Below are 67463 nucleotides of genomic sequence, written 5' to 3'. Positions count from 1 at the left end.
ATCTGATGGAAGAGACGAGACCACTGTCCTCTGGGAGCTGCCAGTCTGACAGAGGAGTCTGATGGTACTAAGGAAAAGTCAGCAATTTCCCTGAACCCCGATGACCCCATCCTGGGGAGCACCCATCAGAGACCTCCACAACCACATCCGTGTCCTACGTAGGAGGCTAGCTCCTGCTGATCCTGTCCTGGGAAGAAACGGGGATGGGATTCCTCTTCCCTAAGTTGCTGTGGCAAAGGACAAGAGAACACCCCTTTCTGGGCACCTGGGTGGCTCAGTTGGTTGGGCGACTGCCTCCGGCTCAGGTCATGATCCTGGAGTCCCGGGATCGAGTCCCGCATCAGGCTCCCTGTTGAGCAGGGAGCCTGCTTCTCCCTTTGACCCTCCTCCCTCTCATGCTCTCTCTCTCTCTCTCTCTCAAATAAATAAATGTATAAAATCTTTAAAAAAAAAAAAAGAACACCCCTTTCTGAGGCTGAAGGACTCTTGTTGGACACAGAGGCCTGCTGACTTCCAGGGCTGAGGGCCTCACTTGGAGGGAAATTCTCCTGATGGCATGGTGGGGCCCCCCTCACCTAGAAGCAAGGGGATGGTTGGCGTGAACTCTGAAGGCATCTTGGAGTTCCCTGCCATCGCATTTCCTCTTCATCCCAGCCAAGCTCGGAGGATTATGACAGTGTGGGCAATAAAAAGTGCCTAATTGGTTGTTGTCCAGCCGAGGCTGCTCCCCGTTTCCCTCCGCGGGGGCGGGAAACCCGCCGAGTCAGTTTCACTTTTGCCGGTGCCCAGTTTCCTGATGGTGGCTGGCGCTAGCGGAAGTGGTGGCCAGTCGCTAGTCCCTGGTGCTGCTTCCAAGCTGGGAGTGCCCCAGGAGGCAGAGGCTCCCCCGAGAGGACCAGAACTGCTCTTTCCCTGAGCAAAGAGGACAACACGCCTGCTGGGCTCTGCGGGAGTTGGGAGGCGGTGCAGAGGATACCCTCTGCCCTGGGTGACAGTGCCCTCCGTCTACTTCTGCATTACGGGGCAGAAATGGAGCGTGCTGGCTCTGGAGCCAGACTGCCTAGGCTGGAATCCTGACTGTGCCATCATCCAGCCGGGTGATCCTGGGCACATTCCTTATACTTGCTATGCCTCCGCTTTCTCATCTGTAAAGTCGGGCTACGGGTGCATGAAGTGCTTAGAGGAGGGCAGCTCTTCCCTGCCCAGCTCTTCCCTGCCCAGCCCTGATTCCAGGAAGGGCAGAGCCAGGCACGGGCTCCTCACCTTCCCGGCAACCCTGCTCTCTCCCCAGCATCGTTGTCCGCCCTTCCCCACCCTCCGCCAGGGAACTTTCTAACAGACTGTTCCCTCCGCTGGAACCAGCCACCCTGCTTCCCCTGCAGCTCTCCCTTTGTCCTCTTTCTCCAGCCACCAATTCCCAGGCCCAAACCCATCCCTCCCTTGCCGGCCCCAGCCCTGAGACATCCCCAGGCCCTGCCACCTGAGGCCCTCCTCTCTGTCCTGTCCAGCCGTGTCCAGTGTCCCCCGTCGGACTGGGAAGTTAAGAACTATGTTTTACTACTGAATCTACTGGACCGTGCTAGTCATGTGTGGCCTTCCATGTTGCAGGCACCATTACCGCCTTGCCCATTCCTCAAGCTTCCCGTTTTGACCCGGGAAAGTGGCACAGTCCCTGGGCTGCCTGCCACCTCCAACTGCACCCGGGGGCTTGGCAGACTCACAGCCGCCTGTCTGAGGAGGCTCAGGTGGATGCCGGCAGGCAGCGGAGGCCAACAGGCCTCCCCACCAGAGCCCCGCAGAAGCCCCTCCAGCGCTGGATGCTGTCACAACAGGCCATTCAGTTACAAGGTCCAAAGGTCCAAACCCGGCCAGGCAGGGGCTAATGCTGCAGAGCCAAGTGGGACTCTCCAGAAACCCCCTCACCCAACTGCTGCCCTCAGAAGTCCTTTAGCTTCTTTTTCCTGCCCTCGTTATGCCGTCTGCCATCTCTTGGGGGGGGGGGGGGTGGGGGGGAGATGCTTATGGGTGGGGGGTGGAGTGGGAGGAAGGCAGCTTGGCCCCTAGGGGGGCAGCTGAGATTTATGGGACTGGATTTTTACAGGCTGGGGAGAGGCCCCAGGCAGGAGCTGTGGAGTCCACAGAGGAGCAAAAGCATAAAAACCTCCGGACTTGAAAGCTGAGCAACAGGCACCCCCAGGCCTGTGGGTGGTGAGAGATTTACGGCTCTTGCACAAGGCCTGGAGGGGGCCTGGGGAGCTGCAAGGACACTTCAGAGCCAGAATAACTCCCCACCAAGGCCTTCACCTTTCTCCTCTAGGAAAAAAAAAAAAAATTACTCACCAATAGAACAGGTTGGAGCTGCCAGAAAGATGGTTATCGCTGTGGGGACCCCGCCCCACCTGGAGACTAGGTGACTCCCAACTTCCTCCCCCACCCCGGACTCTCCTTTCTGCCCCCAGGTCAGGGAGAGGTGCCTGGGGCCAGGTGGAGGGAAGGGGGTGACTTCCAGAAGGGGTCTCCTTCTGGAGTTAGGGACTGACTCTTGGATGCTTGTGTTCCCATGGCCCCTTTTCCCAGGAAGTGGGGGCAGGAGGGGAGGGTGGGTTCTGGCCAATTCTGGAAAAGTCCCAAGATTTAGGGAACACTTTCAGAGTATGTTTGTGGGGTAGGAAGGAGTCTTCCTTGCAGGGAGACAGGAACGGCACAATAAGGACACAACGCCCAGAGAGCTCAGTGACCCTGTGCTTGGTGACCAGCTTTCATTTAAGCCAATGAACCAGAGGCTGAGCTGGGAATCTCATGAGCAGGAGGTGCCCAGCCCAGCCCCTACCTTCAGCTCTTGCCCACCAAACTCAGCTGCCAAGTTTCCCTCAGGCTTGACCCCAGGCTCCTCTCCCCGTCCAGGAAAGAATTACTTAGTAGTCATCCGAGCTGTGCCTAGGGCTTGACATCACTGGGGGCAGCTCAACTGGTTTAAGGGTGTGTTTCTGCTTCCTCCCAGACTCTGGACTCTGCACCCCATCACCCTAAGTCCCCCCACGTCTCCTGCACCTTCATGGATCAGCCCTGAACCTCAGCTGGGTGGAGGAGGGGTGCACTGTTAACCACTTAAAAGGGCCCCGGGGAAGCATCCCGGGACAGATGAGGAGCTAGAGCCTTTGAACTTGGCCAGAGGGTGGGGGTTGCCAGAAGATGGAAATCCTGGGCCAGCCTTGCAGTACTATAGGCAGAGGGATAGTGAGGAACTCCATAAAAGGCTGACCCACCCTCTCTCCAGTCTGGCCTTCCCCTCCCCACTCCTTAGTCCGGCCTCCCAAGACCGGAGCTGGCGCTGAGACGGCCAACTGAGTCATGTCTCAGGTGCCCAGCCGGGTGGGCACAGACTTGCCCATGGCCAGGCCCCACCCTGAGTGGTCGGTCAGCACTCCCCGGGAACAGGCCAGGGGCCCAAGTGGGGAGAGGACAGAGGCACTGTCCTTCCAAGCAGGGCACTGCTCTAATCCAGCCCAGCAGGGAAGACGTTGGGGTGGGGAGCCCAGTGCTGGGTAGAAGGTGGGTAGGGAGAGCCAGCTATATTCTCCTTTCGTCCTTTTTTCTGCTGACTGGCAAGCAGGGAAGGGAAGGAAGACTCACTTGAGGTCAGGGTTCTAGCAGGGAGGGAAAGGAAGTCAGAGAGGAAAATGGCTTTGCTCCCCTGGTCCCCAACCGCCCCCCCCCCCCACCCCGGCCCCAGTTTCAGACTACAGGCTCAAGGAGTGGGCCGGGCTGGTCAGGACCTGCCTCCAGCCCGCCTTCCTCCCCAGCAGGTCGGGGGAAAATTACTCTCCTCGTACTGCTTTTTATTTTTTGAAGCCAGATCAAAGGTGGGACCCAGCTGGGAGCCCTAGTAAACTCCCAGCAATGTGGAGCCTTGGAGTTTCAGCCGGGGAACCAGGAGCTGTGGGAGGGACGGGCCCAGGCCCTGGCGGCCCCGGGGTCAGGGGCAAGACAGGAGTCGGGAGTGGAGCTGGGAGGTGGGGCCAGTCAAGGATCAGGGAGTTGAAGAATCCGGGCAAGGCCGTGGCTGTGGTCAGCTTGGTTTCCACGGCTGCTCTCCCCGAGCAGGGACCCACCCACGGAGGTATGACTCCCCATCCCAGCGCCCAAGCCAACTGGAACGGTGTTGAGATTAGCCAAACGTCATCCCACTTTTACTTCACTGCCCTCCTCCACCACCTGCTCCGGGGCACTATTTTGTGTAGCCAGGAAGCTTTTAGATTAGATAGCCGTGTGCCCTCCTCCTGCCACTGCAAGGAAAAAAAAAAAAAAAAAAAAAAAGCACATTCCCCCTTTCCATGCCGGAGTTCAGACTAGAAAGGAAGCATCTCCTTCTTTCTTTCTTTTCTTTTTTTTAAAAAAAGATTTTATTTATTTATTTCACAGAGAGAGAGAGAAAGCGCACAAAGCAGGGGGAGCAGCAGAGGAAGAGAGAGAAGCAGACTCCCCACTGAACAGGGAGCCCGACATGGGACTCGATCCCAGGACCCTGGGATCATGACCTGAGCTGAAGGCAGAAGTGAGCCACCCAGGTGCCCCTCCTTATTTCTTTTGTACTTTCTCGGTGAGAACTTGAAGCTGAGAGTCAGTCCTGTGCCCGGCACCGTCTCTCCCCGCCTCCCCTTGTTCCCCGTCTGCAGCAGAGTGTTCTTGTGTAGGCCAAATAAGGGTCATTCCGGTTTGGGGGGGGTCTCCCTCCTCTCTAGGGTGGCCACGTCTCTTCTTTCTGGAATCACACTGCCGTCCCCAATACCGCAGCTGGAAGGGGTGAGTGGGGTTCCCCGGGTGAATGCGTGTCTGGCACTATCCTGGGGACGTGTTGTGCAGGCACCCAGACACCCCCCATTTCTTCCCTCATGCGTCCTGAAGTCTGGAGAGCCTGGATCCTGACTGGCACCCTGGCGACCCGAGAGATTTCCCCGGAGCCTCGGCTGGCCCCGAGAAGCCCTCCTCCATGGTTACCCGGATTCCCTCCTTGTCACCCCGGGCAGCGATCCTTTGCCCCTGTTCCAGCTTCTTCCAAGACGGAGGGATGGACAATGAATGGGTGCACGTGCATGCGTGCTTGTGAGTGTGTACTCGGGCACACACACCTAGGTGGGTCTGGATCTGGAGGGAAGCAAGGACAGAGTGCCACTCTACCAACTCGGCTCCCGCTGATGCACTGTGTGACCTCAGCCAACTCCACCACCTTCTTAGAGCCTCGGTTTCCCCTGGCCATAAAATATGGGGTTAATTGTCCCTCCCAGGGAAGCTAGGAGGCTTAATTGGGCAATGGCTCTGAAGTGTCTCGGAAGGGAAGGAGATCTATAAATACAAGTGATCATTAGAGGGTATTTTGCAGCCATTTTGTGGGCCCCAGTGTATTATTACTATTATCATTGTTACTGTCATTGCCACCACCGTCACCCACTTCCTGAGTCTCTGCTGGCTGGGTCGGCGCTTCCAGGTGAAGAGGTGATGCTCCTGAGCCCAGCATCCCAGCCGGTGGCCTCACTGAATCCTCCACACTCACGGTGTCTGGGGAAGCCTCAGGAGGCCAGTCGCCATTTGGCCACCAAAATGGGGCTTTGACAGGAGGGGGTCAGGGACCCAGAAGAGAGAGGGAGACAGGGCCCACCTGGGGAGCTTCACTTTGTCCCTAGCAATGTGTCCCGTCTGCCATGGGAAGCCTGGACTCAGAGAAGCAGACATGGAGCTGTGGTCGTTGGATCAGGAGGGGTGGAGAGGGGCCAAGCGCAGGCGGCGAGAGGCTGGGGCAGATATAGGAGAATGTTACCAGACATGGGAAGATGAGCTGGTTGGTAGGAACGGATTCCTTGAAGAGGCAAATGGCTCTGCAAGGAGTCTTTGCAGCGACTAGAACATACCCTCTTTCCAGAGGAAGCAGGGCATGGGCCTGGCAAACAGTAGGCACTCAATGCATGCTTGCTAAACTCAATTTCTATGCTCGCCTTTCCTTTCCAGTAAGGTTAAAAAAAACCCAGCATCTGCTTTTAGAAGTGCCTTGGACGCCCCCTGGTGGCGACAAGCGAAGGCTGCGCGGGCACAGGTACTTTCGACCCTAAAGGGGCGCTCCCTGGGAAGGGAGGAGGGAGGAGGGGGGAAGGAGGGGCCTGCCCTTTCTTCCTGAGGCTCCACGACCTCATCCCAAGGGGACTAGGGGGTAGAAAGAACCAGGTAAGAAGGAAGAACTCTGTGGGGAAGGATGGGTGGAATGCTCGTGCTGGAAGATTCCATGGCAGTTGGTGGCCAGCCATTGGGTCTGGCAGGGGAACCAGGGACAGAGGGAGCTGACAAGCCAGGGCATGGGTCAGGAGATGCATCCCTGGACAGTGGAGAAAGGGGTGGCTGTGTGCGCGCCCCTGGGGTGCGGGGTGGGGTAGCTGCCAAAGTGTAAGAGGGAGATACACTTTACAGCCTTGGTCAATGTTTCGTGCTCATAGAAGACTAAGGAAACTTAGATCACTGAAATCATAGATGGGCTGGAGAGAAAAAAAGTAATGAGGCTTCACTTAAACTAGTTGTTTGTCCCACATTTCTCTGGGCAAGCAGGAGTGGCAGGGATGGTTCGACAAGTCTGCAACTTTGATTTCTCTGTAGGTGGAAAGCGAAGGAATGAGAATGTGGAAAACCAGGGGAGGGAAGTGGGAGCAGCAGAGGCTACTGGGCAGATTCTTAAGGGAGAATGAGCCAGCTTTCGAAGGCTGAATTGGCTGTAACTCTTCAAAAAATAAACAACAATAAAGCTCGGGTGGTAGTGATGAAGTAAGAACCAACAGATAGTCAAGGGCCAGACAGTCTTCTAGCTTCTGGACATCCAGCACCTGCTGCACCATTCTTTCACAGAAGGCCCCAGAAGGAATCTGGAGCTTCCTAAGGGCAGAAACTGCAGCTCTGTGTCCCGCCCTCCCTCTGGTGCTCTTGCCCATCCTTGGGGATGGATGCACTAATGAACGAGATGGGGGCAACTACATGCAAAAGAGGCCAAGGAGGGTGTCAGGAAGCAGGAAAAGCAGGGGAGAATCGAGAGGGAAGGAGGTGAGGAGGGAGACCGGGAAGGAGAAGTGAAAGGGAGGTGGAGGAAGCTGGGCCTGGCAGCAAAGGGAATCCACGAAAAGTGTTAAAAGGATGCAGTCATTTAGTCAGTCAACAAACATCTACTGAGCACCTACCCTACAGCAAGCAGTGTGCTGTGGGGGGCGGGGGGAAGGGGCAGGGGTGAACAAGACAAACGTGGGGCTTTAAGGGGCGACATAAATGAGAAAGGGAGAGAAATCGACCACTTAGAACAAGAAGAGACTGAGAGTAGTTGGAAACAAGAAGGGAAATATCACCGAGGGAGAGAGAGAGAGAGACAGAGAGAACCTGCCCCCAGGCCCATCGCGGGTGAGACACAGCCGGAACCACCTGTCAGCCCTGGCTCCCTGAAGACCAAGGCAGGTAGGGGGAGCAGGGGTGAAATTCAGGAAGGGGAGGGACAGAAGTGGGGGAGGAAGGAGGGGGAGACTGTTTGTAGTTTTTCACTTGGCTCCCACAGTCGGCAGGTGTCTTTGGGCGACTGAGACATTTGGCTGCCCCAGGAACTAACTACTTAATATGGTCGCCGGGGTCCCACCCCCGGAGATTCTGATTTTCTCCACCTGGGATGGAACCTGGACTTTCAGAATTTGTGACTAGCTCTCCAGCGAGTCTGAAGTGCGGCCAGGGAGAAAATGGGACATGAGAGGCTGCCCGCCTGGCCTCCTTCCCCTCGTGAGGATGGGGGCCGTCTTGAAAGCAGCGCCCTGTGGGAAGAGAAGTTGTATGGTGGTTTTAGGGGGTTGTAAATGAGGCTCAAAGACTCCAACGGTCCTGACAAAAGTATAAGGGGCTTCTGTCCTTAGAAAGTGCCCCCTTCCTCAGCTATGCCTCTGGTAAGAGAGGAGCAAGAGAGCCTAGAAAGAAAGAAAAAAAACAAGGCAGTGGCGGTCTTTAAAAGAGAAGAACAATTCAAGTAACTCACAAGGGCTGCCAAGTTCTCTGTTTTTGCACCCTGTTCCTCCACCCACACACATGCACCCCCCCCCCACTTCGGCTGTCTTCGTGATGGGGCCTCTGGGGTGAGAGAAGCACAGCTGCCCCAGCTTTGGTCCCACAAAAGGTTTGGCAGCGGCCCAGCAGGATCTTCAACCTCACCCCCCCCAAAAAACTCCCTGCACCCTAATACAGCTGAGTCACTGAACCCGGGTGGAGTCCTTGGCCTGACAGTGAAGCAATCTTAACTTGAAAAATGACATGGGAACAGAATGTATGGTCTACATAAACAAGTCCTATGCAGATGTATGCAAATATTCATTCTTTAATTCCGCATTCATTTCCTGCCAGTCCTCTTGTACAGGCCTCAAAGCGTCCACTGCAGCTCACAGTACAGCAGGGGTCAGAAGTGAAAACAAAAGTGCAGTGGTAGCGAGCGAAGCCCTCTGCTATGGCTCAGCAAGAGTTAGGTGTTCAGACTTTGAGCAGGATCTTGAAGGATGTATAGGAGTTTACCAGGAGAAAGGAAGGATAAAGTAGGAAGGGAAATAGAAGAAGTGTTTAAGAAATGTGGAATCTTTCCTTCAGGCAAAAGGGTAGGATCCGTAGAAAGGGAATAGGGCAGAGGAGGAAAGATCCACAAATGAGTGTAAAGGTTACGGTTTGCCTCCTACCTAGAAAGGAGTTTGGGCTTTTTATCCAGAAAGGCATAGATAGGGAGCCAGGGAAGGATCTTAAGTAGAGGAGTGATAGCTTCTAGGACTTTGTTTTTCAAAGGCTAAGGCTGGGAGGGGTAGACTGGAAGAGAATATTAACATTTATTCATCAGTTCCTATGTACTGGGCATTGGCTCTGTGTTTTATCACTCCAACCCTTTATGATAGCGTTTTTCAAACTGCCAGTCATAATCAAGAAAAGGAAGGCAGGCAGAAAGGAAGGGAGGGAGGAAGGAAGGTTAACAGGATAGAAAATATCAGCGTCTCACGGGTAGGAAGGTTTGAGTAGTGTTTGCAGAAACTTTGTTATACACTCTCGCAGGGGTGTAAGTGTACTGTATCAGGATTCAAATGTATTTCTCGCTGTGGCTTATGGTTAAAAAAGAGAGAGAGCAGCCGCTGCTCTCAGGTGTAGGTGTGGTGAGCCTCATCGTACGGACGAGGACGGAAGGCGCGGGGAGTTTCAGTACCCTGCCCCTCTCTAAGTGGGATGTGTAAATTTTTCGAACCCAGGCTGGTCTGAAGCCAGAGAGGATTCCTTCTCGATAATGCCCGGCAGCGCCCTCCAAGCGCTGTGTGTACTCACACGGCACCTCAATCCAGGAGGTAAGTGGGGCAGGACCAATTCTGTCCACTCGAGGCGCTGGTCAGAGCGCATATTCCAGGGGTGCCCCAGACACACAGAATCGGATTATCAGAGGCAGCCCCGGGAATCTCCCTTTAGACAGCTTCAGGAGATTTTGGGGGGGGGCCGCCCGTTAGGGATGGGGGGCGGTCGCTGCAATAACCAGGTGAGGATGAAACAGGGGCTTGAACCGAGACGGCGAAATAATCCCTTTTCTCATAAGTGTCACGTAGCCCCAACTCCCGCTATTGTTGGACTCCGATGCCTGGCAGCACAAAGTCGCCTGGGGGCTCATTTCCCTCCCCCGAGGCGCTGAAAGGCGAGGGACAAAATAGGCTGGTGGCTTTCCACTCACCAGGCACGGGGCTTGGCTGGCCGAAAAGCAGGTGGCCCCTGGCACACCCGGGCGACACTGGACTGAGGTGTAATGTATGTACTATTTATAGGGCATTTCTGGGTCTCACCCTAAGGACTTCTGATTGGCTTTAGGGGAGATCTATCACTCATCTTTTGGGTTCGAGGTGGGTGGAAGGTCAACCACGACCAATACAAAACCACTCCTCGGCTAAACCCCTCCTCATGTAGCTTCCTGTTGCTGTCCATCATCCACCTAGTGGGCGGGACTTTGCCTCCCGCCAATTGGCTGGCGAACATGTCGTTCACTCTTCAGTAGGTTTTCGGTTGGTGCCCTCTACCGTCCATCAGTGACATTTCACAGGTCGATTGGCTAAACCAACGTCGCTCTAGACGCCTCTCTTTGGTTGGTTATTGGTGCTGTCGGTCCCCAATGTGCTGAGCTTTTATTGGTGAACGCTGCCGTCGCTCGGGCGGTGGCGGGCTCCGGGATTGGCGGGTGCTGGGCGGGCGGTGTCAGGCTCTCGGTGGCGGCGGAGGCGGCGGAGGCCAGGGAGGAAGATGTCGTAATGAGCGGTGGGTCCTGGCCGCTGCCGGCGGGGTCTTCCCGGCCCCCAAGGGTCGGGAAGACGGGCAGAGGCCGCAGGGAGGGGGAGCCGGGGCTGGGGGTTCCCCCCTGGGGCCGGGCCTGGCGCCGGGGCCCGGCTTCGGGAGGGGCGGGGGAGGGAGGATTCCCGCCCGGAGGAGGAGCGGGGCTGGCCAGCCGGGCGGAGGCACCCGGAAGGGGGCGTTCGACTCCCCGCCCCCTCGGAGCCCTCTGGGCGGGAGGGTGGCGCTTCCGGGGGCTGGCAAGAGGTGCGGGCACCCGGGCGGGCCTGGCACCCCCCTCCGCCTGATTGCCGACCCGCCTCAGTGCTGCTCGGCCCGTGGACATAGTCTGGGTCCGCCCCGAGGAGGCGGCCGACGCTCCTCGTCCTTGTCCTGTGTTCGGGGGACCCTCCTGCGCTCTGACTCTAGGTGCCCGCCGGCGATTCGGGGCCCTCCCGAGTGCAGAGAGGAGCAAGGGAATGCTTGAAATGCAGACGGCGCCAGCCACATGGGCACTGCTGGGCATAGAACCCAACCTGGTTCCCGATATGTCCCAATGGAGAGATGGTGTCCGAACACGAGGGCACCCCTTGGACAGATGACTTCTCGCCTTAGACTGCGGAGTGGGCAGAAACCTCTGTTTAATGTTTTTACTTGGGTCTTTGAGCACCAGCTAGATACATGCAAGCGCTTAGCAGAATTGTTAGCCGTTTAAGAACTTGTTGGCAAGAGTTCCCAGCCTGTTAGCTGATGCTCCGTCGAGGGGACTGCTGATTCCCAAAAGCCAGGTGCAAACCTAAGGAATGACAAGAGAAACAAAACAAAACCTATACTTTCTTCCTCCACCCCACCTCCATCCCCATTGCTGACTTAAGGTTTTCAGCCTCCTACCCGTGCTTCTTGGCTTATGTTCCCAGTGGCTTTCTAATTTTAGTTGAAAAGGAACTGTGTCTTCTCCTCTGGGCAATTGAGAAACCTGTCTTCACTGCATTCCTTGGTTTTGATTCCAATATACTCTCATGTTTGTTTCTTAATTAACTTGATCCAGAGGGACTCCCTCTGGCTCTTAGTGCACGTTCCCCCAAAGTTTGTTTTTCTTGAAGTTACTTCTTGCTCACTTATTTGTTCATTCCTAGAGAAAGGGAGGGAGGAGCTAGAGATCTGCTTTAAGCAATGAATTGGCTCATGGTCCCCCATTACACTGATTTTAAGGGATGATTTATAGGTGATGACTCAAGGTACACTAGCATGCACTATCTAAAACTTGCATGCTCTAACCCAGAAGGCATTAAGTATCATAATGGAGGGCTAGGTGTTGAGTTGGTGTTTTGGGTAAGATTTTTAGGGCTAGAAAGTTAAGGGTGTTGGCCAGTTCACAGAGAGGCTGTTAAAGGAACAACAGTGCAGGAGTCCACACCATAGAAGTCATTTTGATTAATAACACAAAGAAACGTGTTGTCAGCAATAATGAATGTAACTGCAGTGTCTTGTTTTGTTTTAAATTCTTGTGTGCGATGAAGGGGGCGAATCTGTCAGACAACCTAGCAGTTGGGCTGATGATGTCAGTGTTCCAGTGGCTTCTAACAGGCATTAATACCTGTTGGAAATGGATTCTCATTGGCTGGGGCGATTGGTAAGTTTTCTAATTCTGGTTCTTCCCCTTGGTTGTAGAGAGGCTTACCCCCTTCATTTGAAAGCAGCAGCAAGGAAAAAAAAAAAGCTGGTCTGACATAATTATGAACCCCCTGAGCTAAAGACACAGTGTCTTTGCCAAGGAGACCCAAGTGGAGTTAGTTCATAATCAGATCCTCACCTGACTGCCCCATAGGGAGAACTGGCTCCTGGAGGAAGAGTGGCATCAGTGTTGACAGCACATAGACGGGCCAGTTTTTTGTTTTGTTTTGTTTTGTTTGTTTTTTTCCTCCAATTCTATTAGTTTGGGCCTCTGGAGGCCTGTCAGAGGAGATAAGAAGCTGTAAGGAGATTTTGGCAAATTATCTGGGTGAAGGAACTTCAGGGCGTCACAGCAGATAGGTTAGTTCATTTGGGTATCCTGGCCTTGAACCTCCTCCTGTTGACTAATGGCAGCCCTCTGGAGAAGCTGCAGGGTCTCTGTAACCTGAACCATCCTTTGCCATAGGCATGTGATAATTGGAGTCTGCTTTAAGCAAGTATTGCCCATCCAGGGCCCTTATGAAGACATTCTAAACTTGTTGCTGTCAACCAGTAGACCCTGGTATTGGCTTGAGTTCAGCAATCTTCTAGACTTTGTCACCCCATTTCTATGATGGAAATGTAGCATATTCTTTTATGACTTATCTTCGCCTTCTCCATTCTCTGTTTACACACATATTGGAAGCCTTGCTTCCAAGGATTGAAAAATGTAATTATTTTGGAGGGGTGGGCAATGGCCACAGAAGAAAGATGCAGAGAAACACTGCTTTAAAGTGCGTATAGAGTATTGGAAAGTGTAGAGATGTGCACACTTCTGAGTTTAAATGATTATGTGGTCCAGTTGAAACCTTGTGGCCTGAAGATTTGAAGTAAAATCTATTTGGAGAAACTCCAGTACTTTCTTATGAGTTTATTGGGTGATACATCTGGTTCCTTTGGGTAGCTTAACTGGATTAGGGAACTTCTAGTAAGTTCTAAGCTAGGAAAACTTGGCCTGCGTGCTGGACCAAATCAGTACAAGCTGGACTGAGAAATGGACATCATGATGGAATGCATTTGTTGATGTTTTGCTTATTTGTTTTTTGCTCTGGATTAAGAGGGTAAAAACATGGGACATTACCAATTCAAGGGCATTGTCAGCCTAAGTAGGGAAGGGGTTAGAGATCGCCCTAGAAGAGATGCTCCCAGGTAGTACTGGTAGATTTGTTCTAGTTGACAGGATTCCAGAATGGAAAACTGATTTTTCTGCTGCCTCACGGGATGATGGAAAGAGAACCCAGGAGCAAGCTCAGCCAGCACTCACTGCTTGGGAGAAGCCGTGGCCTCTACCATGTGTCTAGGAAGTGCTCTTTCTGAGTGCTCCGAGGCCGTCACTAACACGGGGGATGACCAGGCTTCTCATCAGGGTGGGCTCTGGGCTGGTGGGCCCTGGGGAGATGAGCTCTGCTCAGGAGCAGTGGAGAGCGAAAGGGCTGAGTGCCCAGTTGAGATGCTGTTTAGTCTGTCCCTGGGAGTGGCTCCGAGCAGTGCTGAGATGTCAGGGCTGTTTGTGTCACAGGAAGAGCACGTGTGCAGGCCCAGCTGTTTGAATGCTTCCTCTGGACACCTCATTCCCTTAGCTACAGTTTGTTTCAGCTGCCGAATCGCACCTGGCCAGAAGCCTCACCATCGCAGTGCCAAGGTTTAGCTTGGGTGACTGTTGTTTTTGATTCTAAGGGCTCTGAGATGCCAGTTTGTCCTTATGCACTGGCCTGCACCCTGCCAAATGTCCTCTTTCTAGAGCTTCCTCTTTGGGGTATTTGTTACCTCTCCTCTGGGGTTCAGTGGAATCACAAAGCGGCTTCTCAGAGAGTGTGACTGGGGAATAAGAGACAGCAGGCAGGGCCATGTGATTGGAAGTGGAACATTTCAGCCCCTGGTCAGTGTCTAACTGAAGTCTCCTCAGATTGGCTTCAGCACGGACCGAAACATTTCCCAGACTTCAGAACAGTAAATGGTATGAAGTCAGCACTCATCTCAGAACTGGTTCGCACCCAGGATGAATGCGGGAGTGACTCAAATAAATGGGCTACAGCAGAGAAAGCGTGTTTGTACAGAATGCTCTTCTAGGGGGAAAAAGTGTATCTTGCTTTCTTTTTTTCTCCCATTCTCCAAGACAGTTCTGAGGTCAGGATTCTTTGTACCATTTCCTGGGGCTCCTCTGTCAGAGTGCAGAGTTTCCACCACCCTCCACTGCCCTGGGTCCCCACTCACTTCTCCAGAGCCCCTTCTAGGACCACTGGGTGTGACCGAGGCAGGATACAAATTAGCAAATGACAGTCCCATTTCGAGGAGAGGTGTACATATAGCAGATGCTCTCCTCTGAACTCATTCGGAAAAGAGCCCCCTCCCTATGTAATGTTAATCAAAAAAAGCATTGAAATGTGGTGCCTGGTGTGTGGTGATGAGGTATGGGCTTGGAGATATTTGTCCAGGAGCAGGACTGGACCGTGCTGGTCTGCACACAAGCACTTGTCCCCTCGTGAGGTGACTGGCGGGCTTGAGAGTTCCATCTGGGCCTGCACCAGCTGAGCCGACCAACCTGGCAAGTGGATTCCCAGCCTCCTGCCAGGACACACACATCTGCGGGTTTGCTCTTGTGGTTCTTAAACTCCATTTAGGCTCTCCTGCTCTCCAGCCTCCAGGATTCATTCAGTCATCCATTCAAAAAGAATATGCTAAGCACCTACTATGTGCCAGGTCGGGGGGATACAACAGTGGGTAAAGCAAGGGGCAATCCCTGGCTTTAGGAAGCCTACATCTTGGTGACAATAAATAAATAACTACTCGGTATTAGATGATGGGAAGTGCTGAGGAGAAAAACAGAATAGAGGCTAGAAGAATGTGAAAGGGTGAAATTTATATAGGGTGGTCAGGGAAAGTTTCAGTGCGATGGTGACGTGAGAGCGAAACCGGAGAGAAGGAAGAGAGTCAGCCATGCTCAGTCTGGGGTGGGAGGCGGAGGGTGAAGGAGACCAGCAAGTGCAAAGGCCCTGAGAAGGGGCCAAACCTGGCATGTTGGGAAACCGCAGGGAGGCGAGCGTGGCTGAAGCAGGGAAGGGGGGGTGACAGGATAGGTCAGAGGGGTCACAGGAGACAGGTCACATAGGGCCCTTATGTGTCATGGTGGGGACTTTGGTTCTTACTGTGAATGGGGGGGGGGGGGCTCTGAGCAGAGGAGTACCTCTGGAGGCATGTGGCGAATAGGCTGATGGGAACAAGGTCAGAAGCCCAGCTAGGAGGTTTTTGCATTTAACCAGGGGAGAGATGATGCAGACCTGAATCTGGGTGATAACAAGAAGTGGTGGTGAGAGCAGTCAGACTCTGACTATATTTTGAAGGTGGAACCTAAAGTGTCGGCTGACTGTCAGATGTAGAGTGTGGAAAAAAAGAAGGGGCAGGGGTGACTTGCAGGGTTTTTGGCACCAGAGCACTAGAAGGACAGAACTCCAACCCCTGCATGAGGAAGTTTGAAGGAGACACGGAATGAGAGCCGTATCAGGGGCTAGTTAGGTTTGAGATGCTTGTTAACATATCCACGTGGAGATGTCAGTAGGCAGCTGGATACACAAGTCTGCAGATACAAATTGGAAGTCATCATTATGTAGAACCTATGTACTGTTGGTTTTTAAAGCTGTGAGGCTAGATGAAATCACCCAGGAGACAGGTGTAGACAGAAGAAAGGTATATGCTGAGACGGCACCCTGGGGCTGCCCAACCAATTAGAATTTGAGGAGAGGAGGACCCAGCAAAGGAATCTTCGAAGAAGTAGCTAGGGAGGTAGGCCAACCTGGCAAGTGTGTCCTCGAAGCCAAGTGGAGAAAGTGTTTCAAGGAGAAAGAGGGGTCTGCTGTCAGATCAACACCTAGAATGAGGCCTGAGAATTAACTGTTAGACTTAGCAACATGAGGTCACTGGTGGTTTCTGTGGCATAGCAAAACCTGGAGCAGTTCCAGGAATGGCAGGAGAGGAATTAGGGGCAGCAATTATGGGCAACTGGCAAGGGGTTTTGCTTGAAATGGAGAGAAATAATGGAACTTAGCTGATGTAGGGAATTTTAACTTCTTAATGAACTTGTGGGCCCACATAAGGGTCCTGGGCTGAGGCTGGGGTTAAAGTTGGGCGCAGGGAAGACAGGATGGCTCCTAAAGTGTGTGGATAGAGACAGTATCTTTTCCACCCTCCTCCTCTGGCCTGAGGCATTAGCCGGCTTAGCCAGCCAGTCACCCACAGTGCCCTCCTGAATTGGAAGTCAGTGAAGTTCCTTTTACCCGTATTGAGCTCTTCTGTATGGTTATTACAGTGCTGGAGACTTGCTTCTCAGCGCTTTGGAGTCTTTAACTACCAGTGTTGCTGCTCCCTCCATGCGGGCCAGTTCCCTTAGCTCATTTATGAACGCCCTTTGAGGTCCAGCTTTGTTCTCTTAAACCAGCCATGGCTTGCTTTTCCCTTACCAGCTCTGAATTCTTCCAGGCCAGGCAACTGGGAGACACTGGGCTTAGACACTGTTTGGTTGGCTTCCGGCCCAGCCGAGCTGACCAAAATAGCCAGCAGAAGGACTGTTTGTGCAGAGTGAAATTCCTCCAGGGGAAATAACATAGCACATGGCCAAGAAAGCCATGGTAGGAACCCATGAGGCAAAGAAAAAAAAAAAAAAGCCAAGTACCCCCCCAAGGTCTGGCTATGGAGTTTGACCCAAGTTCTCTCCAGAGGGAAAATAACTTCCTAAAGCCTATTGTGGTATTTCTTTGGACCCCTTCTCTCATTCCTTGTGTCTCAGGAGTAGTGTTCTCAAGTGAAAGACCAGTGGAATGGCCCCCAGTCTGATGGCCAGGATTTCAGGGTCCTGTTTGAGGCCTCTTCCTGTTACTGGTGCTCCTTGAGCCAGCCCATGGAAAGACCTCTAGGACAGATACCACTCCCTGCTCTGTGATGGGGGTGAGTGCTGTGAAGGGGGCTGTGGGGCCTATACATTGGCATATAGCGGGGGCACTTGACCCAGACTTGGGGGGCTGGAAGGGAAGAGGTCAGGAAAGGTTTTACCTGAGTGAGTTATAAACCGAGCTCTGAGGACCGCAGTTGGCCAGATAAATGACAGAGAGTGTACGCGCGGGTGCGCAAACTTGGGTTCCAAGTGAGAGAGGGCATGTCATAGTTCCAGAAATGGAAAACACTGACGTGCCTGTGGGGAGAGTTGGAAGAGCAAGAGATAAAGGAGAGGTAGAGGGAGGAAGGGCAGATTGTTTTGGCTTTTACAAGCTTATCACAAGATCATCTGGAAGCTATTGAAGGGTATAATCAGGGGAGTGGCTGGATGGGATTTGCATTTTAAAGATTCTTCTGACACCAATAGTGGAGGCTGGATTAGAGCGGGCAAGGCCAGAGGCTGGGGAGCCATTTTGAAGGCTTTGGGCGGTATTCCAGGCTGAGCGGAAGGTGGTTAATGCCAGGGTCATGGCGAAGGGGATGGAGAGCAGTGAGTGGATTGGAAAGCGGTTTATATTTAGGAGGTAGAGTCATGAGGACTTGATGAGTCCTTGGCGATGAGGATGACGTTCAGGTTTCCTTGTGATTAGAAATACCAGAGAGAGGCTGGTTTAACCAAAGACTCCTCCGGCCTGCAGGCGCTGAAGGACCCCTGGGTTGTGTGCTGGGGTGTGGTGTAGCAGTGCAGTGAAAACTGGCCTGGCCCACCCTGGGCACCCTCCTGTGAATATCAACAGAGACATTAAGCCCATGATTACTTAAAGGGTGGCGAGGGTTACCAGAGGGGTTAACCTCCTCTCAGGGGTCTGAGTAAATGACATGCTGGATCCGGAGTGGGCTCTTAATAAGTTTCGCTGGGAAAAAAACAGGCTGAGACCTGAAGGGTGAGTAGGTGTTGGCCAGTAAAGAGAGAAGAAAGAGTTCTGAGCAAGGAAAGGGCAGCGGCAGAAATGAAAACTGCAGGGAAATGGAAGAGGGCCTGTGGAGGCTGGGGATGAAAAAGCTGGGAAAGAGAATGGGCAAAGGTGGCAGCTCAGTGTGGGCAGTCCTGTGGCCCATCCGAGCGAAGGCCTGCAGAGGGCTAGATGTAGCTGTCTGCCACTCAGGAGACCGGGGTCGCACACAGACCCTGGAGTCGTCAGTCTGCGGATAGTGCCTGAAGCCTTGTGAGTGGGCATGGTCACTTGTGGAACGGGTGTTGGGTGAGAAGGAAGGGTGTTGAGGAACAGTAGTACTGAAGGGTGGCAAAAGGCAGAGGAGCCCACAAGGGGAAGAGGGGGCCAGAGAGGTAGGAGAAGCTCCGTGGGAATTTTGAGGAGGAGGAGGAAACAGTGAAAGGGTCAAGAACTGCTGAAGAGGGTCTGTTGGCTCTAGCAGTGAGGAGGTCCTCGGTGACCTGGGCAGGAGCAGTGTCCGCAGGGAGCTGCTGCTCGGGCAAATTAGCAAGTGAGAAAGGAGGGAAGCAGTAAAGTGCTGGCAGCTTTTTCACCAAGTTTGGCCAGGGAGGGAGGGGAAAAAAAGGCTGTCGCTGGAGGGGATGGTGGTGGAGATGGCTTATCTGTCCATCAAAAGCCAGAGGCTCAGCAGCGGATGCCTTTTCTGCCGTGTTGGAACTAAACCGGCTTCCAGTATGGGGAAAGGAAAAGTCAGGGGTGGTGCCGTCAAGCCCTAGACCCCACCCCCCAGCCCCCCAGTCTGGAAGCCTTGCTTGATGCCACTGGAAGTTTTCCTTGGATGGAGCCTAAGAGAGCTACTGTTGCTTGTGTAATAAATCACGGTCAATCTTCACCAGCCAAGGGATTGTTGGGAAAGTTTTAGCCAACCTGAATTAATGAAAAGTCTGAATGACCGACCTCTGAAAGGAGTGCAGCTTTTCTTTCAAGAATACTCAGTAAATCCCACTTACCACGTTGCTAAATGTAGGTTTCAGTGACCAGACGTAAACTGTTAAAAGCAAATGGTACGATTAAAATGGTAGAAGCGGTATAAAACAATTACATGATTATGCCCAGGAGTCCCTTTGCAGTCTTCATACAGTAGTTAGCCTCACTTTGAATAGTATGAAGACAAATTTAAGCACAATTTATGTCCAAATTACACGTTTAGATATAAGGTTCCAAATTAATGAGGTTCAAAGATCATAGTTTTGCAGTTACGTATCTACGCCACTTCTGAACCACTTTTCATTTTCAAACACCCAACTGGAAATGCTTCTCTTTTCCCTTTCATGGTTAATCCCAGGATATAATTCTGCAATGGCAGGGAGATCAGTCTCTGTTTTGGTTGCCCAAGCTTGCAGCCCAAGCTCAGCGCCACTAGGAGAGATACTTACAAACACTGGTTTGAAAGCTAGAGGGTTATTGCAGGAGCCAGCTGTGGAGGAAAATGAAACTAAACTGAAATGGTACAATGTCAGGCCCAGCAGTTCTGGCAGCTTGCTTCAGTCAGTCCTGCTGTTAACTTCCTAACTGAAGAATCGCTCTGAGCCCAGCCCGAGCTCCAAACCATTTGAGTCCAGGGTATCAAAGACTGTGGAGGGAGAGAGGAAGATGGGAAACGGAGATGAGTAAGATGCACGAGGCCTGTTTTCATTTCATTTGCACCCTGTCCTGTTCTAGTGCCCTTCCGTTTCCTGACCAGAAGATGTCTGTCTGCAGGAGAGTCAGTCACCCATTTTAGCTAAAGGGAACCTGAGTCCAGGGGAGCCTCCTGGGAGAGCCCCCTGCCTTCCCTTCCCAGCCTTGCCCGCAAGTAACTCAGCTTGTTTTTAACAGCAACACGGTCTAAGAATTTAAAAAATCTTCAAGATCATTTAGTCCAGCTTCCCACCCCATCTAGACATCCCATCTCCAACAGAGACACACATCCTGCCTCTTGTCTAAATGATTCCAGAAAAGGGAGAACATTACCTCAAAAGGCAACTGATTCCATTTTTTGAAAGTTCTCCCTTGTGTTAATTTGAAATCTGCCTTTTTAAAACAAACTCTACATCCAGCGTGGGGCTCCAGCTCACAGCCCCGAGATCAGAAGTCACATGCTCTACCTACTGAGCCAGCCAGGAACCTCAAAATCTGCCGCCTTGACGTTTCTACCCTGAAGTTTTTGAACCACGTGTGGGATGGATGCCCTGGTGGGTATCACTAGTCTGGCATCCTGGCCACACCACTGCAGCTGTCCAATGAACAATCGCCAATTGAAAATGCCCCTTTTAACATATCCCTCAGAACGAAACCTGACACTCCAGATGTGGCCTGAATGTGCAGAACACACTAGGACAATTATTTTTATTTCTCTATGATTGAACTTTTGGAAATGCAGTCCCAAGATTGCAGTAGATTTTTGGCAACCACATCTAGATTCTGTTGCCTCCTGTTTAGCTTTGAGGCAAACCCACTGGGGCTTTTTCACAGGAGAACCACTATGAAGCTCTGTTGTTCCGTCCTATATGCATGTGAATTTTTTTTTTTAACCCAAGTGCAGGATGTACTCAACTTCAAAATTTAAACCACTATTTAGTGATTATCCACTGTGTGTGCGCTGCTTCCATAGTAATTATTGACACCTCCCAGAATCCCAGGAGGGTGCTGTTCCCTCTGTCCTATAGATGGCACAGTGAGCCTGAGAGGGATGCCCCAGCCACCCCACTGATGACGGCACGGCCCCAACTCTCATTTAGGTCTGGAACCTCATGCTCTAAAGCACTGCACATACTAGTTTTTAAAGATCTCTTTCGACCGTAATACCGACAGCCGGTGTATTTATAATCCTTCTCGGTTTTGTGACATCTGCAAGTTGAAGTTGTCTGCTTGGTCTTTGCATGGTTTTCCAAACTTGGGTGGTGGGTTGACTACTCTAAAGCCACGTTTTCCAGCCTCTAGGACACAGAACCAATTTAGTGAGTCACAACCAGCATTTAAAAAAAATGAAATAGAGTAGAAAAATACCTAAGTCCGTCACACATAGTAAGGGCAGATTTTTTTTTTCAAGAAACTCACTGCATGAGCACAGGACAGGGAAGTGTGTGGGTGCGTGCATACTGGGTCTTGACGTAAACTGTTTTTATAACTGTGGCTCATGGTCTAAATAGTTTGAACACTGCTCTAAAGGAAAAACGTTTTTGAGTCAACTTAGATCGTTTTCATTTATAATGCTGCAACTTTACTTAATTATGCACACAAATCTGTTTATCAGCTCATTGATCCAGCTCCTATAAAATTAATTAAATAACTACCAGAAAGCCAGTAAAAGTCACATCACCAGCTGCATTCTGGGAGGATGACATCTGATTGAACCCGGATCACTGCTGTCAGCATAAGCACGGCCAACTTGACACCTCAGGCTGCTTGAGTTTCGCACGCCTACCCTACTGTGTCTTGTGCCAAGCAACACACTCCTCCCACGCTTCTGAAGAGCCGTCATCCCTCACTTTGCACAAATGTAGCGTGAATTAAAACGTGCAGAATTAAGTTGTCTTAATTAGCCCACGCAGTCAGAGTGGTGCCAGTTGGCACCAGTACAGTTGTAAACACACACACACACGCACACACACACACACACCCCGAAACAGGCAAAGCTTGGTAAAGTAGCAGTCACCCAGTGGATGTTTGTTTTCAAAAGAGGACCATCACAGTGATAACACAAGAAGAAAACATTGTGGCAGAAAAAGCACGCGCCTCCAAGGAGAAGCTGCAGACCCTCATCCTGGGACCCACCCCTAGTTTGAGACACCCTGATTGCCCCTGCAGCAGCAAACCCCTCAGGATGTGCAGATCTCAGCACTTTTAGGGGGAGGCACATCTGGCTTAGCCCCCAGACTAGACCATCCTGCCTGCAGTTTTTTCCCTTCTTGTTCCTAAGAATATTATGAAGATGTCAGTCAGATGCCTTGTTGAAATAAACACGGTATATATTCTTCTCTTGATATACCCATGCAAAACCCCATAAGGCAGCATGACTCCGTTTTTGCAACCCCATGCTTATTCCTTATGATCATTGTTTCCTTCGGTAATTGTAGTGTGCTGTTTGGTCATGTGTTCTTGGATTTTGCCAAGGATCAGTGTCTGTAATATTTCAGGATCTCCCTATACGATTTTGTCCAGAGCTGCCCTTTGGCTTCTCACACAGTTTATTTCTCTGAAATAATAACCTTGTTTCTGTACTTCCCGAAAGCTACCTTCCAAAGGTTTAGGATGCAAGTCTCACTGCCTGGTGTCCTTTTCCTTAGTGATTTATGAACTACAGGATGGCATAGATTCTCTCCCCACCCCAAATTCTCATGATTTCCATTTTACTTCTGTTTCTCTTATATCAGATTTCAGAGTAGTTCCTCTCATTAATGCCTCAACATTCTTTATTTTTCTTTATTAAAAAAAAAGCAGAATAGAGTATATTGACTGTGGGAAAATGAGAAAATCCAGAAAAACCAGGAGAAAAATTCTTTAAGTCAAGCAAAATTCTACCACCAAGAGATAATGGGTTTCAACATTCCAGCATTTTCAAAGACTCTTCCTGTTGTATTCACATATAGAAATATGTACATGTTTAACAAAAATAGAATTTCCTCTATTTTCATTCTTCTCATTATATTCAGTCATTAGTTCTAGTCTTGGTGAAGCCTTTGGGGCCATACCTGTTAGCCTATGTAAATTCACTTAAAGTGGTTATCCATATGCTGAAGATCATTTCCTGGGCCATGGTGCTTTTGTGGTGAAGGCTGAGCATAAAGCACCTAAGACTTCTTCATGGAGCAGGTGTATCTTTGTCAGGGATCCTGGCTGAGAGATGCTTCTCTCCCAGGCTCACTTGGCATCTGGCTATAGCAGGAGTGAGCAAGAAGCTTGGGTTAGAACCAGAGGATTAACTGGAGTTGCAGGGGTGAGGGGGACTCCCCTGCTCACCAAATAGGGATGCCGACCCAACTAGAGAGAGTCAGCAGTACCCCATAGAGACAGCTCTGTTAGGTCACTGAAGCTGGTCTTGGCAAAGTCTCGTATCTTCGTGTTGTCCCAGGCTCGATGATGGCTGGAGACAGGACCAGCTGCCCTCACAGCCCGGGATGGACAAGTCATCGGAGAGCAGAGGTCATCCACTGAACAAGATGTAGGGTTGCTAACCTTGAGTGGGGAGGTGTGAGGAAAGGTTTGCCTCTCAGAGAAGCAGCAGTGAAAAGAGGCAAAAAGGGTATCTGAGGCCCGTGGGCCTGTGTTCCGTTTGGGCATCTTGTGCATTATTCTGTCTTTCCTTCCAACAGATCCACAGACCAGCATGGCCGCTACTGCCGCTGTCAGTCCCAGCGACTACCTGCAGCCCGCCGCCTCCACCACCCAGGTGAGTGGGCAGCGGGTTCTGAGCGTTGGGGGCTGCATCAGCCTGGAAGCACTTGCTGAAGCTGACATTAAACCACAGCTGAAGACTCTGGTCCTGGCTCACTAGAAACACCCTGGGATATGAGCCCTGGGAAGGTTCGGTTGTCTGCTTTTTCTGAACTGAGAAGCCAGGGCCACTTACCTGAGGTGGCACAAGTTGAGTCGGGGGGAAAAGCAGGATTTTCCCACTTGACCATAAAAGGGAAATAGAGGCTGGGTCCCTACACTCCAGAGGCTCTGTCCTTGTCACCTCGAAAGAGCAGCCCTCCCCACCTTACCAAAGTGTTTATTCTTCCTGTGGCCCATCCCTTCTTCTTTCCCTCCGTCCCTCCCTCGGTCCTTCCTCATCTGGGGAATCAGGGGCTCCTTAACCCCTGTGATGGGCCAGTGGACTTCTGCCTAAGAGCTGAGGATGATTCCATGACCCCCTGAGAAACAAGGCTGCTGGGAAGTAAGGGTGTTCATTCACCCTGTAAATGGGGGCTCCTGGAGAGTTCCTTCCTGAGAAAGACATTGCTTACTCTTTCTCCCTCAAAGAGGAGCCAGCAGGGAAGGGAAAGATGTCGGCACCATGCCTACCACAGAGGTGGCGAAGAGCCTGCCAAGAGGAGAGGACCATGAAGGGCAGAGGGTGGCTGAGCAGCAGGTTCATGTCTCACTTTCCTCCACTTGTTCTTTCGCAGGATTCCCAGCCATCTCCTCTAGCCCTGCTTGCCGCAACATGTAGCAAAATTGGCCCTCCCGCCGTGGAAGCTGCAGTGACCCCTCCTGCTCCCCCCCAGCCCACACCACGGAAACTTGTCCCCATCAAACCTGCCCCTCTCCCTCTCAGTCCTGGCAAGAATAGCTTTGGAATCTTGTCCTCCAAAGGAAACATCCTTCAGATTCAGGGGTCACAACTGAGTGCATCCTATCCTGGGGGGCAGCTGGTGTTCGCTATCCAGAACCCCACTGTGATCAACAAAGGGACCCGATCAAATGCCAATATCCAGTACCAGGCGGTCCCTCAGATACAGGCGAGCAACTCCCAGACCATCCAGGTACAGCCCAGTCTCACCAACCAGATCCAGATCATCCCCGGCACCAGCCAAGCCATCATCAGCCCCTCACCATCCAGTCACAAGCCTGTGCCCATCAAGCCAGCCCCGGTCCAGAAATCAAGTACGACCACCGCCCCTGTGCAGAGTGGGGCGAATGTGGTGAAGCTGACAGGTGGGGGCGGCAACGTGACGCTCACTCTGCCCGTCAACAACCTTGTGAACACCAGCGACTCCGGGGCCACCACTCAGCTTCTCACGGAGAGCCCCCCGACCCCACTGTCTAAGACTAACAAGAAAGCCAGGAAGAAGAGTCTCCCTGCCCCCCAGCCCCCTGTGGCTGTGGCCGAGCAGGTGGAGACAGTGCTGATTGAGACCACTGCGGACAACATCATCCAGGCAGGGAACAACCTGCTCATTGTTCAGAGCCCCGGTGGGGGCCAGCCAGCCGTGGTCCAGCAGGTCCAGGTGGTGCCCCCCAAGGCCGAGCAGCAGCAGGTGGTGCAGATCCCCCAGCAGGCCCTGCGGGTGGTGCAGGCGGCATCTGCCACCCTCCCCACCGTCCCCCAGAAGCCCTCCCAGAACTTTCAGATCCAGGCGGCTGAGCCGACGCCTACTCAGGTACCACACTCACCCTCTGCACCCGCCTCCCTCTGCTTCGCGCGGGATGGCTGATGCTCTGTTCCCCCTTGGCTTGCTTGGAAAGTGATGCTGTTGCATCTCCTGGTTTGACCTGAGTGTTGCCTGGGGTGGGCAGTGAGTGGCCATTTCTGCCGACACATGGGGTCTCTTCAGTTCAGAGGGGTTATGTACAGCTCACCCTTAGAAATCAGATGAGACGTCCCTATGTACCTATATTGTGGTCCACTTTTTCTTTTTGGGGAGTCTTTTTTTGGAGGGTGGGTAGGGGGCAGATACATACTTTTTGTTTTTAATAAAATTTAATTTTTTTTGTAGAACTACCTACTCAGAACGGTAGCAAGAAAAACAAATTTCAGTCAGAACCATGGAATTTGATTTAAAGCAAGAAAAAGGAGAAAAATTCTGGTCACTGTTAATGGCAAGGAAAAAAATAGGAAGACACAGCCCAGCTTGAAGGCAGGAATACTTAGGCTAGATCCATCTGGGATGTTAATAATTCAATAAGAATGCCCTTACTGGGGGCTTATATGAAGGTGCCATATTACTCTGGAATCTATTTGGCCCTGTGAGGCGGTTTTATTCTTTGTGTATGCCTAGTAAATGCCAGGGATTATGCCCGTGTTGCAGATGGGAGAACCTGGAACTCAGGAAGTATCCAAGAGCTCATGGGGCATAGATGACAAGAGCCAGGATTCAACTCAAATTTCTGATTTCAAACCCCACGCTCCTTTCCACTTTTCACCTTGACTTGCTGTTTCTCAGTGTGGCCGGTGCTACAGTTAAAATTGAGGATAAGGTTGTTGTTGTTATTGTTAAGGCTCTTTTTAAATATAAGAATATAGCTCCTGCCATTGAGGAATTTATAATCTGGAGTTGTCTGGAGAGAGAACTGAAGCATCACAGTGAGTGACAGTGGGGAGTTGTGCCCTCTCCTGGGTGGAGAAGGAGTGCCCTTGAGATTGACCTATGGACATGGAAGTCCCACAGGAGAAAATCTGAGGCCTGCCCTGGAATGCCTCCTCCATCCTGGCATATTAAGTATTACCAAGTGATTTTCTTTACACTGTTTAATTTACTTACTAGAATTCCTATGAGGTTCCATTACCAGACCTACCTTGCAGATGAGGAACTGAGGTGATAGCTCAGGTGCACACATCCTTGGCGGTACCTCCCCTCCCTTCCCTGAGGTCCCATATCTTGAGATTGATGGAGGCAGGGCTTAACCCAGGTCTTCCTAAGGAAATAATCATACATATGCAGAAAGTTTTAGTTACATTATTTCTTAAAGAAGACATAGTTTTCCAATAGCCTGAGGTGCTATATATTACATAACTAATACTCTCTTAACCGTAGATGTCGGCAGTTTACGGTCTTACAGCTAACTAAATTCCTAAAAGTGGGACAAAGCATATGCCACATTCAGAGAGATGGGCAGTCCACAGCCTGAGGTCAAATCTGGCCTTCTGTTTTGTAAATAAAGTTGAACTGGAATGCAGACATTGGAATGCCCGTGTGCGCTGCATTTGCACTACAAGGCAGAGACCTCATCATGACCTGCAGAGTTTAAAATATTTACTGTCTGCCCTCTACAGAAAAAGTCTGCTGACCCCTGCTCTATATTATGAGCAAAAAATTGTTCTAGTAACAGAAACTTGAGATACACAGAAAATAGCAATGCTATGCAAAAGGGGCACGATAAGATGTGTCTATTCATTAAGAGATGACATGAGGTTTGTTTCTTTGCTTTTAACTGAGAAACAGTCCCAAATAACCCAGGAATTAAAAATAACCAAATCAAAATCACAGCAGGATTTTTTTTTTTTTTAAATAAATAACTTTTGGCTCCCGGATCATCTGAGTGTAAGTTGCCACCATAATCCCTGTCACTTCCAAATGTTTTATAGAAAGTGTCCCATTACATGCAAGGACATTCTCCATGACAACAATACAGTTAGCAATGAAACACGCTAATGTCTTTCGTTCCCCAGTCTTTACTTGATGTTCACGACCTTGCCACTTTTGAAGGCTACAGGCCAGTTATTTGGAATATGTTCCTCAGTTTAGGTGTGTGTGATGTTTCCTCATGACATGTGGGTTGTGTGTTTTTTGTGGCTTGTTTTTTGTTTGCTTTGGGTTTTTTTGCAGAAGTACCGCAGACGTGATGCTGGGTTCTCACTGTACCCTAAAAGGGGTGCGTGATTTCAGTTTGTCTCAGTACCGGGGACAATTAAAGTGATGTTCGCCAGATTTCTGCACCTTTTTTTCTTTGTAATGAATTAGTATTTAGGAGGGAGATACTTTGAGATTATGTAAATATCCCATTCCTCATCAGACTTTTTCCTACTTGTTTTAGTATCTTTTATTATGATAGAGATTTTCTTAACATTAATGTTTTGTTTTAGAAGAACTTTCTATTTACAGAAAGGTTGCAAAGGGAGTACAGATAGTGTCTGTTTCCCTCTCGCTTGGTTTCCCCAATTGTTACACTTCATACAGGTACCTTTGTCAAAACGAAGACACTGACATTGGCACATGACTCTTAACTAACTTCACACTTGGTTTGGGTATCACCAGCTTTTCCATTTATGTCCTCTTTCTGTTCCAAGATCCAGTCCACATACCACGGTGCACTTCGTGGGCATGTCTCCCCAGGCCCCTCAGGTGATAGCTTTTGGTCCTTGTTTTCCATGATCTTGACAGTCGTGAGCTGCATCGGTCAAATGTCCTACAGAACTTCCCCCACTCCGGGGTTATGGGCTTTTGCAAAGACTACTACAGAGGTGACATGGCCCTCTCACATTATATGAGGAGGACGTGATAGCCACATGATGTCCTGGTGATGCCCTGTCCCTGATGTTAACCTTTAGCGCCGATTAAGGCAATGTTTGCCAGGTCTCTTCATTGGACGTGGCTACTTTTCCCTTTCTCTGTTCTTTAGAAGGGAGCTGCTAAGTCCCCCATCTTCGGGGGTGGGAAGAAAAAGTATCTATGTAATATTATTTGGAATTCTATAAGGAAAAGTTTTTTCTTCTTTGTTCAGTTTTTCAATCATTTATTTATAGCAGTAGGGGCTCATGTGTATTTGTTTTACACTTTGGGTTATAAGCCAGGATCATGTTATTTATTTTGTTGCTCACATTGTTCCAGCTTCGGCCGTTTGGAGTGCTTTGAAGATGGCCCCTGTATCCCCTGGCCTACTCCCACCTTTTGTTGTTGTTGTTTTTTTTAAATCAGCTTTGAGATATTCACGTGCTATGAAATTTACCCTTTTAAAGTGTACAACTCAGTGGGTTTTAGTATATTCACAGAGTTGTACACTCATCCCTGCTGAGAACATTTTCATCCCCCCAAAAGAGACCTTTAGTAGTACCTCCTCATTTCCCCTTTCCCCCCAACTCCCCTAGCAACCACAAATCCATTTTTTGTGTCCCTGTGAATTTGCCTATTCTGGACATTTTGTTTAAATAGAATCTGACAGAAAGTGATCTTTTGCAACTCACTGTTTTTTTTAAAGATTTATTTATTTATTTTGAGAGAGTGAGAATGAGAGAGAGAGAGTACATGAAAGGGGGGAGGGTTAGAGGGAGAAGCAGGCTGCCTGCTGAGCAAGGAGCCCGATGCGGGACTTGATCCCGGGACTCCAGGATCATGACCCGAGCCGAAGGCAGTCGCTTAACCGACTGAGCCACCCAGGCGCCCTGCAACTGACTTCTTTCACTTAGTAATAGTGTTTTCAAGGTTCACCCCTGTTGTGGCAGGTGTAAGTGCTTCATTCCTTGTATTTCTTAGCCCCAGCCCTGGGACCAACTGTTCTTGGAGAGTGCAGTAACGGTTGTTTAAATATGTCATTCTCTTCTCCATTTGTTTGTTTATGTCAATAGGGACTAATAGGTTTCCATTTTATTCAGTGGGTTGTAGTCCATTAGTATTAAGATTTTGATGTTCAAGTCATCCCCTGTTTGGCCAGTGGGAGTGCCCTCAGGTTGGCTCCTGTGTCCTTTTCCCGTGGTACCCCCGTTCCTTGAGGACCTTCTTACTTGCTCGTCCCACAGATGTTCCAATCTATTCTTGTACTCTCCCTGCCCCCAAACCTGGAATCAGCTTTTTTCTCCAAGGAGCCCTGGTTCCTTTTAGTGGAGCATGATATTTAGAAGCTAAAACCCGGGTGCTGGGTGAGCTCATGCCCCTGGAGTGTTGCTGCTCCCAGCCCTTCTCAGCGGACACAGCCAAGAACTATATATAAACATACATACATATATATGTACACACGTGTAATGCCTGGATATATAGGTATAGGTAGGGACACACACGATACACACATTTGTATCTATATTTCTCTTTGTATCGAAACCCAAGCGTTGCCACAATGCCTCTGATTCCTATCTAGTGCCACACACTTCATTCTAGTTTCTTCCTTTCCATATTTGTAACCTTCTGACAGTGAGAAACCTTGCTTCTTTTAGCCTTAATATATTCCCCGTGGACACGCTCCTCAGCCTGCTGGGCCGGCGACACCCGGGCCGGCCGCTGTCCTCACTGCTCCACAAAGGCCCTCCTTGTCCCACTCAGGCTCTAACGTGCGTATCTTGACGCCTTTTGAGACACACTCCCAAATTTCCCTCCGGCAAGCCTAGACCACCTTATACTCCCACTCCTGATGTAAGAGTAAGTGCCTGTCTCCCTTACGTCTCACCGACGGTGAGCATTATATTTTATTTTTCCATCTTTGCCAGTCTGAGGTGGAGAACAACTGTTTCTCATTGATCGTGCCTCCTAAGAGCTGTTTTCATTTGTTTGGTGGTCTTTCGCGGTGCATCTTTTCTCACGTCACCATTTCGCTGCCTTCTAATTCTCTAATTCTGAGGGCTGGCGTTGTATTTTTCCATGCTAAGTAAATTCAGTGTTTGGTTTCCAGTCAGCAATCAGCATTTTGCTACCTTAGTATGGGGATGCCATCGGCAGTGTGAATGTAGGTCTGGGCCAGTTGCCGAAGACTTGGGTGGACCAAGAGGCGCCCCCACTTCTCACTTGGGCGGTGAGGGCGGTGACACTGCATTCAAAGGTGTGGGGGCGTGGGGCGCAGTCTGTCCTGGGGCACTGACCCTTTTTCTCCGGCCCTTCCAGGTCTACATCCGTACGCCTTCCGGTGAGGTGCAGACGGTCCTTGTCCAGGACGGCCCCCCGGCAACAGCTGCAGCCACCTCTGCCACCACCTGTAGCAGCCCTGCGCCCCGTGCTCCCCATCTCAGTGGGACCAGCAGAAAGCACTCGGCCGCCATCCTCCGGAAAGAGCGCCCCCTGCCAAAGATCGCCCCCGCCGGGAGCATCATCAGCCTGAACGCAGCACAACTGGCGGCCGCGGCCCAGGCCATGCAGACCATCAGCATCAACGGTGTCCAGGTCCAGGGCGTGCCTGTCACCATCACCAGCACCGGCGGTGAGGGGAGGGCCCCTGAGCCAGGGTGTGGGCAGTGGGCCTGTTTGTCCCGCCCTGAGAACTGTGGGCCAGCCCGGGGTTGCCAGTCACCGCAGCGAGGACACTGCCCATCATTTGCCTGGCCCCTTCTAGCTTGAGAGCATGTCCACTTGGTCCTTACAGTTGCCCTGTGAGATCATCTAAGACACGTGTTGGCCCCACCTGACAGCTGAAGATCTTGGAATATGATGGAGACATAAGATGTACTCAGGAAAACTCCAACTAACATATACATGCAGATTAGTCTGATACAGACCCGAGAGAGATGTTCAAGGGAGGTTCCAGGTAAAGGGACATTGAAAGAAGGCTTCTAGAAGGAGACAGCCTTGAGTTAAGGTGGGAAGGAGAGGATGGAGCCTTTGGCAGCGGGAATGGCTTGCCCTGCACTTCGTTTCGGTAGTTCTATTTGGTAGTATTTACAGTGCGAAAGCGCCTTGCACATAATTAAGGGTACCCTGTAGCTACGTAGCAAAAATGGTTCCTTGCACTGTAGCAGGGTGTTCTTTAACTGGGTGAAGAGCACTTTTCAAGGTAGTGGAAGCTCTCCGAATCTCCTCTCTTCATCCTTAAGAGTTTACAGCACTTAAGGCATGGTGCATCTGGGTTAGGGGCATGGGATGCATCCACTCAGAGACACCAGTGTTAGGTAAGTGACACTCCCCCTGCTTGGGAACGGCTTTATGCAAGTCGTAGAGGACTTGATTTTGTCCTGGTTTCTCATTCTTAGTACCAAAAATCCCTGGAGACCTTCCTGAGAGCAGAGTTGGTTTCTCACGAGGGCCTGAGCTTGGAGGAGTTTCTGAAGAAACAAGAAACCAAGACAAGCCAAGACAGGAACTCTCCCCACTGAAGTCACGTGGGCAGTGTAGTGACTCAGGACACCGACCGTGACGTTAGCTGCCTGGGTTCAGATCCAGGTCCTACCAGTGATTAGCTATGACCTTGATATGTTATTGAGCCTCAGGTTCCTCAACTATAAAAGAGGGATAATGGTGTCTGATTTATGGAGTTGTGAAGGCTAAGCAAGTTAATACATTTGAAGCCTCGAAAATGGTATGTGGCACATAAGAGCCTCACAGAAACAGCTGCCGCCACGACCACCTTTATCAAGGGCAGAAGGGCATCTGGCTTCCGCACCCTCAACTGTGCCCCCCTCTGCCCCACAGGGCAGCAGCAGCTGACGGTGCAGAATGTCTCCGGGAACAACTTGACCATCAGTGGGCTAAGCCCCACCCAGATCCAGCTGCAGATGGAGCAGGCCCTGGCTGGAGAGGCCCAGCCTGGGGAGAAGCGGCGCCGCATGGCCTGCACGTGCCCCAACTGCAAGGATGGGGACAAGAGGTAACGTGGGGCTGGTGGTAGTCCAGACCAGCAGCCTGGCCCATGCCCTGTTCCCCCAACCCTTCTCTGGGCCACAGAGGGAAAGGGGAGGTCCTCCTCACCCTTGCTGTGCCCCCGGACCTGACCTCGCATTCTCTCTCCGTCCCGTCCTGCCTCCATCTTCTACCTCCTCCCTTTCTCGGCTTCCCACTCCCTCCGTCCCTGCCCCTCAACCCAATTCCCAGGTCCGGAGAGCAGGGCAAGAAGAAGCATGTGTGCCATATCCCCGACTGTGGCAAGACTTTCCGGAAGACGTCCTTGCTGCGGGCCCACGTGCGCCTGCACACCGGTGAGCGGCCCTTTGTCTGCAACTGGTTCTTCTGTGGAAAGAGGTTCACCCGGAGCGACGAGCTGCAGCGGCACGCCCGCACGCACACAGGTCTGCCACCCACCCCTGCGGCCCCCTCCGGCCCACACCCCCTCCTCCGCTGCCTTCAGCAGTATCTCGACTCCTGGCCCTGCCGATGAACTGCCGCACTGAGCAAGAGCCACAGACTGTTCTCAGGGGGTCAGGACAACCCCGGAAATTCCTTCAAGCCAGTCCTTTACTGCAGTGTTTCCCAGACGGAGGTCATTTACCTGACCCAGCCTCCATGACTTCTGCCAGAGCCACAGAGCTACTTATTTAACCAGCCCTGGTGGAGAGGGCCAAGCACCGTACAGTGCTTTCTACCCATGAACTCATTTAATCCTCTGAACGACTCTGTGGGGAGGGTTCTTTGATTGTGCCCATTTGAGGCCTAGAGAGGTGGCCGGGTCACCCAGCTAGTGACAGGTGGAGCTGGGTTCAACCCAGGCCCTCTGGTTCCCAGGTCCACACTCCTAATCACTTTCCCACACTGCCTTTCCTGCTAGTATCTACCAAATGACTTCCCTCACATCGTTTCACTGTTTTTACTCATTTGTGTCCAGTGCCATGTGTTTGACCCCGCAGGCTTGATATCAAAGTTACATGTTTTAATGCACTGGCAAATAAATAGAGAAGTATAAAATAGAGAAACGTTCGTCCGTCTACCACCAAACACTGCTGTGGGAATCTCCGGCAGCCCCCAGCACACACTTTGAGAACCGCTGCTAGAGCGAGGGCGTCCGTGAGCAGACCCCAGTCCTGGGACCGCCATCCTGGGACTGGGGATGGGGCACACGACCCGAAGCCAAAGTCCCTGGCCGGTGGGGGGCAGGGGAGGGGGGCAGATCCTGCCCTGCCCCCCCCCCCCCGCCGGGGCTAAAGAGTCACTACTCAGAACAGCGGTGGCGGACCAGCGAGGAGTGGGGCTTTCCTAGCAGGGGGAAGACATGGAGCCAGGGTTAGTCACAGGGACGGAGCTCAGAAGGTAGCAGGTGATAGCCTTCCCTACACAGGAAGAGCCCTCATGCAGGTACAGGGGCCCACGTAGGGGCGCTTCAGGCAGGGGAGGGAGGATAGGAACAAAGGAGACGGGGAAGTGACGTCACATGGGGGCACAGAGAAATGAGAACTGCTGAAGGGTTTTCATGAGTCGACCGTAGGGAGTGGATGTGTAAGCAGGAGGTGGGTAGACCAGGATGGCGATGCCAGCTTTACAGGGTGACCCCCTCCCTCGTCGGCTGGGACAGTGTCTGCATGTGGGCTTCAAGTGACGTGCATCTTGTCTTCCCAGGGGACAAACGCTTCGAGTGTGCCCAGTGTCAGAAGCGCTTCATGAGGAGTGACCATCTCACCAAGCATTACAAGACCCACCTGGTCACGAAGAACTTGTAAGGCCAACTGAGGCGGGAGGCCCCGAAGACACAGCCCCTCATCTGTGTCCTGCCTGGGCCCCTGGTGGAAAGGAGGTCCCCGGGCTGCTGTCGGCCCCTCCCTTCTGTTCTGCGACTGTCCCCCACAGGAAGGGGCTCCGCTGCCCCTACTCGCCTCCCTCTCAAGCCCCTTGGCTCCGCCCTGGCCCTCCCCTCTCACCTCGAGCTCCCGGCCTGCCCAGACCGTGGACGTTGGCCGTGCCCAATGAGACGTTCTAAACCAGGACGAGTGGGAACCCTTATTTCCAAAGGAAAAACATGAATTTCACTCCGTCGAGGAGCAAAGTGAGCCCCCCCAGTCCTCTCCCCCAACACTGCCGGAGTCGCATTGTGCCATGTCCCTCTCTCTCCCGCCCCTCCCCAGCCCCACCAGCCGCCTCGGATGCCCTGGGACCCTGCACCCAGGGCACCACTGGCTCTCCCCCTCCCCCCGGAGTGGCTCACGGGGCTGCCTCCACTCCACATGCCCAGCCCTGCCACAGCTCTCCTCCAGCACATTCCAACTTTCTATTTAAAAAGTCAAGCTACCCACCGATGCCCTCTTTTTCTATGGAGAACGTTGCCTTATACTCTACTTCAGATGATGAACACTGTGTATTGTGTGTGCTTTAAAGTTTTATTTAATTGCTCCCTTCTTCCTGTCCTCGTTACTCACGCCCCCATGCCTGCTTCAGTTTAGGGTTTGGGGGGCAATGAAGAGCATACAGATTTTTTTTCTCTAGCAATTCTCTTTTCTAAATGACACAGCATTTCAACTCGAATCTGGATCCAGATAAAAACACCTTCACCTCCTGATCTCTTCCCTCTTCCCCTCATCCCACCCCAGCTGTGGCCCCAGCCCTACTTGTGTACAGTGTATATTGTATAATGGACAGTTGTGTCTACTACATGTTTAAAAACATATTGCTTGTTATTTTTGAGGCTTTTAAATTAAACAAAAATCCAACTTTATTTTTAGTTGTAACTGCTTGAGGTATGTTTTATGAATTAAGTGACAGATTTGTTATCCTTTATTAACGATGTACTTTGTTGGTCAGCACTGGGCTGACAAAAATTTTTTCTTGCTAATAAATTTAGTTGCCTGAGGCAAAATCTGCAACCTGGCGGTGCAGCTTCTTTTCTCTCTCACCTCGGAGAGCTTGGAGAAGGGGACCCCAGAAGAGGGAGTCCTGGCCTCTCCCAGCAGTCCGCACGGGGACCAAGGCAGGACCGGGCCCTCCCGGCGTCGGCACGAGCCCCCAGAGCACCTGGGTGGGACCTCGGGGCAGGGCCCAGCACAGGTGTTCCTGCTTCTGTGAGCCAGTTTTGCGGGAATCAAAGCTGGCGCACGCTCTGCCTGCAGACTCAAGGCACAGCAATGCCTTCCTTACGAGCGAGCGAGTTCCTCCGCTCAACTCCCCAGTCCTGGGAGGAAGGCTTTGGCCTTAGAACCTTTTAGCAAGAATTGTGGGAGAGAGAGAGCCAGAGGGCCCTTGGCTTTGTCACTCCCGGGAGGCTAGAGAGTCTGGAGAAAAGGCAGTTCCCTAAGGCCAAGATTCGTTTCCAGGGTGGAGAGCTGGGAGCCCAGCTTTCCCCGGACGAGGACTCCGACCACGGACTGTGTTTTTCTTCTGTCCCCCACCCCAGACAGGGCAGCCCAAGTGCAGCAGCTCTGAAATTTTGGTGGGGCTCTTGGGGGTGCGGGGGTGGGGGGCAGAGCTCTGAGGAGGACGTGGGTGCATGTGTTTAAACCTGGCGGGGCCAGAAGAGCATCTGGGCTGAAGGGAGAGGTGAGTCACAGAACAGTATGTGCTTTCTCCTTTTAACAACATGCCTCTTCACCTCCAAGGGACACAGCAAGGGTCGCTGCGCCGTGCAGGAGTGGCCAGGCTTGGTTCTGAGCTCTCCACTCCCTCACTCTGTCCTCTGCCACTGGCGGCCTGCCTTGGCGAGCAAAAAGCTTTTCCTCAGAGCCAGTCCACCCTCACATCTAAAGAAATAAAAAGGTTATGATCTCAGATAGATCACAGGTTCTCTGCCCCTGATCACTACACATAAGCCCTTTGGGGGAAACCAGACCTACAGCTGCATCTACCCTGGCACAGAAGCCTCTTGGCCAACTTCCATCAGTCCTCTATTTCATCGCTGCCCGGGCAGGGGGAAGACGTGAGGAGTATCTCTCCCTCCCTCACGTGTGGGTTACGCGACTGGAAAAGTGTCTTGCTGTGTTCTGAACTGGGACTGATGGAGAGAAGGGGAATATTAGCACATTGCCCACTTTTTGCCACGTTTCCCCCCTTAGCTTTGCTCTTTGGCACAAAGAACGATCCTTTCCTGAGAGCTGATTCCAGTCATGTGCTTTTATGCTTCATGTACGGAAACTGACCCAACTCCTGGGCAACCTTTGGTAATGAGGGGGCCAGCCCCCAGCGAGCAGAACTGCCTATTGGCACTGGGGATTTCCTTTCTCCAGTGAGATACTCAGGCTCCAAGCTAGGCCTGACTACCTCTGCCTCCCATGGGGTGCCTGAGGCAGACAGGGAGTGGGAGAGTGCTGCCTGGTGTGGGTGATGGCATGAGCAAAGAAGGGAGACTGGTGGCAAGTGAGCCCTCCTCTGCCTTAATCCAGCCCTGGTTTACTGGAGAGTTGCGGGGCGGGGGGGGGGGGGGGCACGGAGCTGTTGATGGTGTCATGCGGCCCCAGCTCACCCCAGGCCAGAGGCGTCTCCAGGACACCTGCTAGGCCCTGGTTGAAGATCTGGGAGCAGGCCACCCCCAGCAGCTCAAGAGTGGGGGCCATCCTGCCCAAGTTCCCTCCTCTGCCCCGCCCCATCCTCAGGGTCATCTGCCCCAAGGTCACCCCTCACTGCACCCTCCTGTCTGCTCAGTGATGCTCAACGTTGTGGCTCTTTGACCCCAGATACTAGGATTACAAGCCTGGAAGGAAAGGGGGCTGGGTTCCTCTTTTCTGAGATCCTCCCTCCTGAAGGCAATACCAGGCAAAATACCTTTAAAAACAAACAAACAAACAAACAAACAAGGCAGCAAGTAGAGCTGAGACTTCCTTTAAACCCCTCAGTCCATCTTCACAATCACCTTCTGAGGGCCCTTTGAGGCCCCACACTTGAGTCTGACCAGACCCACCCGCAGCCTCTCAGGTCCCTGGACCCCATCAGGGGCTCGTGGCTGACGGAACGTGGCGGAGGTCTACACGGTGGTGGATTCCAGGGACCCTCACCTGGGGATTCACTGCCTTGGGAGACCTCTTGTGACCTGACCAAGGTCTTTGGGGCTAGGATGAAGTCACTAAAGGAACTGTAGTCATGTTGGGACAGGTGGCAGCTGGGTTTCCAAGCGGAAGAGGGCGAGGAAGGGGCAGGAAGTGAGCCTGGGAAGATGGACTACAGAACAGGGGTGGCTGAAAAGAAAGCCAACCACGGTGGGATAGGGCAGAGAATCACGGCTTGAGGAGGGGAGTCAAACACTGGCTCATCGCAGGCCTGGGTGAGAGGAAATGAGAAGTGGCCAAAAGCCAGGACTGACCAGGATTTCTTAAAGGCAACTAAGAAGCTGCCAGGTCATATTCCTTGGGTCCTGCCCGGGAACCCACCATCAGGCCCCCTCCCTCTGCCTGTGGTCCCAATTACCAAGGCAGCCAGGGCTGGGACTGAGACTGATGCCCTAATACCCCTCTCAGCCTTGGAGAGCCTAACATCCCTCCAGCCCACGGAAACACTTGGCCCGGCCCCCACCAGGCCCCAAGGCCCACTCACCATGCCTGGCACCCAGGTACAGAGAAGCTTAACGAAGGCAGTTTATGCATAAACATTACAGAAGAGCATTTCCTGGCCAGGATTTTTGAGGAGCCAGAGACAGTAAGGGATGTGGTCCCTCCCAGGAAGGCACTTCTAACGAGGGCTGGGGCAGAAAACGAAAGGACGCATTTGGGAAGTGATCTGTGAGCCCACACAAGGGTCGTGAGAGGGGCTCACCCCACAACCACAGGCAGGCCCCTCGGGAAAGGGTCAGCCTCCTCCAGATCCCACTACGAGCCTCTGAGGTCCCGGCTCCCATCTGGGCCCCCCAACAACCACAGTACTCAGGGCTCAGGTAGCTGCTGGCAGAGCACCAAGTACCCCCCTTCTGTGTGTCCTGAATGCACCCCAAGGCTGGGCTCAGGAGTGCCTGAGCTTCGGGCCCCCAGCACACCTCTCTGGCCTGCCGTTGGCCTCCTGGAAGGCTACATTTCACTGGCATCATTACCATCCTCCTGGGCCTCCCCCCTCCCCCCATACTCCTTAATCCTCCCAGACCCTCTTCTCGGACATTCTCATCCTCCCCCATGGCTTCAGGTGCCACCTTGGGGGCCCAGTCTCATCAGCCTAGATCTCTCCCCTAAGCTCCAGACCTGATGATCAAACCTGGCCAAACATGCATGTCCCATAAACCCTTACACTCAACAGGTCTGATCATCTTCCTCTTTCCCCCAAACCTCCTCCTCCAACATGCCCCCACTTCAACAGCGCCACCCGTGACGCCTCAGATTATCCTGGTGAGACTCCAGCACCAGGCTCCCGGCTCCCGGCTTCTGCCATGTCTCTCGACGTCTCCCTGCCCCGGCCTCACCCTCCCTGGCCCATCAGCCACTCTGTCACCAGAGCCAGGCTCCCAGTCACTAAGATCCAAGTGAAATACAATTAGATGAAAAGGTGACTTAAGAACATAAAGGCAAAAACATAGGAAGAAGGCAGGCAAGGCACAGTGCCCAACCTCACACACAGCCCTTTTGTTTCATACTGAGAAACCAGGGTGCCTCTTCTGTACGATGAAGCATTACCACACATTTTCTATTCACTTAAGACCCTCTCGAGAAAAGACTAATAATTTTACAAAGTCGGGGGAGGGAGGAGGGTGGCAAAGTGTTTAGGAAAAAGCAGTAACAATAAAACATTCCTGTCTCCCACGCAGACAAAACCCCTGGGGGGGCTTCAGCGATAGCAGCAAAGGCTGGCCCCTCTCTCGTTTGCGCTGTGGGGCTGCTTTGTGATCCAGACACCAAATCCCACTAGGCAGAAAAGCACAACACAAGCCTACTTATTATTTTCAAGGCAGAAGGGAAAAATCTAAAAAGGCAACGAATTGCAAACTTCCTTGCTAATCGCCAAGGATGGGAGAGGCTGTCGGAATCTAGTACTTTTTCTCTCCATCTGGTCTTAAAAAAACAGAAATTAGATACTCTGGTTCAACAATAGCAAGGATTAAAAAAACAAAACAAACAAACAAACAAAAAACCCAGAATCATTGTCTAAAAGCCTGGCCCTTTCCACCTGTCAGATCATCCGCCCTCCCTATTAGGCCGGCCTGCTGCCCACCTTGCCATCTTGCTCTAGGAGAACCAAGCTGTTTGTTCCACATTTCCCTAACACACCGTGCCTTTACCCACATCGTTCCCTCTTCCTGGCATGCCCATTCCATTGTCCGTCTGGCAAACACTCAATAAGACAAATCAAATGTCTCCTCCCTTTCCGAAGGCTTTCTGGCCGTCTGACCCCTGGAGACCACTTTTTCATTTCTGCTCCCCTTTTCCTCATAGAAGTATCTGTTAAAGTACCTGTAAACCCTTCAGCCTTCAGATCTGCTTCCCCTGTAGACTACAAACCCCTTGTGGGCAGGAAGCACGTCACCTTCTTCATCTTAGTATTCTCAGACCTAGCTCAGTGCCTGGTAAAAAAGAAGTCTTTAACAGGGGCGCCTGGGTGGCTCAGTCAGTTAAGCGTCTGCCTTCAGCTCAGGTCATGATCCCGGGGATCGAGCCCCATGTCGGGCTCCCTGCTCAGTGGGGAGCCTGCTTCTTCCTCTGCCTGCTGCTGTTTGTACTCTCTTTCTGACAAATAAGTAGATAAAATCTTTTTTAAAAAAGTCTTTAACAAATGTCTATGGAATGAATAAATATCTAACTGAGCTTTTGGCTTTCAGGCAAACTATTCAAATGATCCTAGCATCCCAGGTCCAGGGTAGCATAGCCCAGGAGTGCTAAGAGTGTGGCCCCATGGGCGCCTGGGTGGCTCAGTCCTTAAGCGTCTGCCTTCGGCTCAGGTCATGATCCCAGGGTCCGGGGATCGAGTCCCACATCGGGCTCCCTGCTCCGCGGGAAGCCTGCTTCTCCTCTGACCCTCTCCCCTGCTTGTGTTCCTGCTCTCACTGTCTCTCTCTCTGTCAAATAAATAAATAAAATCTTAAAAAAAAAAAAAAAGTGTGGCCCCATGAACAAATCATCTGTGTTGAAGGGCACTAATTATGCTTACACAGGTCCAAGTGCAGGGGCTTGAGAGGAGCTGAGAACAGTAATGTTCACATGTGGAAAGACAACCTCAACAAGAAAGCAAGTCCAGTCAACTCTCTCAGTCATGCTGTTGGAGGAAAACGATGCAGCAAAAAAATTCCAACCAGTGGAGAATCCATAGATCAACATCATTAAGCCTTGAGACATGTATTATTTCATGGCAGCAAATTGGTCTTCCAGATTCCATTTGGCTCAAGCTACATCCATATAATAAAAGATGATACGTATCTAATGCAGGGCTTTATGAAGCTTAACACATGGTAATGTAGAGACCTGGGTAGGACAGGAAGTTCCCCTTACCTGGCACAGTCCTGGGGTGCCTGCCTAGATGGCTCTTGCAGCTCCCCTTCCTGATGTTGGTGGAAACCAGGACTACAGAGAGGACTTGACCCAAGGCTGCCCCAGCCAGGCCAAAGCCGGAATGGGCACTGGTAGGTTTTCCACATCTCAGCCCTTTGTCCACAGCCTGCAAGTGGCTTTGCACAGCCACCTGCTCCCCTGGGCCCTCAGCTATGGCTGGCATTACCTAGGAACCAGACTCCAACTAACTAGGAAGGGCAAAATGTGAAGAAGGGGGAAACCCAGCTAAGATGAGGGAGGCCCAGGAGAGGTGGGGCAGTGGCAACCTTTCCATCTACCAGAACACTTGCTAGTGTGAACTCCGCTGCACCAGGAAAGGAGAAACCATGGGCAAAGGGAGCAGCATGCTCTGACCCCGGGGTTAAAGAAATGAGGCAGAGAGGAGTTCAGAGCTGCACAAGGAACATGGCTCTGGTCTGGGATGGCTTGAGCCCAAATTTCCCTTTCCCCCTTTCCATTCAGCACGCTTCCTTCCCACCCCACAGTCTCTTCCTGGTCCCGCTGCATCTCCCCCCACTCCCCCAACTCCAGAGAACCCCCGCCCATACACTCACTCACAATACACAACACCTATCCTGTGTGATCCACAACTCACTTCAACCTCTCCCCTCTCCAGCCCCAATTTCTTCCCCCAAACGGACTGCCCCTCCTTCTGTGTCTCCCCATCACCTTGCCTCAGAGTCTGGCCCCTAATTCCGTTTTCCATTTGTCCTTTCCCAGCCCACAGGCTTCCCCCCCCCCCCCGCCCCAGGGGGTACTTCCTGCACTAGGCTCGCCTCCAGGCACCTGCTAGGGGCCAGCCACTTAACACTGACCCCTCCCCTCAAGCCCCCAGCGACTCATTCCCCGCCCCCCGCCTGGGCGGCTGCAGTCCCTATACCTTTAACAAACCTCCACGTGCGTGTTAACGGCGGTGACAGCATTTCCTTGTCGCTCTGCTCCCGCCCCCGGAGGCGCCGCCCATTGGCCGCTGGGTTCCTCTGTTCTCGCTCTAACTGGCCTCGCTCCCGGGCAGCTCCAACCAATGGCCTCTCCGCGCCTGTCTCCCTCCTCCGACCCTGAGCTCCCATTGGCTCCGAGGACTTAGGACCTGTTAGCAGGGCCTGGCGACTGGCGAATTCTTCCTAACCCCCGGGTAAACTCCCGGGCTGAGAAACTGGTTCCGAACCCAACGGAACCCAGCGCTGGGCAACGCCGGGTCACGTGGCTGGCGGCCTCATGACGTGCGGGCTGCGAAGCGTCACCGTGACGTTCGGGCGACCTGCCGAGTGGCCTCGCTACCTCCACAAACTGTGCAGTGGCGGTGGCGTGATGGACCTGGGCCCGATGCGCAAGAGTTACCGCGGGGACCGAGAGGTGCGGCCACCGGGGCAGGGCCTCCCGCGAGGGGAGGAACGCCATGGGGTGGGTTTGAGGTCACCCCGTAGGAGAAGGGGGTGCCAAGACAACCAATGGGGGGAGGAAGGGCTCTGGGGAAACAAGGATGAAGACAGGCAGCAGGTTGCAGTGGGTGAGAGCGCGAGCTCTGCAGGCGGCCAGGGGTGGATCCTGCCACTCACGGGGTGCATCACTTGGGTCATTAACAACCTCTCTGGGCCTCAGTTTCCTCACCTGGGAAGTGAGTACCTAACTCGCAGGGATGTTGTGGACTTTGATATTTGCAAAGTGCTTAGAACAGTGATAATCAGCTTCTAAATATTTGATAAGTAACACATGGGGGAGGGGTACTGACTCACGGAGGGAGGGGAGGAGAAAGCTCCTAGATCTCACTGCTGTCAGTCCTTCCCCTTACCTTTTGGAGAAGTTCTTTTCCTTATCCCTCCTCATAGGAGAAACCAACAGAACTCTTTCGGAATTGACGCTGGAGCTGCAGTTTCTAAATCTAGTTGTGTGTGAGCATTTCCAGAAATACTTGTTAAACATACAGTTTTTCACTGAACCTCAGACCTACTGAGAATTTGTGGGGGTGGAGCTGAGGAATATGGCTTTTTTTTTTTAATGCTCCCCAAGTGATAGGTTTGACACTCATGACACGAAACTGATTCATCCATCACTATTGTGGGACCTGGTGAGTTACACCACGTTTTTATGCCTCTGTCCTCACCTGTAAAATAGAGCTAGCAGAACCTACTTCCTGGGTACTGTTTTTTGTTATGAAAAGTGCCTGGAAGAGTACCACATACACAGTAAGAATTATATGTGTTTATTAAATAAAATCTCCTTTCCCAGGCATTTGAGGAGACTCAGCTGACCTCCCTGGACCCCATGAAGCAGTTTGCTGCCTGGTTTGAAGAGGCTGTTCAGTGTCCTGACATAGGGGAGGCTAATGCCATGTGTCTGGCTACCTGCACCAGGTGGGCATAGCCGTGGGCCTGTCTGTGGGTGGGTACAGGTGAAGTAGGAAACTTAGGAAGCTCTCAACTTGGTGGAATGCAAATTTATGGTTATAGCTGTGTTACTAACATGCTGTGTGGCCTCAGACAAGTTACTTGTCCTCTCTGGGCCTCAGTGTCCTTATCTGTAAGTCAAAGATCACACTTCACTTAATTCCATTTCAGTAATAAAATGTAGTGCCTCATTCATCTCTGCCCCTAACGCACTCACCCCCAGAACCCTTGTCTCCCTTATTTCCCCATTTACCCAGTTCCCATCTGTCCTTTAAGAGCTACATCTCCTGGAACCTCTCCATAAAGCTCTCTCCCTCTCCTGAAATCTAGCACAGTGCTCGGCTGTATTATTTATTTGACAATCATATACCCCTGAGACACCTCTTCCAGTAGCCTGTTATTCAACTCTTGTCCCCCCTCATTAAAGTGTAAGGCCTTGGGGTGCCTGGGTGGCTCAGTCGGTTAAGCATCTGACTCTTGGTTTCGGCTCAGGTCATGATCTCAGGGTCTTGGGATTGAGCCCCGCCTCAGGCTCCCTGCTCAGCTGGGAGTCTGCTTCTCCCTTTCCCTCTGCTCCTCCCACTCCCTCCCCAGCTTGCAAGCACACATGCGCTCTCTCTCCAATAAATAAATCTTTTAAAAAAATATTTTATTTAGGGGCGCCTGGGTGGCTCAGTCGTTAAGCTTCTGCCTTCAGCTCAGGTCACGATCCTAGGGTCCTGGGATGGAGCCCTGCATCGGGCTCCCTGATCTGCGGGAGGCCTGCTTCTCCCTCTCCCACTCCCCCTGCTTGTGTTCCCTCTCTCGCTGTGTCTCTCTCTGTCAAATACAATCTTTAAAAACAAAAAAAAGATTTTATTTATTTGAGAGAGAGAGAGAGCACGAGTGGGGGTGGGGGGAGAGGGGAAGCAGCCTCCCCCCGAGCAAGGAGCCCAATGCGGGGCTCGATCCCAGGACCCTGGGATCATGACCTGAACCGAAGGCAGATGCTTAATGGACTGAGCCACCCAGGCGCCCCTAAATAAAATCCTTAAAAAAAAAAAAAGTGTCAGGCCTTGAAGGCAGGGCTCTAGTACTGTGCCCCTGGATATCCCCCAGAGCTCTGAGCAGAGGTCCTAATGTACCTACCCTTTCTGTGATCACTAAGCATTGGCTGATTGTGTGCTGAGAGCGGTGGGGGGGGGGGGAGAGGGGGAAGGAGAGAAAGAGATATAGATATCTTTTCTGGACACCAGGCCTATTGGATTAGAGTCTCACCTTTATGACCTTATTTAATCTTAATTACCTCCCTAAAAGCTCTATTTCCAAATACAACCACATTGAGGGTTAGGGCTTCAACCTAGAATTTTAGGGAGACACAGTTAGTCCATAACAGGTCCCAGGCAGTGATGACATGCACCTCTAGGACAAATCCCCAGGGTGGGGGGGATGGGTAGCCTGCATGCCCAGACAGTGCAGAATAAGGGGGCACAGGTGTGGGGAGCTCAGGGGAGCACCTGGGGAGAGGGGTGGTAGCAAGGACAGTGATGTGGGTTCTGACCACATGCTCTGGTCTTTGCCCCAGAGACGGAAAACCCTCTGCCCGCATGGTGCTGCTGAAGGGCTTTGGCAAGGACGGCTTCCGTTTCTTCACTAACTTTGAGAGTCGGAAGGGAAAAGAGCTGGTGAGGGGCCTGCAGGGGCCAGCCCTGGCTTCCTTCGTCACCCTCCGGTGCCACCCCCGCCCCAACCCCTTTGCTGGCTGTGCTCAGGCACTGTCCTGCCTGTGGGCCTTGGCACTTGCCCTTCTCTTTGCTGTGAATGAGTGCTCTCTCTGACCACGCCGCCTCTGTCATCGGCTTCCCTAAGTAGCTCTTGTCCCTTTGGCCCTAAGCCCCCATGTTGCCTCCTCGGGAAAGTCCTCGATCCCCATGCTACATTAGCTATTCACCTTCATGGTAACTCATAACTTTACTTTCTGCCTTTTTTTCAGTTTATAAGTGTGCATCTGTTTGTGTGCTTATGTGATGGATATTTGTCTCCTCTGCTAAACACCCAGTAAGCTCTGTGGTGGCAGAGGCTGCGTCCGGTGTACCCTGTTGTCCCCCCAGCACCTCTCCTGGTGTCAAGCCCAGAGTTGATACTTTGTGTACATTTGATTCATGAATCCAAAGGACTCCCCGAGTCCATGCCGGCCGCAGATGCATTTTTGAGGACTTGCAAATCTATGGATGAGAGAAATGGCAAGCCTCACTTTGGTGTCCATCTGGCTTAGGTTTTCAGCACGGCTCTAGCACTTCCTGTGTGAACTTGGGTAGGTTCCTTAACCTCTCGGAGTCTGTCTCCACACCTGTAAAAGCAGGCATACCTTTGAGGGTTTAAATGAGATGTGACAGTGAACGCATTCCCTGCGGGCCTGCCTGCTGCAGACTTCCTTGCCTCCTTTCTGCATGGTGGAGGTGTTCTCCCTGCTGTTTGGATGGCCGACTGTGAATTCTCTTTCATTTCCAGGACTCCAATCCCTTTGCTTCCCTTGTGTTCTACTGGGAGCCCCTCCACCGTCAGGTGAGTGAGCATTCCCAGGACAGCCTGGGGCCCGCTATGGGTGAGCCCAGTGGAGGGCCCCAGGCTGGGCAAACAGCCTGCCTCTCAAATAGCTTCTTAATGAGCTGGTCTAGTTGGAGCCAGCAGTGGTGGGGCAGTGGAGAAGGGAAGAAAGAGAGGAAGGGGGCCTGTGTTGGTGGGGGGGGCAGATGGCATTGAATGCCAACTAGCCAGGGCCATCCTTGAGCAGGTGCGAGTGGAGGGCTCCGTGAAGAAGCTGCCTGAAGAGGAGGCTGAGTGCTACTTTCACTCCCGCCCCAAGAGCAGCCAGATTGGGGCTGTGGTCAGTCGCCAGAGTTCTGTGATCCCTGATCGGGAGGTGAGTTGGGCTCCTCCTTAGTTCTCTGGGTGGCAGGGGACTTAGCTCCTCCCCCAACAGCTGTCCCCTGGGGGTGCCAGGGCCCTGTCTCTCCAGCAAAATGAAAGGATGGTCTCCCTAGGGGAGAGGGGGTAATGGGCTTCCTTTGTCTGACCCTCTGGTTGGACTGTGCTCCCAGAGGAGAGAGGCCAGCCTCCCTTGCTCACCTGCGTCCCCAGTGCCTGGCACACAGCACGTTGCTTAGTAAATGGTTATTAAGTGATCACTGACCCGGTCTGGGCCTCTCTCTATTTCCTTCCCCTGGACAGTATCTGAGAAAGAAAAATGAGGAACTGGAGCAGCTCTACCGAGAACAAGAGGTGCCAAAGCCAAAGTACTGGTGAGTGATATCTGGTGGTCGTCCAGACAGGGGCCCCAGAACCCTCATGTTTACTCAAAACCACTCTATCTGCAGAATTACAGATCTACTCCCCCCACCCCTCACCAGAAATCCTCATTGGATTCATCCCAGCAGCTTCCTTCAAGGGGCCCTGAGATGGCCTGGGGTGGGGACCGGGGGGTGACCTGTTGGAAGAATGCACAGAGCACCAAACCCACTGCTTCTCCTTGAAGGGGTGGCTACATCTTGTACCCACAAGTGGTGGAGTTCTGGCAAGGCCAAACCAACCGTCTGCATGACCGGATCATCTTTCGGCGGGGCCTACCAACAGAAGACTCCCCTTTGGGGTCCATGACCCACCGTGGGGAGGAAGACTGGCTCTATGAGAGACTTGCACCCTGACTCCCAATCTGCTGGCACCAACTGGAGCTGGGGCCGGGTGCTAAGAGAGGGTGTGGGATGGTGAATGGGACCCTTCTGAACTCAGCCTATTTCCCTCCCCACCCCTTATATTTAAGGCTCTTCAGAGTTCAAGCTCCGAATTCTGTACTTTCAGTTGGCTCTCAAGTAGGTAGTCTAGTGGAGCATAAACAGTGGCGTAGAGAATCACAAATGGGAAAAAAAAAAATCCCATAATTATTTTCTTGACCTTGAGTATGATTTATTGGAATAGCTCCCTCTAGAGGTAGTAGCTGGTGTGATTCCCTTTTCTAGTGACCCTGGGTGGGCCCCCGTGGCCCTGTCCACTAGGGTATGACTGAGTCATACTGCCCGAAGCTTACTGGTTCCAGCATAAGCACCTGAGCCAATCTGGCCGATCCGTTTTTTTCTTGTCAACAATTGGAAATTTGAAATGGAGAGACCCAGAGCATGAGAGGCATTGTAGCCAAGTCCTACGGTGGCAATGGCAGCCAAGAAGCAAGCCTCCAGGTGCTGTTCCTGTAACTCCCTGAGTGACCTTGGATCCCTCCTTCCCACGTCTGGGCTGTGTAACTCCTCCTCCTGCCTCAAAACACCCATCATCCCTGGTTTTGTTTTGGTTTTTGTTTTTTAAAGGAAGTTTTTGGCTTGAACTAGCCAGAATCACTTTTTGTTGCTTGCAACTAAAGGAAGCTTCATTAACTTACTTACTACTAGGGTATTTTTATAGCCCTGTACCCCACTGATAACTGCCTCCCGTTATCTGAAGCACAACAACGTGGAAAAGAGATGAAATGTATTCTCTGGAGCTCCAAGGAACCCAGAGGTGGGAGTTGCATGAACATAGATTTTCCTCTCTCAATTCGGGGAGAGACTTCAGACAACCAGGGCTGCCTAAGAGGGAGTGGACTGTTAGGTAGCAAGTGTCTCCAGAAGTTTTCGATCCCTGGTAGTCAGGAGTTTTATAGAAGGGACTCATGTGCTGGTACCTATGAGCCAGGCAGATTTCAATCAAGCTTTACTTAACATATTTGTTTCTGAGAGCTACAGATGTGCGTACATACACATACATATGTATATTTCATTTTCCAGGTATAAAATTGTTATAGAGATGATACCTTTCTGACTACTCAGGCATCCCCTTCACCTACTCCCCACCTCTGTGGATGATGACTCCTAGACACAGGTTTTCATCCATCCTGGAATTACCCAGGGAGCTTTAGTCACACGTGATTTCACTGGTCTGAGTGAGATCTGAACTTCGGGTAACTTAAAAGCTCCCCAGGGAATTGTGTGCAGCCAAAAGTTGAGACCCCGGGTTTAGATCTACTCGGTGTGGTCCACAGACCAGCAGCAACACCGCTTGGGAGCCCACCTCAGACCCATGAATCCCATTCTGCATTTAATAAGTGCCCCCCCCCCCCAGTGACCGAATGCATTGTCCCCAACTTCCACAAACAAACGACCTCCCACCCTCACCACTGGATTCTTCATCAAGCCTGGGCTGAACCGTATTTGCACACTCCTTGAGCACAAGTCTGGTGACAAGGACAACTTGAATGAATGGCCTACAGGCCAGGCTGGGTAAATGTTTGCTGTGACTAAGCCAGAATCTGAGAACTATTATTTGTACGTGTTGGCATGGAACTTGCCAAGTTTGTACACGGTTTCATTCCACTGTGTGGGTGTGTACTCTGCTTCAGCGTCTGCCATTAAGTGGTTCCTCCAAGGGAGGCCCTCTTGGTGTTGATCCCCCTCATAAGCCCAAGTGCAGGAAGGCACAATGCTAACCCTGTGGCCACTGAAGGAGAGGGTGCTGGGGTGCCCTTCTGTACTTTGTCCCGTTACTGGGAGCTCTGTATCCTCCACCCCCTAGCTCTGAGCCTGCTTTCAGCTGTCCCTTTCCTGTTCTTTGACAATCACTGTGCCAAGTCTGTAATAAAACTTCGTCAGCCGTGTGTGACATTAATGTTCAACCTGGCCTGGTCACATCCTCCCATCCCCCACCAGTCCAGGAAGGAGGGAAGTTGGGGGGGGTTAGGGGACCCCTCCCACCTTACTCCTCCTCTCCCTAGAGGTAGGGCGGCCAGCAGGGGGAGCCTGCCGCCCAGGGTTGGCCTCTCCTGGGCAGTTGGAGCCGGCCCCTCCTGCCTCCCCCTTACCCCTGTTGGGTCGTGTCCCAGTGAAACTGTGGCCGATAACCCGTAGCCTCTCACAGCTCCTGCCTGTATTTGCACTCTCGGTACCTCCTCCTCTGGCCTCATGAAAGCTTGCAGCTGCCTCCCTCCAACTCCCTGGCCAGCCAGTTTGCCCTTTGGCTTTTAGCACACACCCACCCCCTGCCCCCCAGCTTAGGGATATATGTGGGGGTTTCCCTGGAAGATTCCTGCGGACACCACTTAAAGGCTGGAGCAGGATCTCACGCACCAGGCAGAGGGGCCGTAGACCCTCTCACCTAAGAGGGGTAATGGTAGCCGTGTGGTGCCAGTATTGGTAGAAGCGGGGCTTGGTGGCCCAGGGCCCAGCCTCATTCCCAGCCCCCACCTCTGTCAAGGAACCTCAGGATGGGCTAAAGTGGCAGGCCCCTCTGGTCTGGTGTCTCAGAGGACACTCAGCCTCCGAGCTGGTTAGCTTTCCCCCATTGGTGCCAGAATCAGGATTCCCAGCCCCGGGCATTACCCTCTGCCACCCTACCTCCCCTTCTGCAGAAGGTGACTGGACTGCTTTCTTTGCTCTGAGCCTCAGTTTCCCATCCCCTGAGCAGAAGCGAATCAAGCATGGAGGGGGCTGTGGGCAGCAGTCGTTGCACAGGCCAGCTCTGGCTTCAGTCCCAGCTCCGCTGTGGCAAGCAGGTGGCTTCACTTCTCAGCCTCAACTCAGCTTGAAGATGGGGATAATGACAGCACCTGTCTCAGGTGATGAGGGGACTCACCAAGAAACCTCATGGAGTACTTGCCACAGGGCCTGGTCCATTGTAAGCTCTCGGCAAACCCTGGCTATTCACAGTGGACAGGGCTAGAGTAGGGGGGAAGGCAGCTCCTCCATGGGACATTTTATGGATTGGGTAATCAGAAGGACCCTAAAAAGTTCTATGTGGTGGGAGGGATAGGGGAAGAGGCCTTGGGCACGCTTGAACCAGCCTGCCTTCCCTCCCTCCAGCTCCTGGTGGCCCTCACTCATCCTCAGAGTTCCCCCTGGCCTGGGTGAGGCCACCCAACAAAGGTCCCCTTGTACGGGTCTGTTTGTTGCGGTAATAAATTTCCTGAGCAACACTCCCTGGGGTGGGGTGGCCCGACAGCCTGCAAGAAACTGACCTGGAAGCTGCAGGACCACATTGCTTAGTGGCCACCTTGGTTTCTCCCTGTTCCTCCAAGAGCTCCAGATATGTGTCCAATTTTTTCTAGCTCCCAGCTGCTGGGGCTTGAGAAAGATCTGGACCTAACAGCACAGGAAGCATACTCTTTCCTCTTCCTTAACCAGAAGCTGTGGGCTATGGTGGAGTTCCTTAATAAAGGAAGGGGGAGGAAACCAATATTAACTGAGCACCTACTATAGGACTGCTTATGGGGCACTTAATACCATTCCCACGAAATACATATTACAGAAGAGGAACCCGAGGTTCAGAGGACGTTTTTAAAAAAGTATTCCCGGGGCGTCTGGGTGCCTCCGATGGTTAAGCATCTGCCTTCGGCTCAGGTCATGATCCCAGGGTCCTGGGATCAAGCCCCACATCGGGCTCCTGGCTCAGCGAGAAGCCTGCTTCTCCCTCTCCCTCTGCCTCTCTCCCTGCTCATGCTTTCTCTGTCTCTGTCTCTCTCTCTCTCTCTCAATCTCTGTGTCTCAAATGAATAAATAAAATCTTTAAAAAAATAAATAAAAATAAAAAAGTATTCCCCAGGGCGCCTGGGTGGCTCAATTGGTTAGGCGACTGCCTTCGGCTCAGGTCATGATCCCAGAGTTTGGGATCGAGTCCCGCATCAGGATTCCCTGCTCAGCAGGGAGCATGCTTCTCCCTCTGACCCCTTCCCTCTCATGCTCTGTCTCTCTCTCTCTCTCAAATAAAATCTTTAAAAAAAAAAAAAGGTATTGGGCACCTGGGTGGCTCAGTCGTTAAGCGTTAAGTCGTTAAGTCGTTCGGCTCAGGTCGTGATGCCAGGGTCCTGGGATTGAGCCCCGCATCAGGCTCCCTGCTCAGCGGGAAGCCTGCTCCTCCCTCTCCCACTCCCCCTGCTTGTGTTCCCTCTCTCGCTGTCTCTCTCTCTGTCAAATAAATAAATAAAAATCTTTAAAAAAAAAAAAAAGTATTCCCCAAATCACCCAGCTACTAAGCGGTGGAACGAGAATTTGAGTCCTGATCCTAAACCAAACACCTGCAACTGTGGGGTCAGTCACCAAAGGTCTCCTCCACTCTCTAGAGCCCCTGATGGTCTCTCTGTTGACCACTGAGCTGAAACTGCCTCTTCCTTTGCTGTATTTTTATACTGACAGCCCCCTTTCTTTTTTAATAAAAAAGATCTTATTTTTAATAATCTATAGACCCAATGTGGGGCTTGAACTTACAACCCTCGGATCAAGAGTCACGTGCTCTACCGACTGAGCCAGCCAGGCACCCCCTGGGGACCCTTCCTGATGCTTGACAGGAACCCTGAGCACTTCACTTACAGGCAGGGAATAAAGGCATGAGAAACAGTCCTCAGGAAATGTAAGACAAAAGCATAAATAGGTTCTCTGCTTTTGCAGCATTGTTTATTACAAAGAGAGAAACCTACAATTACTATTTTTTTAAACAAAATTCAAAGCTCCAGGACTCATCTCTGGGGCTTGTCCTTCTTAAATACCAGTAGGAGGGGAGAAGAGAGCTGACTGCTTTTAGGTCCTACCACAGCTTCCCTACCTGCTCCCCAAATTTGGACCCATGAGCCAGTGCATCATCCCTTTGAGGAGGTGTGCAGGAACCCTTGGGGTCCGTCACCTGGATTTCTGCAGCAGCACCCCTCCCCGCCAGAGTGCCAGTGACCTCCTCTCCCTGCACACCTGGGAGCAAGTTCCAGGAAATTTCCCTCTTGTGGTAGGAGGTGAGCTCAAGTTCAGGGTCTCGGCCTCCTCCAGCTCCAGGAAACCACTCCATCATGTGGCTTTAGGAAAAGTCACGCTCAGAATTGGTCCAGGGAACAGTTGTGGGAGCAGAAATCGAAACTCACCCTTGACCCTGTGCCCCCCGGAGGAGGCGAAATCTGTCCGCCCCCTCCCTCCGTCCCTCACCATGCCCACCTCCCTGCCGGCGCCACGACTTTGAGGAGGGCTGTCCTTCCTGGGTGGGACTTTTCATCCTTGGACTGGAGTGCCTTTGTACGTGCTGGGGGACGTGGGGGGACCCTGGGAGAACCCAGACCTTCCAGAAAGCTGAGGCACATAAATACAAACCTAAAACCAGCCATTTCCTGCCAGCAGGCATCAACTGCCCCCAGGGCGTCAGCTGTGGCCAAGGAGCCCGGCGTGGCAAGCTCCTGTCTCAGATCCGGCTGACGGCAGGAGTAGGGAGGTGTCCGCGTCCTTCTTGGCCCCCCTCACTGTCCGTTGCCCTCCCTGTCGTCAAAGAGGTTGGGGTTCTCTGCCAATGTGGCCCGGACTTTCTTCTTCTCCTTGAAACGGCCCGAATTGGAGACTTTGACGTGCTTGCCTTTTGTATTCTTGTCCACAATCTTCTCCAGGCGGGTGTTAAAGTTGCCGTTGGGGCCCCCGCCCTCGGGCCTCGGGGCCTCAGCGCTGCCCTCCGTTTGAGCATAGGTGTCAGGGATCTCATACAGCACCTTGGGAGCCGATTTCTTTTTCCGGAGGAAGGTCAGCTTCCACCAGCCGGCCTCGGTCATGGTGGTCCCTGGAGCCGAGAGGGGTGCTTCCTGCAGGAGCGGGGTGGGACAGTGAAAGGGGTCAGTGGGGAAAAAGGGGGTGCCCTGGAGCAGCCCTCTCTAAACTCCTAATCATAGGCTATTTTAAGAGTCCAGGCCTGAGGAGCGCCTGGGTGGCTCAGTCGTTAAGCGTCTGCCTTCAGCTCAGGTCACGGTCCCAGGGTCCTGGGATCCAGCCCCGCATCGGGCTCCCTGCTCGGCGGGAAGCCTGCTTCTCCCTCTCCCACTCCCCTTGCTGTGTTCCCTCTCTCACGTTCCCTCTCTCTGTCAAATAAGTAAAATAAAATCTTAAAAAAAAAAAAAAAAGAGTCCAGGCCCGAAAGGATTGAAGGTGGGGGCCACATGAACCCGGGGTTCAGATAAGCGCTACAACAGGAGAAGAGGGGGGTCTGGGGACTGAGTGGCATCAGATGGACAGAAACACCCTGTACATTTTGCCTAGAATCCATTACAAAATAAAGAGGATTTATGATTTGGAGAGTAATTTGGACTTCCCAGTGGGGACCAGGAGTGAAGGAGCTGTTGTGGTTTTTTTCTAAGTGGGAGGAGCCTCAGGGCAGGCAGGGGGAGTCCTGGGGACTGTACCAGCCTCGTGACCCCTAGCAAGGTGCTTCTCTGGACCTCAGTGTCCTCAGCTGTCCCTTTCCGCGCTAACGTTTAGCTCTAACGTTAGTCCCTGCCCTCAGAGGGAGGCACGCTCTGCACAGTAATACATGATAACGGCAATAATCACTGAGGGACGGCTACTTTCCCCACCTAGCTTCCATGAGGACAGGAGTTTGCAGGGGAGCGGAAAATCTGGAGGGAGGTTTGGTGGGGTCACAAGGTCCACATGAGATAAGGTTATCACAGGCCAGACTCTCCACAAGGAACCCAATGGAAGTGGGGCTTGGGGGCTGACATCCAGGCTTCTCCACTGACAAGCGATGTGCCCTGCGGTGATGTGGCCCCGCATGGAGGTGGCCTCATCTTTTACTCATTTCCACAGAGGTGCTGTCTGAGTGAGTGGGAGTTCTGGGAGATGAGTCGGCTGGGACATCGTCGGCAGGTGGGGTGTGTAAGATGGAAGGAGACCGCAGACTGGAGGAGTTCCGAGCAGCGGAAGGGCAGGCCGAGGGGTGAGAAATCAAGGCATCTCTGGGCCTGGAGAGGTCCTGGTTCTCAGGACCCTGCATGTGGCTGGGAAGGGTCCTGGGGAGGGGGCAACAGCCCAGAAAGCTAGATGGTCAGGCGGCCCGAGCACAGGCGAATAGATCACCTCCTTTTAAAAACTGATGGTCTTAACTACATTTTCTAAAAAGACCAGAAAGAAATACGACAAATGATGAATAGTGGTTTTCTTTACGGAGAAGGAATAGAGGATGTTTTCTTCCAGTATTTCTGATTTCTAGACATTCCATAATGAGGGTGGATTTTTTTTTTTTTTTTTTTAGAGGGGGAGCAAATCAAATCTGGGGAAAAAGAAAGCAGGATACTGACGTAGGCTTGGAATGGGTTGAGTGTCTGCCTCCGTGGGCCCGTTGCTGCTGTTGTCCCCTGTCCCTCCACATACTCAGCCTCATGCCCAGAGCGCATGCCTGATGGATTCCTTCCTACCTCTTGTATGGGAAGTAGATCCCACATTGCTAGCTCTGTCCCTCCAGCGGAGTTCAAGTAGCGGGAGAAACCCAGGGGAGATCTTGTGCAGCTCCCACTTAGAAAGCGGAGGAGGGGGTGAGAGTGGCCGGGGAAATACTTTCGGGGCACCCTGGAGAGGCGAGTGCATGAAGCGGACAGCCTGAGAGTTCTGCTTTGGCAGCTTGCCCCGCCTGGGCTTAGCACAACCTTGCACAGAACTTGGTGTTCCGTTTCTGGAAGTTGTGGGGAGGGCACTTGCTTGGCCCGTGGGTGCCACTCGCCTGGTCTGGGGCAAGGCCTATGACCCCACCACCGCCCATCCAGGGTTGGATGGGAGGAACTCAGGGAGTGGAGGATCCGGCTCGTGAGCTGACAGTAACCATCTGACTGCCCACCTCCTTGAGAGGTCGTCCTTCTGCCCCTGCGGCTAAAACACACCTGCTTTAGCGGGTGCCACAGATCGGCATCCACAGGGCTTAACTCTCCTTGGAATGAAGGAAGTGACAGATCACCAGGAACTTATCAGTAAACCACAGAGAAACAGGAATAGCCCTTGGACCCTGCCCTGGAGCCTCCACCATGGCACGAAGGCATCTGTTGGCCTTGAACTCTAGTCTAAGATGCCTTTTGCTGTTCCTTCTGTCCAAGAGGACATAGAAGCCCCAGTAAGAGGTGTCTGCCCCTTTTCGGCAGGACTGACATATGAAAGTCTGAACAGAACAGATAAATTAGAGGACTATTCTTTGTTTTACAAACTAACCGAACTATAAGATTCTTTTAAGTAGTGAGCCACGCCAAGGTAGTATAAAATCTGATTTGCTTTACATCAAAAAAGTGCTGTGATATCAAAAGCTATCGAAAGTTGGAAAGAGCACTATAGCTACAACCGTATGCCCAGGCTGAGCCACAGAAGGCCGGAGGGGGCTGGGGCGGGGGTGTACTTGGGATTTCAAGCGGACCCAGCATTTAGTGACATGTGGTGAGCCGCGCTGTCGGCCTGCACGGGGGCCCTTAGCTGGCCAAGCTGAGGGCTGGGCCCTTGCCCTGGGGCCCTGCAATCCGGGGGAAGATAGAAATCAGCCCTGAGGGTGTTAAATACACCTCTGCTCTTTGCACAATTTCAGAGCCCAGCCTGCCACCCCTCCCCTAGGACAGCCAACCCTATGGCAAGCATGTGGCCAGCCCAAGACAGGCCCCACTGCCCCGGCTGAGTTCTGTGAACTGCTCTTGTCCAGACTGGGCAGGGCCCCTTCTGAGCTGGAATGAGTTAACCATTGACTGTGTTGGAGGTGGCAGGGGGGGGGGGGCGGTGCGGTGGGGAGTTGAGGAAGCAAGTCAGCTTCTGGGCTTTAAGACAACACTCAGAACCCCCCAGCCCATATCCCTCCGCAGGGCCCCTGATGGCACTTCTCCATTCTGGATAAGACTGGGGTACCCAGGAGAGGAACAGGGAGACGTCCCTATCAGATAGCCAGGAACATCCTCCAGGCTGGGGGGTAGGCTCCAGCTTAGCAAGCGTTAATGGAGAACTGCTCAGGACTGAAACTTTCCCAGAAAGAGCTCTGCTGGAGGCCTGGATTGACTCCAAGAGCCAGTGGGATGAGTCTGACTTCTGCCTACCCACCTAGGGAGAGATGGGAGCCCATTAAGCTTGTCAGCGACGGAGGCAGAACCGGGTGCCCTGACTGGTCTCTGTGCCTTGGTTTCCCCACCCGCTCTCCCTCTTCCTGTACCTGTAATCCTGACTGCTTTGGGCTGGAGGCGAGACCTTCCTCAGAGAAGGAGCTGAGTGTAGCAGCTGCTCAGGCAGGAGACTGGGAGAGGCAGGGGTGCCTCCAGGGTGCCGCGCCGGGCAAGGCTCAGGCCAGGAGAGCTAGGTGGGAGCAGCTGCACGGCAGGTGCAAGAGAAACAGGTGCAGGAGCGGGTACCTGCTCCACTGCGGCTCTGGGGAGTCAAGGTGAACCTGAAACCCAGCCCCTCCCGGCTAAGTAAACAGAAGCAGAGGCCGGATCGGGCTGATGAATATTCATTACTCCAGAAATCCAATCCCAGTGCCCCTGCACCCACCCAGAAGCCAGGGTCCTCCAGGGATCGCCTCCGAGAGAAGAGGAAACCCCAAGGGAAGTCTGGAGAGGGGAAACAAGGGAGCCTCTCTCCTGTTTCCCCATTATCATGGGCCTGGTTGCACCCCACAGCCATAGCCAAGGTCACCCTCACCCATTTCATGCCCCGAAGAGGCTCAGACCCTCTCCAGCACGTACCGCCTCTGGACGTTGCCCCAGGCACAATGGGGAAAGGGTTAAGCACCGCTGCTCCCATTGGCCGGGTGGGACGGGGTGCACCCCAGCTTCTTTGAACTCGGGAGCCGAAACCAGTCCCTGGTTAAACTGGTTGGCAGACCGGTTCCCAGGCTGTCCGCTCCACCCCAAAGCTCAATGCTCCTCAGGTGGGCACAGGGTTTGGCTGTGGTTCCCTCCTGACCTGAGGGGCCCTTCCTCAAGTTGGGGGGTGCGGTGGTCACTGGCGCTGCCCTGGGCCAGCCTCTTGAGACCCAACCACCCTCAAAGAGGGGCAGGGGGGCATTTGTATTTGTGAGGTGGGAAGAGAGGGAAAGGCATGAAGTCAGAGTTGTGTGCACACACATCCTCCCGGATCACTGACCACCCCTCCTGCAAATCTGCATTAGTCCAGGTGGTGCGTGACCTGGCGTGGTGTCCCGCCCGGGGCTGCCTTTGCATCTCACTCTGGTTCACGTTGGCATTCTCCCTCCCCTAGGGCAGGCATCCCTGGAGAGTGGGAAACATTTGCTGCACGGTCAGCGTACCCACAGCTGCCTGTCCCAGGGCTGCCCAGCTTTGATGCTCAATCCACCCACCCAGCTAGCTTCCTCCAAGGACTGAGTGGGTATTTTGCCAGGCTCTGAGTGAGGCACTGGGTGGAGAAAAGGCAAATGATTCCCCGTTTCCTTGGGTTCCTCCTCCCCTCAAACAACTCCCAAACTAACCAACTCTCAAACCCACCCTACCATTTCCAACCCTGCTTCTACTCGGTTCAGCTTCTCATGGCCTTGTGAGTTCATATTCCCTGCCTTCCTAAACAGCCATCCTGCCCCTAGGCCTCAAGTGCACAGTCCTTCAAAGGCCCCTCCCCATTACGCATAGTGGAACCCACTGGGCCTTGGCCCTCTTGGGATGGGCCTCTCCCAACCCTCCATGAATACTCTCACTAGTCCCTTTCTCTGACTACCTTCCTGGGTGCAGAAGCTGTCCAGGAGGGTGAGATTCGGAGTGCATTCTGTGCTTTTGGTCAGGAACAGCCTCCTGGGTAAACCAAGACAAACCCCTATTCATCCCTTAAGACCCTAATTCATTATTATGCCTCCTATGCCACCAGGAGTTGTTTTGGTCCTACAGAGTTTGCTCATATGCTTCTATTTAACGTGATATATACCAGCAAAACCTCTTCGGGTCCCCTCCCTCCTTGGGAGCTTATACTATCACCTTGCTTTGCTGCCCCCCCAAAACCAACAAAAAACATGATATATACCAGAGTTGATTATATATATATGTGTATGTGCACACATATATACATATATAGTATTGTAATGATCTAGTCATACATTTGGCTCCCTTAGAGAATTTTAGCTCCTTGAGCCAAGAATTATCTACCACTGATAGAGACCTGACATAGTAGGGACTTAATGCAAACTTTAAACACAACACAAATGGGAAATAAAAGTCCCGTCTTTTCCCTGAGAAATTCTTAATCTAGCCTGTTGCCCGTGTCCCACTCTTCCTGGGTCAGGTAAATGTGAGAGAAAACCCATCTATTTTACTTGTGATTTCAGCTACAGCAGGCTTGCTCTTAATGATCATCTTCCCAGGGGTTTATGTGAATTAAGGATATTATTTTGCAAGGTCCTCCGGCCTTCAGTAAGAAGTGCACACAGTTGGAGCTCTGGCTGGCTCAGGCGGTGGAGCATGCAACTCTTGATTTCGGGGTCGTGGGCTTGAGTCCCACATTGGGTATGAAGATTATTTAAAAATAAAATCTTTGAAAAAAAAAAAAAAAGAAGGCTACAAGGTTGTCTCAGGGAGGTGCCCACAGCTTTCTAGATCTGTCACTTTCTCTGAAAGCCCCATCTCTTTGAGAGCAGATGCCCAGTCTAGAAGACACCAGAAGAGGCTAAACACTCATCCCAGCCCAGGTGTCAGGAAGAGACTGGAGGGATGGTGGGATGGGCCCCAACCTGGGGTACAGTAACCAAGGGTCAGGTCACCAATTCTATGTGTACTAGAAGGGCTCCTACTAGAGGCACTCATCCCTCAGCCTCCTTGGCTCCAAAATCTAGGCCTTTCTGCTGCCTGGGACATAGGGGGGCCAGAATCCTGTTCTCTGACCCCCACCTTGGAGAAGGCACCCCAGTGAGAACTGCAGTGGGCAGGATTCAGTGGATACCCACCTGTGGCCTGCCACTGGAGAAGGCCACCAGAACCAAAAGCCGGCTGTGGAAGCTCTGGCCCACCCTCCTGAGAGGGACCAGCCTGGGAAGTCCCGCCCAACCCTTGGCCTTCAGGGGATTTATTTCTGGGAAGAGCAGTGTTGGGAGGGGAGTTTGAGATAAGGCTATAAACTATGCATGTCTTTTAAACAGGCCGCTTTATTGCTTTATAATTTTTTTAACCTTTAAATGCACCTCCTTAGGAGTGCCTGGTTGGCTCAGTCAGTTGAGTGGCTGACTTTTGATTTTGGCTCAGGTCGTGGTCTCAGGGTCATGGGATTGGGCCTGTGGTGGACTCCAAGCTCAGCACAGAGTCTACTTGAGATTCTCTCTCCTTCCCTCTCCTCCTGCCCTCCCCTTCCCCCGCCTGCCCTCAAGCGCACTCTCTCTCTAAAATAAATACATAAAATCTTTAAAAATAAACAAAATAAATGCACCTCCCTAAAACTAGTTTCAAGTATGATATTTCATATACAAACGTGCAATGTGCATATCTTCGGAAATTTGTCCTTGTTGAGGGAAGCACATTAAATACACCTAGGGAGCCCCAGAGGGCCTTGGTGCCCTATTATGTCACAAAGACACAGGGCCCCATTGGATTACAGGGGGCTGGTTCTAAGTCCCGAGCTGTAGAAGGAGGGATGCAGAAAAGAGCTGGGGAAGGTGCAGCCCTTCCCCCAGACCAAGTGACCCCAGTCCCCACTCATTACTAAATGCCTGCCTGCACACAGCACACCTCTTATTCCTTCGTTTATGAGCATCCATTAAAGCACCTGACATTCAGTGTCAGGTGTCATACAGGTGCTGGGGTTATAGACATGAACACACCTGTACTCCCTGCCTGCAAGGTGCTCACAGACTAGGTATGGAGAGGGACTGAATAAAAACTACCCAGAAACCACACAACAAACACCAAGAGGCCCAGCCGAGGCTGCTGAGTTTCCAGGGTTTCAGCCCAGCAGGCAGACACACACACACACACACACACACACACGTGCACGTGCACGTGCGCACGCACGCTCACACACACACACCCCAGTCGGTCTGGCTGTGAGCAAACACACAGAAACACAGACCATAAAGTAATAACCTATGGAGGATAAAAGAAATTGATTATTTGAATGTCAAGGGTAAGTAAGCCTTTTTATGGCTATTGTAGAAAGATAAGTAATGGGTGTTCTTGCCCAGAATGAGGGCTGGTAAGAAAGAACTTTGGAACGGGACAGGGACTGCAAGGGGGGGTTCCAAGTATCTGGCACAACAACTGGGGAGAAAGTGGGTATCAGGCTGAAGAGGAGGGAGGAGAGACCCGAGACCCAGAGCTGAGGTGGCGGAGTGGAGTGAACGGGTAGGTAGGGCTGAGGGAGAAGCCGCATCCCACGGGGAACAAGAATGCAGGCTGGGGAGCCTGACAGGCCGGGTTTGAATCCCAGCCCCACCAACTGCCAGCTATATGATCTTGGACAAGTTACTGAACTTAGCTTTGGCTCCCTTACCTTTTATTTTATTTTTTTTAAAGATTTTATTTATTTATTCATGAAAGAGAGAGAGAGAGAGAGGCAGAGGGAGAAGCAGGCTCCCAAGGAGCAGGGAGCCCAATGTGGGACTCAATCCCAGGACCCTGGGATCATGACCTGAGCCGAAGGCAGACGCTCAACCATCTGAGCCAACCAGGCACCCTGGCTCCCTTACCTTTTAAAATCTGGCTCACAATAGTACCCACATCATATGGTTGTTGGAAGGATCAAATTAGATAAGGCTTGTAAAATATTTAGGTCTACATGGGCACGTGGCGCACGGTTATCACTTCACAAGGAAGCTAACAACAACAACAAAGGATAGTCAGGCAGCTTGCGGGCATAGCACCCTGGGGCCCTGCACTTCCCGTCCAAAGCTGGCACTGGCCTGCCCTGTCCTCCACTTCCCTCAACGTGCTGCCCTTTCGCCAGCGTCCCGTCTGCTAAATCAGCAGAGAATTGTGAGAATCACAGTCAGAAGCATCCCACATGCCACCTTCCAATGGCTGGCAGCCCCGAGGACCTGATGCCCTGGAGGCCAGACCACTAATGTGCTTCTCTGCCCGTAGGCCCCCTGAGGTTCCCTCTGGCCTTGGGAAAGGACAAACACAGCAGAACGCTGCCCAAAGCCCACACTCGTACGCTGGCTTGGGCAGCCACCCTGAGCTGAGGCCAGCAGCAAGGCACAACTATCCTCAAACCTCCTTCTGTTACACATGAGTCACCCCCCTTCCCCCCGCCCCGCGCTGTGGGTGGGGTGACGTGCTGGTGGTCTCTGCCTCCACCAACTCACCCTGCCCTACCCTGCCCTGCCCCACCTGTTGGTTAAAGGAGGAGGGATGCACCTTGAGGGTGGGGCAGGGCCTGCTTCTTGGGCTGTCCCAGGGAGCCAGGAACACATAGTTGGAGCCCAGTGAGTGTTTGTTTAATCACAGGGGAGCCCCAGCAATTCTTCCAGCCTGAGTCAGGATTCTGAGATGGGAGCCAAATTCCCATGAGAGAGCCCTGAAGAGGCCCCTAGTTCTGCCCTATGAGCCATTTCCAGGGAAATCTTTCAACCCATTTTATAATAATGACGATTAATGTTCCCACACACACACGAGTCTGCAAAGCCTGAGAGATATATTAAAGCATGTTGGAAACTGTAAAGAGTTATATACATCTAGTTTGTTTATTTAAGCCCATAAACAGAAATACCAAGATAATCAGGATAGGTGCTATCTCCACATTGAGGAAACTGGCTGGCAGAGGTTATGGAAATAGTCCAAGATCTCACTGGGCAGAAATCTGGGTCTTCTCACTGCTGTACCACACCATGCAGTTCAGTAACAAATTTACTGGGTCCCAAGTGCTGTGCTGGGGCAGAGGTGGGGGGTTCTTTAGAAAGAACCAGGTGGAGCCTTGGGGAGGAGCTAACATCCTGGAAAGGGAGGGGCCCCAAATGGCATACTCAGCCCTGGTGATCTATCCTTGGCCCACCTAGTCTCCTCACTCTAGCCATTCCTTGCCCAGTCTCATGCCCTCCCTCAGCTTCAGCCACTGCATGGATTACAGATCAGCCAGCCTGTGGCTCTCCAAAGCTGTATCCCTAGCCCCAGGGCTCCCCTGAACTCCAAAGCTATAGACCCAAGTGTCTCCTGCATACTTTTCACGTGGGGTCCTCCCAGCACCACTAACTGCATAAGTTCAAAGCCAAGATGCCCTCCTCCCAATACCTGCTCAGCATCCTGCATCCCTGTTGCAGGTGGTGACACTCCCAATCCAACCACCTAGGTTTCATCCTTGCTGTCTATTTCCCCCATCCACACGGCCATTTGATGGCCAAGTTCTGTCCATTTCCCTCTAAAACATCTCTCAAATCCAGCCCTGCCCCCCTCCCCTGTCTTGTCCCAGGTCAGGCCCTAACCTCTGCGTAATAACTTCCTGACAGTCTCCCTGTCTCCAGTCTTACCTCCCATGAATCCATTCTCCTAGCAGTCAATCTAAATAGGTCCCTCCCTGCTTCAAGCCCTTCAAACCCTCCAGTGGTTCCTCTGGGTCTGCAGGGGTGAAGTCCAAGTTCCTTAATGAGGCTCCTCCCTATGATATGACCTTTTCACCTTTACAGTCTCCTCATTGGCCACTCCTTGCCTCAAAACTTTTACTGCACAGGGGCTGGCCAGCCTTGTGATGCCACTGGCATCATCAGTGTGAGACCTGTCCAAGTGCCTTCTTGAAATTCTTCCATTTTTTTAAACAAGGGGCCCTGCATTTTCATTTTGCGCTGGGCCCCACCAGTTGTTTCCAGTCTTGCCTGCCTGTTGTTCCTTGCACCCCTCTGGCAGTTCGTGCCCTCAAAGCTTTGTGCAGTCTCCTCCACCTGGGACACCCCTCCGCACATACCCCTCTTTCTGCAGCTCTTCCTTTAAGACTCAATTTTGGTGTTATCTTTGGGATGCCTCCTTCCCCTTCCCTAATCATCCACACGTAGCAGGTGCTCAACACATGTCTGTCAGATAAACTGAACGGGAAGGCAAAGTGTCACAAGTGCCACAAGAGACCTACAAACTACTACAGACGGTAAAGCGAGGCAAGGCCGGAAGGAAGCATTTCTAACGGGCTCCCGGTCGCCAGGGTCGGCGCGAGGACCCTCTCTGCGGGACCGGTAATCCCCGCATCGAAGGCTCCGCGCCCACCTGGCCGGAAGCGGCGGGAACCAGCTCTCCGGCGCCGCCTGCCGCGACCTCGCCGCCCCTGCAGCCTTTTCTCGGCGCCCCCGCCCCTCTTCAGCCCTGAGCCCGCCTCGCGTCTCCCATTGGCTATCTTCCATTCTCCCGCCCCTCCCGGGCTCAGCCATTCGGAGCCCCGGGGTGGGTGGGGCTTGTGGCCAGGGGTGGAGCGCGGATCCCGATTGGCTCGGAGGAAGGTGGCGACGTGGCCGGAGGAGGCCAGTCCGTGCCTAAACTGAGGCTCAACCAGGCCTGCGCCGGATTGGTCGCCTGCGTCGCCGGCCGGAAGCGGAAGTGGAGGAAAGATGCAGGTGTGGGGACAGGAGCTGGGGGGGAATGGGGGACTCTCCCGGGGTCCCTGGACTGAATTTAGCCCGTCGGTCCTTGGCCCGCTTCCCCGGCCTCCCTCCCGGGCGCAGCCATCCCCTCGGCCCATCATTCTGGCCCCGCAGGGTGGCGGTTGGGCCCATGAAATGAGCGCGCGGGTGGCACGCCCCCTCCCCGCGCTCACGCCCCGTTCCCCTCCGTGTTTCCCGCCAGGACCATCAGCACGTGCCCATCGACATCCAGACCAGCAAGCTGCTCGGTAGGAGGGGACGCCCCGCGCAACCGGCTGTCAGGGGGAGGCTCTGCCCTTTGCCCTGTCACCAACAGCTGGGAGCCCTGAGGCCCCAAGGCCCCTGTTGAGGCGCTGACCACTCGCCATGAACTATGCTCCCAGCGGTGGCTACTTGCCACGCTTGAAGGAGCAGGAAGGAACCGTACATGGTCTGTACTTGACCTGTGTCTTCTACTTTATAACATTCACGACACGTGTTGTCAAATCATTAGGCACAGAGTAATGGCTTACTTTAAAGATGGTCAGCTACTAAGTGGCAGATATGAAATTGGAGCTTGAGTCTGTCAGGTTCCAATGTCTACGCTTTTTGTATGAAAAAAACTTTCCCTCCTTTCTTTTTAAAAGCTTCCATCTTCCCTTGATTTTAGGAGGAATAGGGACATAGACCCAACTGGGAATAAAGACCTTTTAGTGGCCAGCCATCTCCCTGCTGTCTGTATCTGATCTAAATACCTTCTCAGTTCAGAGCCAGGCTAGGACCTCTTCATTACCACCCTTTCAGGGCAAGTGCACAACTTCTAGATTTTAAAATGCTCATTGCACTAATTGATTTGATGCCAGTTTTGTCGTTAAGATACATCTGTTTGACTACCTCATCCCCTTCTGGTTCTATGACACCTACAGAATTTTTCTTTCTGAAGATTTTAGAGGAATACATCAGAGGGAGTATAACTGGCAACTAGTGTGGGACCCCAGTGTTTGACCAGTTGGCAGGTGTATTAACAAAGACAAGGTTCTGAATTCACCACTGTGGACCATGTAGCCAGTCCTGTGCAGTGGCCACTTAATGAAGCTTTTTTAGTGTCATTTCAGATTTGTCCCAGTTCTTCAGCACAGGTGCACTCTTGGTATATGAGCTTGTCATTGGTTATGAAAAGGACCATGACATTTGTTGAGTGTTTGCTCTACCAGGTGCTATTTTAGGCACTTGACATTGTCAAATGAAGATTTTTTTTTAAAGATTTTATTTATTTATTTGAGAGAGAGAATGAGTTAGAGCATGAGATGGGGAAGGGTCAGAGGGAGAAGCAGACTCCCTGCCGAGCAGGGAGCCCAATGCGGGACTCGATCCCGGGACTCCAGGATCATGACCTGAGCCGAAGGCAGTCGCTCAACCAACTGAGCACCCAGGTGCCCCTAAAATGAAGATTTTTACTAGGATTTATGGAACCCTTGCCATGTGCCAGGCATAGTGCTCCGTGTTTTACCTTCATTCCCTCTTGTATTCAGGAACTTATTATTCCCATTTTATATGTGGGGAAGCTGATGCACAGAATGGCTGAGAGACTTGCTTAAGAAAGTTGATAACTAGGTGTGCCTGGGTGGCTCAGTCATTTAAAAAACATCCTACTCTTGATATCAGCTCAGGTCATGATCTCAGGGGCATGGGATTGAGCCCTGTGTTGGGCTCCATGCTCAGCTGGAGTCTGCTTGAGGTTCTCTCTCTCTCCCTCTGCCCCTCCCCCCCATGCTCATGTGCTCTCTCCCTCTCTCTCTGTCTCAAATAAATCTTTTCAAAAAAGTTGATAATTAGAAGCCAGGACCATCAGAACACAAAGCCTAGCTCTTAGCTCTCTCCTACTGAGGAAACGTGCATGGCTCTCCCCCTCCCACACCCTCTGCTAAAAACACAGATCTGGGCCCAGAGTCCAGGAGGTCAGTCACGTTGGTATTCTCATGGTGCCAGGTGGTACTTCACTGTTGAGAGTAGACCAGTGGTATCTAGTCCTTAGGGCGCTGTGGGTATTAGGGGCTTTGCAGTTGTTCATTCATCCGGTACTTGGCATAATCATCTTGTATTTTTCATTGTTATGGTTAATCCCAGCCCTGAGGAAGTGGAAGTTGAAAAGCATCCTCTGTCAGTAAGAAAGCTATAATTACCATGGAAGCAAAAATATTATGGAGAATTTAGAGTGGTCAAAAGTGGCACTTTGATGTCAGGACCAATTTAAAGTTTTTCTTTATCCCTGCGTGGAGGCAGTTGCTCTATAAAAAGTCACACTGCAATGGAGTCCGTTTAACCCCAAGGGTCCCTTTGAGCTCTTCTTCATTCCCACGATCCCCACACCTTAACCGGTTTGCGTACAACTTTTGGCCAGTGTCTTAGCCTATTTCGCTTGAATTAATGATGGACTTTTGGCTGTGTGAATGGGAATGCTGTGATTTGGGTGTTTCTCACATAGACTGGCTGGTCGACAGAAGGCACTGCAATCTGAAATGGCAGAGTCTGGTGTTGACTATCCGAGAGAAGATCAATGCTGCCATCCGGGACATGCCAGAGAGCGAGGAGATCGCCCAGCTGCTTTCTGGATCCTGTGAGTGTTTCTGAGCTACACTGTCGGCGCCCCCTCTTCCTTGGAGCACTGTGTATCAGCTGAGCTGCTCCCTTGTTGTTTAGCCGTAGGGCTGACCCCTAGAGAGAGACTTATTTTGGGGGCACAGATGCTGGTTTCTCCCAACACAACATGCTGAAGGGGAGAACTGTACGTGCTAAAATTCTCAGCATGTTCATCAGTCAGCCATGTGCCCAGAGTAGGTGGGGAAGATACTGTAATTCCCAAAGTCTTTATTCTTCCTTGCTTTCCAGACATTCACTACTTCCACTGCCTAAGGATCGTGGACCTCCTCAAAGGCACTGAAGCCTCCACAAAAAATATTTTTGGCTGGTACTCTTCACAGCGAATGAAGGCAGGTGTGGGCAAAGCTGGTAAGGTGCAGCTGGAAACACCCCGTCTCCAGGGTCAGAGCCTCTGGTGTCGCTGAGGGCCCAGTGCAGATGCTTACGTTGACTGAGCTTTCTCTCCATCCCCAAAGTTTATAGCAAAAATAGACCCTACGCCTGGGTTTACATTTTCAGGCCCGCTGCTTTGGGGAGCGCTCATTGGCACCACGTTCTTAAAATGAAGTGGGTGGTCCAGCCAGCATTATGAAGGAGAACAAGGGCTCTGCGTCTGGTGTGATGTGAAGGCTAGGGGAGCGTCCCCTGTTTGGGGCTTGAGCTGAGATGTGGCTGCTGAGCGCTCTTCCAGCTCACTTCTGTTTCTGCCCTTCCCCAGGATTGGCAGGAGATCGTAGCCCTGTATGAGAAGGACAACACCTACCTAGGTAAAGTTGCCCAGCCTGGGAGGCCTGGCGTCCGTGGGGCAGCCCACTCCCTGAGTTCTGAGACAGTAGGCTTCCAGGCAGCACAGTCCGTGTGGGGGAAGAGCCTAGGGTATAGATGTTGGCCAGGTGGGCCAAGAAATTCCCCAGAGTGTTGGGAGGAGGAGGAAGACCAGGCAGGTAGTAGGCATTGGCCGGGCCTGGCCAGGCAGGTGGGTTTTGGTCCTCCCCCGTTGACCTCTTGATGACTGACATTCTCTGCATCTCTGTTCTTCCCTGGGCAGAAGAGGCATGGGTCATCTGCGGGCCACATCAGGTGCCCAAGAGAGTAATTACAGGGCGCATTGTACTTTGGGGTGTTTCCTAAAAGTCCTAATAATAAGAGTTCATACTTACTGAGCATCTAAATGCAAGGAATTATACTCATGTTTTATGTGCATTTTCTCTCTTAATCCTCATGGTAAATACTCTTGCCCCACTGTTAGAGAGGAGGATTGGGTCGGAGAGGTTGAATGACTGTGCCAGGTGCCACGGCTGGGAGGCCAAGCGGGTCCCAGGGGCATGCTTGCCTCGCGGCCTGGGCGTCTGGGGTGAATTTCCCGGGCCCTCTTCAGTGGAACTCTCTAGCCTCCTGGTTCGGAATGTCAACTATGAGATCCCGTCGCTGAAGAAGCAGCTCGCCAAGTGCCAGCAGCTGCAGCAGGAATACAGTCGCAAGCAGGAGGAGGGCCAGGCGGGGGCGGCCGAGATGCGGGAGCAGTTCTACCACTCGTGCAGGCAGCACGGCGTCACGGTGAGCCTCGGGACGCCGGAGCCCGGCTCCTCCGCCTCCCACTGCCCCTGTCTCAGGCGCCGTCTTCCATCCCCACTAGGGAGACAACGTCCGCAGAGAGCTGCTGGCCCTGGTGAAGGACCTGCCGAGTCAGCTGGCCGAGATCGGAGCGGGGGCTCAGGCCCTGGGCCAAGCCATCGACGTGTACCAGGCCTGTGTGGGCTTTGTGTGTGA

At 52.4% G+C, this 67463-nt stretch overlaps 4 protein-coding genes and 1 long non-coding RNA gene across 12 annotated transcripts in view; 3 read left to right on the top strand and 2 right to left on the bottom strand.

The window, feature by feature from the left end:
• Positions 1-8445: 8445 nt before the first annotated feature.
• Positions 8446-34812, top strand: SP2 (Sp2 transcription factor). Of its 3 annotated transcripts, XM_025859153.2 has the most exons (8): positions 10246-10323; positions 11856-11968; positions 23285-23361; positions 24083-25057; positions 30203-30515; positions 31721-31895; positions 32120-32313; positions 33575-34812. In XM_025859153.2, exons 3-8 carry the CDS (start codon positions 23299-23301, stop codon positions 33673-33675), a joined length of 1821 nt encoding a protein of 606 aa, XP_025714938.1. In that variant the 5' UTR covers positions 10246-10323; positions 11856-11968; positions 23285-23298; the 3' UTR covers positions 33676-34812. The 3 variants fall into 3 exon arrangements, with proteins under 3 accessions (XP_025714936.1, XP_025714937.1, XP_025714938.1); XM_025859151.2 differs by lacking the exons at positions 10246-10323; positions 11856-11968 and adding an exon at positions 8446-9374; XM_025859152.2 differs by lacking the exon at positions 11856-11968 and having other exon boundaries at positions 10209-10323.
• LOC112813916 (uncharacterized) lies at positions 10968-41344 on the bottom strand. 4 transcript variants are annotated; one of them, XR_012375551.1, is made up of 6 exons: positions 41276-41344; positions 26193-26312; positions 19367-19563; positions 18941-18978; positions 12149-12288; positions 10968-11467 (listed from the first exon to the last, which is right to left on the bottom strand). It is a non-coding gene; the product is annotated as an uncharacterized lncRNA (long non-coding RNA). The 4 variants fall into 4 exon arrangements; XR_012375550.1 differs by lacking the exon at positions 41276-41344 and adding an exon at positions 40336-41235; XR_003205622.2 differs by lacking the exon at positions 41276-41344 and adding an exon at positions 40336-41235 and having other exon boundaries at positions 10968-11131.
• Positions 41345-41460: 116 nt separating this feature from the next.
• PNPO (pyridoxamine 5'-phosphate oxidase) lies at positions 41461-48448 on the top strand. Of its 2 annotated transcripts, none has more exons than XM_025859364.2 (7): positions 41461-41751; positions 42625-42749; positions 44347-44446; positions 45273-45326; positions 45556-45684; positions 45993-46063; positions 47576-48448. In XM_025859364.2, the coding sequence occupies exons 1-7, from the start codon at positions 41614-41616 to the stop codon at positions 47607-47609; spliced, it is 651 nt and encodes a 216-aa protein (XP_025715149.1). In that variant the 5' UTR covers positions 41461-41613; the 3' UTR covers positions 47610-48448. The 2 variants fall into 2 exon arrangements, with proteins under 2 accessions (XP_025715149.1, XP_025715148.1); XM_025859363.2 differs by having other exon boundaries at positions 41463-41751; positions 46297-48448.
• A 2806-nt stretch (positions 48449-51254) lies between these two features.
• PRR15L (proline rich 15 like) lies at positions 51255-55897 on the bottom strand. Of its 2 annotated transcripts, none has more exons than XM_025859319.2 (2): positions 55743-55897; positions 51255-52383 (listed from the first exon to the last, which is right to left on the bottom strand). In XM_025859319.2, exon 2 carries the CDS (start codon positions 52351-52353, stop codon positions 52051-52053), a length of 303 nt encoding a protein of 100 aa, XP_025715104.1. In that variant the 5' UTR covers positions 52354-52383; positions 55743-55897; the 3' UTR covers positions 51255-52050. The 2 variants fall into 2 exon arrangements, with proteins under 2 accessions (XP_025715104.1, XP_073739901.1); XM_073883800.1 differs by lacking the exon at positions 55743-55897 and adding an exon at positions 53872-54002.
• Positions 55898-62917: 7020 nt separating this feature from the next.
• CDK5RAP3 (CDK5 regulatory subunit associated protein 3) overlaps positions 62918-67463 on the top strand; it is an 8392-nt gene continuing 3846 nt past the window's right edge. Inside the window, exons 1-7 of the mRNA XM_025859316.2 lie at positions 62918-63047; positions 63277-63322; positions 65539-65670; positions 65943-66043; positions 66412-66460; positions 67072-67250; positions 67330-67463. The exon at positions 67330-67463 is cut by the window's right edge and continues 3 nt beyond it. Coding sequence (XP_025715101.1) covers positions 63042-63047; positions 63277-63322; positions 65539-65670; positions 65943-66043; positions 66412-66460; positions 67072-67250; positions 67330-67463 — 647 coding nt within the window. The 5' untranslated portion in view covers positions 62918-63041. The remainder of the gene's footprint in view (positions 63048-63276; positions 63323-65538; positions 65671-65942; positions 66044-66411; positions 66461-67071; positions 67251-67329) is intronic.

This window comes from Callorhinus ursinus, unplaced genomic scaffold (genome assembly GCF_003265705.2).
Source record: "Callorhinus ursinus isolate GAN/ISIS: 27379988/994484 unplaced genomic scaffold, GSC_fseal_2.0 scaffold52, whole genome shotgun sequence".
NCBI classification, from domain to species: domain Eukaryota; kingdom Metazoa; phylum Chordata; class Mammalia; order Carnivora; family Otariidae; genus Callorhinus; species Callorhinus ursinus.
The sequence above is the reverse complement of the archived record's forward strand: the minus strand, read 5'-3'. Positions and strand labels throughout refer to the sequence as shown.

Coding starts and splice junctions, on each gene's coding strand:
- PNPO (XM_025859363.2), top strand. CDS start 41,614: ATGACGTGCGGGCTGCGAAGCGTCACCGTGACGTTCGGGCGACCTGCC. Junction 41,752..42,624: donor GTTACCGCGGGGACCGAGAG/GTGCGGCCACCG, acceptor CTCCTTTCCCAG/GCATTTGAGGAGACTCAGCT. Junction 45,327..45,555: donor GGGAGCCCCTCCACCGTCAG/GTGAGTGAGCAT, acceptor ATCCTTGAGCAG/GTGCGAGTGGAGGGCTCCGT.
- SP2 (XM_025859151.2), top strand. CDS start 9,317: ATGCCCGGCAGCGCCCTCCAAGCGCTGTGTGTACTCACACGGCACCTC. Junction 30,516..31,720: donor CACCATCACCAGCACCGGCG/GTGAGGGGAGGG, acceptor TCTGCCCCACAG/GGCAGCAGCAGCTGACGGTG. Junction 32,314..33,574: donor GCACGCCCGCACGCACACAG/GTCTGCCACCCA, acceptor TTGTCTTCCCAG/GGGACAAACGCTTCGAGTGT.
- PRR15L (XM_073883800.1), bottom strand. CDS start 53,967: ATGCGCTCTGGGCATGAGGCTGAGTATGTGGAGGGACAGGGGACAACA. Junction 52,384..53,871: donor TCAACCCATTCCAAGCCTAC/GTCAGTATCCTG, acceptor CCGCTCCTGCAG/GAAGCACCCCTCTCGGCTCC.